This window comes from Amblyomma mixtum, chromosome 2 (genome assembly GCF_055824585.1).
Source record: "Amblyomma mixtum isolate Tamu chromosome 2, ASM5582458v1, whole genome shotgun sequence".
Lineage (NCBI taxonomy): Eukaryota > Metazoa > Arthropoda > Arachnida > Ixodida > Ixodidae > Amblyomma > Amblyomma mixtum.
Genome location: NC_143013.1, coordinates 280,716,910 through 280,788,059, shown reverse-complemented (window position 1 = coordinate 280,788,059; position 71,150 = coordinate 280,716,910). Strand labels below are relative to the sequence as shown.

Here is a 71,150-nt window from a genome sequence, read left to right as displayed (position 1 = left end):
TTGATTGCTTTGTTTTGTAATGTAATGTGAAAGCTTTTCTTGCATGTCGATCTCAGTTCATTTCTGTCAATAACCATCTTTCGTCCTCCTCACCCGTTTCGTCCGGTGTTCCCCAGGGAAGCGTTTTGGGACCTTTACTTTTTCTAATCTTCATAAATGACTTACCCGCCTGCGTATCATCCAAAATCAGATTATTCGCTGATGACTGTGTTATATACCGTAGCATTTTTAACGACTCTGACCGCCAATCTTTGCAAACTGATTTAGATTCCATTAGTAACTGGTGTTCTTCTTGGTTAATGACCCTTAATTCCTCTAAAACTAAACTTGTCTCTTTCACTCGCAAGTCTTGCCGCATCCCGACATCTTACACTCTCCTTAATAACCCGGTTGAACTTTCTACTTCCTACAAGTATTTGGGACTACACCTTCAGTCCAATTTAACATGGAATTACCATATTAGCCATATTCTTGCAGCTGCTAACCGCTCTCTGGGTCTTCTAAAACGTAACCTTAAACAAGCGCCTTTTCACCTAAAAAAACTAGCATACGTTATACGGCCTAAAATCGAATATGCGTCGGCCATCTGGGACCCAGATCAAGCATACCTTATAGATGACTTGGAATCTTTGCAAAACCGTGCCGTTAGATTCATCTTTTCTGATTATTCTCGTCATACTAGCGTCACCGCACTAAAGGCTCGCGCCGAACTTGATACGTTATCACATCGCCGCAAACTATCACGCTTGACCCTTTTCCATAAACTTTACCATCATGTTCTGCTCCATAACGATTTTTTTCAATCACCTGAATCTTTTTTTCCACGTCGCGACCACCCGCTGAAAGTTAAACGCATATCATGCCACACTTCTTCTTTTGCTAACTCTTTCGTACCACGTACTATAGTCGACTGGAATAATCTACCATCACACATCGCTTCTGAAAGGGATCTTAACAAGTTTCACGACCTTCTAACCCAAATGTCTGTTTAGCTTTAATAATTGATTGTACCACTTGCTGCATTGAGCTGTTTTATTATTTTGTTTTGTTCCTGCGATTGTTATTGCCTCTAAAACGCTATCTGTTCTTTTTTCGTGTAAATTACAATGTATACTACAGGTTTTTGTTTGTTTCTTGTTTTGTTTTCTACATGTGCTTTTTGTATTTATGTTTTGCACCTTGGTGCTTGCTCATTCTTATTTTGCGCTGTGTGTCATTGCTCCCCCCTATGTAATACCCTCGATTGAGGGCCTTTAGGGGTTTATTGAATAAATAAATGGTCATAGTAACAGATAAATCATAACTCCATGAGACGCCATTCGCCTCCAATGGACCACCTGGAACTTCAAACTGCTCCACACGGGTCTTAACGATAATATGGACTAGCATAATGAACTTGAAGCTCCTGAGATTGCCTAATTTCTCTTTCCCTGTGAGCCAAAATGCACAGAAGCCGACCTCCTTCATAAATCAGATGTTTATATATAATATATATATTTTGTTTTCTTTTTCTTTGCGATTCATTGTTACTGACGGCTCGCTTCCCGAACAGTTTTTCACTGTAGTATCAGCATTCATATTAAAGAAGTACGACTTTATTTCTTGCTCATAATAATTAAAAAGTCATACCACACAAACTGCTCTTTGAATACAATACTACTGCACACATGTATGAAGAATGCTACATTCCGCAATAACCATAATTTAGCTTGCTCTCAGCGCATTAGTTAACTATAACCTGCTCTAGCGCCGATAGAATCCAGAATTTCTCAGCGTCTGTGGACAGCTACTAGCACCTCTCCATGTCCATCTCTGTTCTTCATTAGTAGCGTCGATATACTTCCGCCTGTTTGTAAACAGTGCAGCATCGATGGTAGCGGCAGCAGGCAAAAGCTCTTATTTCGCTCTGTCCACTTGCCTCTCAGCTCCCCAAGTGCGCCCCCACAGCACAACGTTGTGGGCAGAGAGATGTTTTGGTCCTAAAATCGCCCAGACGTGCGCCTATGGCGTAGGCCGCAAGAGGTCTATTTGAAGCGTCGGCCTAATTATGTCCTCGTGGTATATTCTTGTCGGTTACACACGCGCGCACTTTTCCCAGCAGTAGCCATATTCACAGGTTTGGACGCTGCTGCCCTCTGAAGGGCGTTATTATATTGTCACGTTGTAGTGACGGCAGTCCAGCGGTCAGGAATACAGCAACAAGGCTTGCAAACAAAGGTCTTTATTTGGGCTGACTTGTGCCCGCAAAAGCACCGAATCACTCGGCGGCGGCGTAAGCAACAAACGTGCTCGTCGGTTGTCGAACTACGAATGCCCGCCGCTCGCGGCATCGCTCAACTTAAAGCCGGCAAGGGAACTTCCAGATAACAAGACAAGATCATCTACAGAAATCTGGAAAAACCTAGATGCAGCCTTTCATGGCTGCGATCAATCGAGATTAGTGTGGTCGCTTCTCGCGTCACGAACAAAAGTGATAACAACCCTTTCCTGCAGCCTTGAGCGTGAACGAACAAACACTACAATGATACGTGGCATTACCCCCCTTCCAAAGAAGCATCGTCTCGATGCTTTAAAATGAAAATAAACACTGAGAATGAAACTTCGAGTCCTTTAGCGTTCATAATATGGCTTCAGGCGTACGACATGTACGACTTCCGGGCCTGGGCGGCGTCGCTGAGATGCTGTCGTGCCGTCGGGGATGACTTCATAGTCGAGGTCACCGATGCGACGGAGAACCCTGTACGGGCCAAAGTAGCGTCGAAGCAACTTTTCGCTCAATCCACGGCGGCTAACTGGCGTCCATATCCAAACCCGATCACCTGGCTTGTAATGTGTGTCTCGTCAGCGCAGGTTATAGCGTCGGGCGTCGGTGTGCTGCTGGTCTTGAATGCGAAGCCGTGAAGTCTTCGGGCTTCCTCGGCGCGATGAAGGTAGGCGGCGACGTCGAGGTTGTCTTCGTCGGAAACGTGCGGGAGCATTGCGTCGAGTGTTGTCGTGGGCTTCCTGCCGTATACCAGCTGGAATGGGGTAAACCTGGTTGTCTCCTGGACGGCAGTATTATAAGCGAAGATCACGTAGGGCAGAATGGAGTCCCACGTCTTGTGTTCGGCGTCGATATACATGGAGAGCATGTCTGCGATGGTCTTGTTCAGACGCTCTGTGAGTCCGTTGGTTTGTGGATGATAGGCAGTTGTCCTCCGATGGCTTGTCTGGCTGTACTTTAAAATGGCTTGCGTCAGCTCCGCTGTAAATGCCGTCCCTCTGTCTGTGATGAGCACTTCGGGGGCGCCGTGTCGCAGGAGAATTTGTTCGACAAAAAATTTTCCGACTTCCGTTGCGGTACCATTAGGCAACGCTTTTGCTTCGGCGTATCGGGTCATGTAGTCGGTGGCCACGATGATCCATTTGTTACCTGATGATGAAGTCGGAAAGGGGCCGAGGAGGTCCATTCCTATTTGCTGAAAGGGCTTAGTTGGAGGTGGTATGAGGTTCAGGAGTCCGGCTGGTCTAATCGGAGGCGTTTTGCGTCGCTGACACTGACGACACGTTTTCACATAATGGGAAACGTCGGTAGCTAGCCGCGGCCAATAGTACTTCTCCTGGATGCGGTGCAACGTGCGAGCGATCCCGAGATGCCCCGCAGTCGGCTCATCATGACATGCCTGCATAATTTCTTGCCTAAGATTCTTGGGCACGACAAGAAGATGTACTGTCCTGTTGGACGCGAAGTTCTTCTTCAGGAGGACATTATTGTGAACGACGAATCACGACAGTTGGCGCTTGAACCCTCGGGGAGGCGATGCGGTCTTGCCTTTCAGGTAATCAACTAGGCTTTGCAATTCAGGATCCGAGCGCTGCTGCTCCGCGAAACTGCTGGCGCTTACCGGTCCTAAGAAAGCGTCGTCGTCTTCTTCTTCGCTTGCTGCGTCGACGGGGGCTCGCTACAAGCAGTCTGCGTCGGAATGCTTGCGGCCAGATTTGTAGACTACAGTTATGTCGAATTCTTGAAGACGCAGGCTCCAACGGGCAAGGCGGCCGGAGGGATCTTTCAAATTGGCTAGCCAGCAGAGAGCATGGTGATCGCTCACAACCTTGAATGGTCGTCCGTACAGGTAGGGGCGAAATTTCGACGTGGCCCAAATAATGGCGAGACATTCTTTCTCGGTCGTCGAATAGTTGGCTTCGGCTTTCGACAGTGAACGGCTAGCGTACGCAATAACTTTTCCCTCTCCACCATTTTTCTGAACGAGCACCGCTCCTAAGCCCACACTGCTTGCATCGGTATGGATTTCGGTTTCGGCGTTTTCATCAAAGTGCCCGAGCACAGGAGGGGACTGTAATCGGCGCTTTAGCTCTTTGAAAGCCTCCTCTTGCGGCCTTTCCCATTTAAAAGGCACGTCCGCCTTGGTAAGTTGGGTCAAAGGCTCAGCGATGCGCGAAAAGTTCTTGACGAATCGCCGGTAATAAGCGCACAATCCAAGAAATCTGCGTATAGCTTTCTTGTCATTAGGCTGAGGAAACTGTGCGATCGCAGCCGTCTTCTGGGGGTCTGGGCGAACTCCATCCTTGCTTACGACGTGACCAAGGAACAGCAGCTCCTCGTAGGCGAAGTGGCACTTCTCTGGTTTCAGTGTCAGGCCTGAAGACTTGATCGTTTCCAGCACTATCCGAAGCCTTCTGATGTGGTCTTCAAAGCTTGAGGAGGAGACAACAACGTCATCTAAGTAGACTAGGCAAATCTGCCACTTCAAGCCTGCGAGCACCGTATCCATTACTCGCTGGAACGTCGCTGGGGCAGAGCAGAGGCCGAATGGCATCACCTTGAACTCGAAGAGTCCGTCTGGCGTGATGAACGCAGTCTTCTCGCGATCTCTTTCGTCGACTTCAATTTGCCAGTAGCCGCTCTTCAGGTCCATCGATGAGAAGTACTTAGCGTTGCACAGCCGGTCCAGTGTATCGTCGATTCGGGGGAGGGGGTAGACATCCTTCTTCGTAATGTTGTTCAGGCGGCGGTAATCGACGCAAAAGCGAAGGGTGCCGTCTTTCTTTTTCACTAGGATGACCGGTGCTGCCCAGGGGCTCCTCGATGGCTGGATGACGTCGTCACGAAGCATTTCCTCAACTTGCTTGCGGATAGCTTGGCGTTCTAGCGGCGATACGCGGTAGGGGCTCTGTCGCAGTGGTCGTGCCTGTTCGTCTGTGACAATGCGGTGCTTGGCAAGCCGAGTTCGTCTCACATTCGATGCTGATGAGAAGCAATAGGTGTACCTTTGAAGAAGAGTGCGTATTTGGTCTTGTCTGCTCCGGGGTAATGCCGGGTTGATGTCGAACGTGAGTTGATGGCCTTGTTCAGATAGTTCTGCGGGTTGGTCGGGTAGGGCAAATACGTCTCTGATGTCTTCCAGCTCGTCGAGGAAAGCGATCATCGTACCTTTGTTCAGATGCTGGTATTCTTCGGTGAAGTTGGTTAGCAACACCTGGCCTTGGCCATTTCGGATTTCGGCGACTCCCCTCGCGACTCCCAATCCTCGATCCAGGAGTAATTGGGTGTTCCCCTCGATAACGCCTTCGGCATTTTCGATGTCTCCAGTACCTATGCCGACGAGAACACTTGATCGGGGCGGCACGCTCAATGCTTCTTCGAGGACGTTTAAGGCAACGTGATGAGTCGCGCTCGTCGCAACAGGTATGGCTTTTTCCGTGGAAAGCTTGATCGACTTAGATCGAAGGTCGATGATGGCCCGATGTTCGTTCAGGAAGTCCATTCCCAAAATCACGTCTCTCGAGCATTGTTGTAGGATCAGGAAGGTTGTCGCATAGGTTCTCCCATTTACAGTAACTCTCGCGGTGCAGCGTCCTGCCGGCGTAATCAGGTTGCCACCTGCGGTGCGGATCAGCGGGCCATCCCAGGTTGTTCTTACCTTCCTGAGTCGGACAGCGAGTGGGCCACTCATGACAGAGTAGTCAGCTCCCGTGTCCACCAAGGCAGTAACCGCGTGACCGTCGACCGTAGCTTCAAGGTCACTTGTTCGCGTTCTCGTATTGTACGTTGTCTTCGGTGTCCGATCTCGGCTTCGTCGAGTAGTGAGGCTGCGGTGGGCGTACTGCGACGTTACTTCACTGGGCAGCGGTAAAACCTTCAAGTCTGGCCGCGTCGTCGTCGTCGTCGGTGTCGTCGTCGTCGTCGGTGTCGTCGTCGTCGTCGTCGTCGGTGTTGTCGTCGTAGTTGAGCCATGGTCTTGAGTACTCGTCGATGGAGGATCTTTGTCATTGCGCTTAGAAGCAACCTCACCTCCAGAGGCTGCTTTATTTAGTTTAACCTTCGGGGGCTGGGGGAGCGTCCACGCATGGCGTAACCTCGGCTAGGAGAAACAAAGCGCGGGGACGATGGCGACGGGGAACGTGATAGGCGGCTCGGCGATGAGTGTTCTTCCCGACGCAAAAACTCCTCGATTTCGGCTGGTCGCTGGCCGGGTCGGGGTCGTGGAGCGTCGTAAGAGAACCCTCGGATGCCCAGTCTTCTGTATGGGCAGTGCCGGAGGGCGTGACCGGCTTCGCCACAGTGGAAGCATAGTGGGCGGCGCTGGTCGGGAGTTCTCCACTCGTCGCATTTCCTCGGCTGCGCGCGTCGCTCGTAGGACGGGCGGGTTGGGGGGAGTGGGCGGCGGTCCAACGCAGCTGGCTGAGGGCGATAGCGGCTTGGGTCCCGTCGTCGAGGTGCAGGACGGCGCACAGCTGCGGCGTAACTCATGGCTGGGGACTGCAGAGGCTGCGTGGGTGTCGGCGTCACACCCAAGGCCTGTTGAACCTCGTCCCGGATGACGTCAGTGAGCGATGAAAGTTGCGGCTGCGTTCCCGTAGGCAGCAATCGTCGGAGCTCCTCTCGCACAACTTCACGTATAACCTCCCGCAGGTTATCGTTGTTAGCGGTGTCCATGCAGCTTGCTGACAAAAAGCGCTGCTGGTGGTCATACTGGCGGGCTCGGGCGTCAAGAGTTTTCTCCATTGTGGATGCCTCTTCTACGAATTCCGCGCCGGTTTTCGGTGGGTTGCGAACGAGGCCGGCAAATAGTTGCTCTTTAACTCCTCGCATAAGCAACTTCACCTTCTCTTCTTCCTTCATGCTCGCGTCGGCACGCCGGAAAAGACGCTTCATTTCCTCAGTGTACACAGCAACGGTCTCGTTTGGGTGTTGTATGCGAGACTGTAGCAGCTGCTGGGCTCTCTCCTTTCGCACGACGTTCGTGAAGGTCTTTAGAAGCTGTTCCTTGAAGGTTTCCCAGTTGGCAAGGCTGGCTTCCTCATTCTCGAACCAGACTTTTGCTGGTCCCTCCAAGGCGAAGAAGACGTACCTAAGTTTCGTGGCATCGTCCCAGTTGTTGAAGATAGCCACACGGTCGAACTGGTCCAGCCATTCTTCGGGGTCGGCGCCAGGCGAAGCGTCGAAGGTTGGTGGCACCCGGGGCTGCTGAAAAATGATTGGAGTCATTGTCTGGGGCAAGCTCATGGTAGACGTCGCTGCTGGCTTCCGCTTCCGGGTAGGGTCCGGCAGAATCCCGAACTCTGGTTCGTCCCCTTGCAGGCGTCGGCTTGCGCGGTGGACTGGACTCAGGTCCTGCGGTAGATGACTGAGAGGGCTGGCGTCACGACTTGTAGGGGGTGTCCGGTACATGGAAGGCTACCCCGCACCTCCACCAGATGTCACGTTGTAGTGAAGGCAGTCCAGCGGTCAGGAATACAGCAACAAGGCTTGCAAACAAAGCTCTTTATTTGGGTTGACTTGCGCCCGCAAAAGCACCGAATCACTCGGCGGCGGCGTAAGCAACAAACGTGCTCGTCGGTTGTCGAACTACGAATGCCCGCCGCTCGCGGCATCGCTCAACTTAAAGCCGGCAAGGAAACTTCCAGATAACAAGACAAGATCATCTACAGAAATCTGGAAAAACCTAGATGCAGCCTTTCATGGCTGCGATCAATCGAGATTAGTGTGGTCGCTTCTCGCGTCACGAACAAAAGTGATAACAACCCTTTCCTGCAGCCTTGAGCGTGAACGAACAAACACTACAATGATACGTGGCAATATCAAGCTTCTAGGGAACTAACTGAGGGGGTTGGTGCGTTGACATCTCCAGCTTCAGCGCGACACACAAATAGTGCACGAAACAAAAATGCACCGTAGTTTGGATGTCAGACCGGTTGTCCTCGCCCTGTGTGTCGCGCCCTTGAATTTGTAGGTGCTCATGTATATTTTTCCGTGCTGAAATGGAACATGCATTGTGTTGTCACGTTTATCTTTCCCCTGTTTTGAAAACATGGTTGCTCAGTGTTTATTTTTTGTCCGTCGCTGGTGCACGCGAACCTCAGAGACAGCGTCAAGTTCTTGAGCGTCAATTTTCTTGACAGAGAGACAGAAGAGAGTTAATAAAAATGGTTAGTTAAGGGCCTAGCGGCAGTAAGGAAAGTAGGGGAGGTCTAGGTGTGAACCACTATGGAATCCTCGCAGGCGACACGTGTGCTTCCGTGAAAGCTTCGCTGCGTGTCTGTGGTGTCACCCTACTCAATGTGACATCTCTATACCAGCATGGCTGTATGCATGTTGTTTTTGATAGTTACTGAATGGATAAACGTTCGTACATCATTTCAGAGTCTGACCTGGAACCTTAGACTAATCTAAGCCTGGAACACTTCTTTTCTTTGTCCAACTGTAGAGCTGTGTCATTATCAAGTAAAAAGCCATTAAATTAGATTTAATCACCCACCTTCCTACTACAGAATCACATATGAGTAGCCTAATAGACTCACACACCTGTGCTTGCGTCACAAAAGTGCGCTTTTTTTTTGTTCTCAGCACTTATCCCTAGCTGGCGCCATTTTTCGTTTTTCTTCTATCGATGACGCCTGTCTTCTAAATCGCATGAAGAACCTTATCGCGGCTTCCGCGTAGCACGTCTGCTTTTCGACTTCGGCAGACGTCCACGACGATAGTGTCTTGTCGTATTACACCCTACGCCTTGTGACGTAATTATCCTCCTATTCAGCCACCAGCCTGACTTCCCCGCGAGCATTTAGTTGGTGAAAAAGGTGTAACTCACGCCATGTAATCCGCGCAGCACAATGCTTAGGGAATTTTAAAGATCATGAGCGTTTGAATCATCTTTCAGATAAATTGCTGCGGTGCGAGCGAATTCCAGGGGAAGTACTCAGTCTCACTCGAGCTCAGGCTTTAGTCGCCTTTTAGTAACATTTTTAGTCACATAAAATCATTCTGGCTGTAGTTTACACTCACTCATACACTTATATTGTAGGGATGTCCACTGGTCTATTTGAAGCGGGATGTTGGACACCTACATATTGACCCAATCCTTTTCGTCCAAGGAAACGCAGAACTGCACCGGCAAACAGCCCGGCAATGTTGTTATATGAAATCAGTTCCAAGCAGTAGGCTCACCATCCTTCCGTCACATTTTTTTTTTTTTCAACATGTCTTCATGATGATCCAGAGTAGTTCTATCTTGCAATGTTACCTCCTGGGGTGTGCGCCGTTTTTTATTGGATCTTGCGCCCAACAATAAAGAGTCAATTCCTGAGATGAATTCATTTCTTCGTACGCATACATACATTTTATTCCAAACACTGCTACCCTGTGGCGTCGTTGTAGCCGGAGTTTTCTTTTTTTTTAATCTTTGACAGGAAGCCTAGGAAGCATTCCTTTATTAACTTTTGTGCTGCTCTTAAGGGCGAACATTTTAGTTCCTCCAAACCTCTATCCGAGCTTACTGGGGCAAAAGACGTGCAGCACAGCTACCCAATATGAAAAACAAACGCCCTTTGTCATCCGGCGCAGCAACAAACTGCTATAAAGCAGGCAAATATGGCCGGGCATAAAAAGCAGGTTTCCTTGTAGTTACGCGGAGATATTCCCTAACATGCCCCAAATGACGGTACAGGCAGATATTCAGAGCAGCTAGGCGCATGCATATGTGTATATATTATAGGGTTAAGCATATATAAGAGCAGGGAAGAATGGTGGGCCTGTTGGTAAGGCATGTCAAGGGAGAAAACCAGCCAAAAAAGACGGAAACACAAGAAGAGAACGACACAGGACAACGGCTGGACTAACAACTGAATTTTTCATTGAGTACAGACCGCCAAGTAATCACCACGCATGCGCCAAGGCAACACTCAAACATGATCACTCAAATAATCAAATTCTTTTGCCGTTAATGCTATCGATGGTGAGCTGACGCAAGCATCACCATGTTTGGCAATCTGGAAGGCCTCAAAGATTTCACGAGCCTTCCGTGTTTTTCCGCAGCCCAGGATGGTGACATCTGCGAAACGTGGGGAACATTTTCCGGGACATCTACTGCAATGCAGAGCAAGATTACCATCTTCACCAGCGCCGACTTTTGTTCTGTGCTTGCGCAACCTCTCGTTCACACAGTCCCCTGTCTGAGATGAATGGCATGGCCAAGAAGGGAAACAATGATGCACCTGACAAAAGGAAAAAAGTGCAAGTCATGCCTTATTTGCACAAAGTGGCGCACAATGTTAAGAAAGTCGCCGAGCGCCAGGGGGTCAATTTGGTGTTTTCTGCACCAGTTAAGCTTTCAGGTCTTTGCGCACGAATTATGCCTGGCGGAAATAAGAAGCGTTGCACGACCAAACATAGAACTATGTACACTAAGTGCCGGACCGAAGTGATCTACAAGATTCCGCTGACCTGTGGAAAATTTTATATAGGTCAGACAGGGGACTGTGTGAACGAGAGGTTGCGCAAGCACAGAACAAAAGTCGGCGCTGGTGAAGATGGTAATCTTGCTCTGCATTGCAGTAGATGTCCCGGAAAATGTTCCCCACGTTTCGCAGATGTCACCATCCTGGGCTGCGGAAAAACACGGAAGGCTCGTGAAATCTTTGAGGCCTTCCAGATTGCCAAACATGGTGATGCTTGCGTCAGCTCACCATCGATAGCATTAACGGCAAAAGAATTTGATTATTTGAGTGATCATGTTTGAGTGTTGCCTTGGCGCATGCGTGGTGATTACTTGGCGGTCTGTACTCAATGAAAAATTCAGTTGTTAGTCCAGCCGTTGTCCTGTGTCGTTCTCTTCTTGTGTTTCCGTCTTTTTTGGCTGGTTTTCTCCCTTGACAAGAATATATAAGCACATCTAGATGATTATTACCTCAAGTAGGAATGCATAATTAAGACATAAATGTCCAAGTGCCGGCCAGCAGCGATGGGATGTTTCTTTCAGGTCAGGCGTTGTCGGCCACACAGAGGGAGGTGTTTTCTTTCCACTCCACGTGTACCGTAGCCTTCGTGCAGATCCGGAACATCAGCTGGCTGAAGCGCCGCGAGCAATGGGTTTGAGAATCACTGGGCTGTCAGTTACAGGAAGAAGCTGGCGTGGCTTGTACTTCAGAGGTACCTACATGAAAAGAGCAAAGAGAGATCGGAGTGTGAAATTAATTTTGAGGCTTCCTTCCAATTACGATGCCGACAAAAGCGATGTTCAAACCGGTCTACAGATATTGGTGCTGCAGGTATGTAGTGTCGTTCAAGCATGCAACGTGATGGAACCATGCGGGTTCCGTTGAAGGAGAGACTAGTTATTATTATTTTCTATGTATACACACAAAGAAACTCCGTAACCAGGATATATCGACATGTGTTTACAGTTCGAACGTCAACATTAAGAGAACGTTTTAAGCTACCGCTGTGGCTGCAGTGAAGTGCTGGAGCATTTTTTCTCTGTCTTGAGGACCACTTGCAATGCAAAGAACATATTTCACAAGGTATTAGGAGTACTTCGCACTCATTAGCCGCTGAGCGCATAAAACCAGCCAGCGAAATGAAAAAACCCGGACAGCCTTCCATACGTGTATAGGTTGTCCTGTCAGTGTGTGAGAAGAATCTCCGCAGTTTTTTAAAACCGCCTGCAGTGTACCATCTTGTTCGCAGGTGTGGCAGTCCGCATGGATTTTAAGCTGTCTTGAGATAACCAGCTGCATTTTTTCCCTCATCCACTTCTTCATTATTATGCCGTCACTTTTATGCTACTTCTTGCACGTGATCCATCTGATGAAAATTTGTCGCAACTACAAAGAATGTTCTGAATGAAGTGTAAGACATGTTATCATCCGTCAAGAGTAAGAAAAAGTTATTTTCGCTGTACTCTGACAAAAATAAAGCAGCATTGTTTACTCATTGTAAAATAGCGCGAACAGGACACGGACAAAGAAAGAAACGTCTCTAATCCGTTGCAATACGGCCGTCTCGTCCAGATATTCAACCAGTGACACGGAACTCGTGATCTCATTCTACAGCGGAACGCCATAGCCAATCGTGAGTGCAAAGAGCACATTGACAAATGACAAGAAAGACACAATTAAGCCGTAATATACCACAATGTTTCTTAATTTTACGATTCCATTGGCACAACTGCATATCTGTTGGAATAACTTTTCCGTTAGCAAAGCCAGTGATTTGCCTTTAGTGGACAAAGTTACGTTAGGTTTCATCCTGTATAATTAGATAACATCGTAATGCTCCAGGCACAGAGTGTTAAACCGGATCCGAGGCAGAGTTCAGAATGAAAAGAAGAGGTTGTTTATTCTTACCAGAGCTTCCACAACGAAGAACAGCACCAGTGAAAATGAGTGAGCGCTATGTGCAATGAGTGGGCGCTATGTGCAATGCCCACTTTACTGTCACCTCTCACTCCCTCTGAATGCGAAAAGTCTGGGTTTCTCAAATCATTTCATCAGCTACAAAAGAAAGCAATGTTTTTTGTTTTGTTATCATTGTCACCTATTGTTACCGGTGAGCATTACAAACACTTTGCTACAAGAAAGCTCGACAACTGCGCGTAGTGATGCCAGCTGCAGTACCGTAGCAGCTGACGCCAATATCTGACCCACATTCTGTACATTCAAAGTAAACGGGTCCCTATTCAGTATCTAGTTATATTCTCTACTGTGTTGAAGTCGGGATGAAAATCCTTTATTTTCGTACACTGACGTTTTCAACGTTGTTGTCGAGCCAGTAGTGATGGCGTAAGAACGTGATTTCAATACTTCATCAAGACACAAAAAGGAACCATGTAATCGAGTGCCGCTTGAGCAAATAGGCGCCAAATGCACAATCACCCACAAAACTTATTTTCAGCAATCTTCATTAATAGCTAGGCACCACGAATATAAATAAGCGCGTTCACCTCAGGGCGAAAGACAGAGTAAAAGGGGTTCACGTACCACAACAGAAGCGATGCTAGGAATACAAGCAACGTGACGAATGCGGTCAGCATGGCACCACTGCCTGCTTGTCAAAGCCGAACCTGCTGCGAGAAAACCACGGCCGAGTACCGCCTCCTCTAACGTCAACACAAGGGGTGCGTTACTAGGTGGAGAAGCTCAGTTCGTCGTTATCAGCGGTAGCGATCCACTCACTCCAAATCATGCTCGAAATTCACCTCCGGCCACAGAAATATGCGTCGTCCAAACTAGTTCACTGCACGCTAGCTTGCGTCGGAGCACAAGATCAAAACTGCGCGGCCTGTAGCACCTGGGCAAGCCATCCGTCGCAAGCGCCTCCAAACTCCTCTGCGAGCGGAAGCCGTACGAGCGACGGTGAAATGCGTCCTTGGGGAAGAAGGGATTCACTCGCCTCAACGCCACCAGCTGGCGCCAGTTTTAAGCCTGCAGCCTAGGGTGCCTTCTCGCCAGGTCCGTCGTTTAAGGCGCTGACAGCCGTAGGGAGACGCCCTTTTGACTCATTAGGATTTTATAGACTACTGGTGCGAACATAATTGCTGCCTGAAACGCAACACATAATGCCAGCCAGCTGCGTTGGATGAACTTGTGGTCCAGACAACCGAAAACGGAGCTTTTCGAAATACAGTGGCAGCACATCAAAATAGAGACTGTTTCTGCTTTTCAAAATACAGTGGCCGCACATCAAAATAGAGACTGTTTCTCAAAGCAGCGTAGTTCTCATCGCCCTAAGCGGTGAAGTTGAACGTGGAGCACCCTAGCCTGTTCTGAGTGATAACTGAGAGCAAGCTAGAAGACAAAGGTCTTAATGGGGGAGAATATCTATCTCAGTGGCGTTGGCTGTACGAGACTGGCGCAGCAGGGATATAGAAGACAGGGGAAGCTACATGGCACCCAGCCACCCTAAGACAGCCCTCCAGATAACATCGTAGTTTCCCATCAGTTAAACGCCGAAACCTTCGAAGAACACAAACGAAAATGCTGACGTCACTAAAGTAAGAAAAAAACGCTTTGCAGCTAGAGCTGTGAAATTATGTGTAAATTCATGCAGAGACAGAGTCGGATTTGCGGGTAGCTCAAAATGGTATGAATGCTTGAAAATGGTATTAAAATGGTATGAATGAACCAACTCACTCAGTTTTACTATTTTTTACTTTTTATGGCTAGGGTTCAAGGCTGTCGCCGTACGCTCCCTCCGCAGTTTTTTTTTTTTGTTGTTGTTGTTGTTGTTGTTCCTTCATGCGGGTTTGTAGGCATGTGCAAAACAGAAGGCGCTGTTGTGACCGTACTTCGGACCACGTGGGCCCGATCAAGCAGCTACCGTGAACATTCATCGAGGCCGACAACCCCGCGACGGCGGTGGGAAGTGGGATGCTTGGAATGCCCCTCCGAGCCTCAGCGGATTAGTGTAGCAAGAATGTCAAGGGCCATTGTCGGCAGTAACCCCAGCGAAATTCCTTGAGCGGAGGTGACCACTATAGCGGCGAAGGCCGGGGACGCGCCGGAGGTATTGTCCGAGCGACCACAGCGGAGGCGACGTGCCGGCGCCGGTCACGCTGGCGGATAATTGAAGAATTCTGTGTCCCCGACTCGCGTTCTGGGCAATCGGCGGGGAAGCAAGTTCATTCACCTGCTGGAAGACTTCGGGAGATTCCTTTGCCGCAGGGCTGGATGAGTCAGCATCTCCCCCTCTCATCGACCCAGCTGCGAGAGAGTGGAAAAACCCGCACCTGCCCAGCCGTGGGTGGTAACAAGAACGTCCCCTTCGGTCCATCCGATTGGACAGTGCTCGTCGACCATTATTCCCCAGCCAGGGATCTGGGGAAACCGAACGATATTTAACTCGGCCGTGAGTGTGGCCGAAAGAAGCCTGCTAGCTCCAGTCGACTACGGTTGACGAAGACGTTCCCCTTCCAATGAGAGCCATTCTCAGTCCCGCTCTATGTAAATAATGTAATTAATCATGTAACCATGTAAATACAGTTTTTTCCTTCACTTCCCCTACTCCCCGTCCCCGGCCCACGTTTCCTTCCTCCTTCGGCAATGCGGCGGCGCTCCTGGGCCCGATGCCTGGTGGGACACGCTACGAGCACGGCAAAACATAACAGCGCTGAGGAAAGCGATGTGCAGACGACGCGACGCCAAGGCTACGCCCAACCTCCTCCTGTCAATCAGAACGATGCACCAATGGAGTGCCTTTAGCGAAAGTAACCCCCATGACGTCAACAGGGTTCAGAGTAGTGGGGCGGGGACGTTTTTGTTGAAGGAAAGAACGAACGGGCTTTGATTTGAATTTTTGCAGCTTCTCGGGGCGCGCATGGCTCTAGTATTTTGCAGTGGTTATCTTCGATACCTCATCTATGCAGTGGGCTTTTTTTTCAAATATGTCCGGACCCTGGTCAGTGGACCTTTAAGATTTCTCTGCCTCTTGTTTGTGTTTTGGGGCTTTTTCGCAATATTCCACGCTCAAATGGGCTTCAGCGAAAGCTTAATTTGGCCTAGAACCAAACACACATCGCGCAAGCAACTTTTCCGCGGAAATTTATCTTATTTTGTTGCGTCTTTATTTCTTCGTCGAACAGGTTTAAACCTTGCAGCAGAAATGAGGGGAACTACAGAGGTTGTGGAAGTCGATGTGTGCCCTATTTATCCTCGTGGTTCGGTGTGCCCGACTACGCATGATTTTCTGTAGTTCAGACAGTTACAGCACCAGAAATCTATTTTTCAATAATTTTTTCCTTCCTTTGTTCCTTAGATGGCGTTTAAGAGAAAGCCAAGGCTAAAGCTGAGTGCCTGACGAGGCCTTGGCCCCTTGTATAAGTTCTTGCATCAATGAACAGAACTCAGAGATAATACTTCGGTCACCAGTAGAGATACATTGTAAACAACTCTTTAAAAGGCAAAACTATACCGTCCTGTGCATCAGTCTCAAATGGTCGAAAGTTTAATCGCTCGAAAGAAAACTCGGCTTCTGATAACACGTCCCAGGTTTCCATACAAAGGACACAGGCAACAGGCAACGTCAAGTGCAAAACCGACACTACAAACATCAAAACCAATACATGAAAATACATGAAGCAAAACTAGGACACCAGAACAATTTTGTATCAATGGCAAACATTACGTACAATTCCCATGTCTAAATAACAGAACTCGGATTGGCGATTCAACCGATTTGGTAACAGTATGGTTATAACACACACCGCTGAGTCGCGTATGAAATCGCCGAATTAACCAAGAAGTGTCTGCATTCACATTTAGAAACAGTAAAGGCTTTGTTGTAATCGATACGCATTTCAGAGCTCTTCGACAGTTTAGTAGACTGGAAAGTTAGCGTTTAGCGACCATAATTAGTTCGTAACATAGGCGGTCTGCGTTTAGGATGTACTGCTATGTTCTCTTGGAGGAAAAAGTGTATATTTCGGTAAACTGCAGCAGTGTAAAGTAATAGGCCTGGTTTTCTTTTAGCACGTTGTATTTAATGAAAAGTGGCCCGGTCCGTAAGTTGCGTCTATCGCCTCTGTAGTTCTCACGCAAGCGTAGTACCTTTTTTTTTTTTGTGCGACAATTAATATATTATAGTTATAGGCTGTCGTCGTTGCCCAAACTAATATTCCATAACTTAAACTAGAGTAAAAAAGAAAATATTACCTGTTTCAATGAGGTCGGTATAAGATTCCTGAATTTGTAGATGTTCCCAGTTAATAGCGCCAAATCACCTTTTAATTTATTACGAACCCAATGAAGAACTGCGGTGTGAACACCATGGTGTCGCTATGAAAAGTACTGTCATAGCTCGGCAAAGTGGTGTCATCGTGCTGAAAAGTGGTGTCTTCGAGAAATAACACTCAACACAATGCTAGTGAAATATTACTTTAATGAGTACTCCACCCATAAAACGCAGCTAAGAGATCGCAATATGGCTGGTTTGTCGTCTTGCGTTGTCGCGGCGTCATAAGCAGCAACATTACACTCGGTAGCATAAAGCAGCTACACGAAACTCAGCAACATTTCACCGTAACAATAAACTCAGCGACATGACTCATCAACTACAAATGATAAGAATTGCTCAGGTGCCCCCATAATTTATTTTTTTACTGGCTGCTTATTTGTCTAAGGTACAATGACCAGCAATTGGTAATCTTGTGCCAAACGGAGCATTGTAATGGCCACAGGTGCCACTCCGGCAGTTGCAATCCAGTCCACAAAATCCGTAAGCAAAGTACATGGTACCGAAATCGGGAGGCACAATGGAACCATTTGCTCGAGTTGGTGCTACGTTGTCTAAGCCAAGTATCCTTCTGTGTTCGCCAGAGAAAGAGGATGATTGCAAATTCTGTGTTGCCAGGACAGTTGAGCTCCCTCCGTTAGAGACGTTCCGAGCTGAGTTTCGAGGAAGAGGCGTTTCTCAACGAGGGAAGTGTTACTGGTTTGGTTTGGTTTATGGGGTTTAACGTCCCAAGGCGACTCGGGCTATGAGAGACGCCGTAGTGAAGGGCTCCGGAAATTTCGACCACCTGGGGTTCTTTAACGTGCACTGACATCACACAGTACACGGGCCTCTAGAATTTCTCCTCCAAAGAAATTCCAGCCACCGCGGCCGGGATCGAACCCGCGTCTTTTGGGTCAGCAGCCGAGCACCATAACCACTGAGCCACCGCGGCGGCAAATGTTACTGATGTAGCGGAGCTACAAGCAGGCTCATCCGCTGAGTTACTCGAGACCTCCGAAAAAGTATGTTTCTCTAGCCGAGAACTTTTTTTTTACATTTGAACGTGACGATAAGCGTAATGAACAACGGCAGAGGGCCGCGTGCGTTCAGATGGGCTTATCGCTGCGGTATGATAGAGATAACTACTATCTTAGCATTGAGCAACGAAATAAAGTGATCCCGACAAATGCCCTCTGGTATATGCTGGCTCCTTACCCAGCCATGCCTGTCCAGGATCATGTACCACAGGCGAGCCATTTTCTTGAGCACAAATCTTTCGACCTAGGAGGTCATGGTGACGCAAGTCCACCTGGATAAAATTTTCTTCAGCAGACAGCTGAACGTTCGAGTTAGTTGGAAAATTTCTAGCGCACACAGGACAGGGACAAAGAAGAGAACACCACAAGCGCTGACTCGCAACTAAGCGTTTATTCGCAAACGCAGAAAATATATTCTCAAAGAAAAAAACACAAAAACATCAAAACTTATGCAATCACGCAGGCTCATCCAGATATCACAATTCCCGTTCATGCAGGACAACAGATGGGTCACTAACACATGTTGGCTGGTTTTTGTAGATATGATAGGCTTCTGATGCATCTCTTGTCAATTGATTAGGATGCCTAAACAGAACAGTTGTATCGAGTAAAGGCTTACAGCCCTTGCATTCCATACAGTGCTTCATTGTCCCTGTCCTGTTTGCGCTGGAAATTTTCCAACATGCTGTACCAACTCGCTCGAATGTCAGTTTTACTATGGTTCAAGTTAGTGTATGACACTTTATGCAGCTTTTACATATAACAGCTATACTGACACCATGTTTAGCTCGGAGGAAGCTCCCAAGACTTTTCGCCACTGCGGCATTGGCTAAGAACTGGTACTGGCAGCAACAACCCGCCAGTTCTAGCGCCAAAATCAGCCACATTGCCAGAGAAGGCACATAGTCGGAAGCGTCCAATTCTTACGGCCTCAGATTTTAATACTATCTCAGTAATCACTTCGCAAGAAGAAAGAGCTTGTTTACTGCCGATATTCTAAATTGGGGGGTTTAATTACCCAAAGCGACACATTGGCTATTAGGGGTAGTAAAATTCTCGGAAATATTCCGTCCACTCGGCATTTTTTAACACGCGCTCACATCGCACAGCACAGATGAGTTTTTGCATTTCGCCTCCATCGAAACGCGGCAGCAAGCGGTAGAGAAGAAACTGATGCATGAAACACTGAGAAATAACGCAGCGATGAATAGAAAAAAAAAGCTGATTGATCCGATTGTAGCTGAAATTAGTAGATGGAAATTGACATCGACAGTGTATCTAATTCACCGTTGTAAAAACGACCGATCTTTCAAAGTGTAAGAGTGGACACTAATGGAGCAAGAAAGTTGATATGTAACGAACGATGAGAGGAATTTCGTGGAAAATAGGACGGTCGCTGTTGATGCAGGACATCCATGGTTGGACATCATAGGCAAAGACCTTTGTCATGGAGCAGTCATAGTTCGGCTGGTGGCTATGACGTCCATGAAATCATGGTGTTTTGCGCATGCTTGGTTCTGACACAACCGCTGCCAAGATATTCGCGCTCTGCTCTTGGCATACGTTTTCGAAACGTAGACACCATATCCGCTTGTATTCTTCTCCTGTGGAGTTCAAGGCGCTGCTGCAACTCAATTTGCGTGATGGTGACGTGGAACAGCACGAAGAATGACTGGACCATCGGTGAAAGGAAAAAGCCGGGAAGGCTTGTACTTCAGTGGGACCTGCACGTACCAAAAGAATTAAAACTGTTAGACCATAGAAACGCGCAAAGGCGAGAAAAAAAAAAGGCGTATTTCCGGCTTCAAGTTTGTGAAATAAAACTTTCATATGATGACTGCCTTCAACTGGAAAGCACTTTAAGACTTTTCGTTTAATGTAGCTTGCGCGTGAAGGCCCCTGAGAGCGTTTTTTGACGTTATGAGCATCGAATATTATGCGCATTGTCTTTCTCCCTCTCCGTCAACGGACGTGAAAAAACTGTCTCATTTAGGATTTTGTTGGTTATCCTGAGTTCTTGCACTTGATTTCAAACTTCGTTGTGAAAAACTTCGGCCGGATCACATACTAGGGTTTGTATTGATACCCCCATTATCGCAGCCTATTTTTTTTTTCTAATCTGAACATTTCAGTTCTAATCTCCTTAAAATTACTAGTAGTTTGGAAGAAGCGGCTTCCAAAGGAAAGGGCAAATCTGTGAACAAAAAAGAGACAACCAACAAGGAAACTAGCATGTATTACGCACGGCAACTTTTTTCTAGAAATGAACCGACAACTACAGGGACAGAGCGTCGGTAACTGTCTCACTCCAGCAATAGTTCAGCTGCCGTTAAATTAAACTGGGGCTATATTCTCTGCTTGGAAAGAGCAGGCGTGTTCCAGCTCTGTAGCTTTGGCGGGATTATCAAGAAAAAGCTGATGCGGAGTACATGTAAAGCAATCCTATTTTAACAAGACTGAAAGAACTAGCGCAGTTACGCTGAACTACATGTACGTCATTTCCTTACGTCCCGCAGTAAAACAACGCAAACAATGGGCGGAAACGTTTGAAATTTTTTTGGAGCGATGAATACTTGCGTTCCCTGTCAATAAAGCTTGACAGCGCAAGTTGCGCCGTCACGCTTGCAGACTGGCTCGCGCGGGCATCGCAACCACCGTCGACATATTGGCCTACCGGAGCAGTGGGGTCGCCGCTCCATACCAGCAGATGATTTCGCTCACTCAAGCCAGGATAGAGAGCAGCACAATCGCGGGGCGCGAATACGCTAGTCACGTGATTTTTTTTTTGTGTATTTCGTCGACTTCCTCCGGAGCTCGAAAAACGATACACGTGAGGCTTTCTTTATCGCAAATAAATGGAAGGGGGTTTCTGCAGGTGCTCTCCAACTTTGCTATTAAGGCGGAAGCCTTTAATGTCCCATTGTTGTAAGCAGCAGTTGTCGACAGAAAATTTCACGCTTTTCAATTGGTGGAAACGGTCGTGACGTCACAGTGCGCGAATTTCAAACGGGGCCAATTGCACTTTGGCTAGTAACCATACAACCAATTGAAGGGATCGTATAGTGATGCTCCAAGTAAGTGGGACTGAGCTTAGTTAATTGCTTAATTACCCAATTAGCCTAATTAGCTTTACTAGTGAGGCCATATAAATAAATAAAAGCGATTAAGAAATTGGTCGAGCTCAGGAATCGAACCCCGGTCTTCGGCGTGAGATGTGGTGGTGGAAAACATTTATGTACAGGTATAATACAGGAGGTTATGCATGAGCTGACCCAGAGGGGGCCAGCCCTTACAAATACTAGGTGGAGGTCCCTAGTTCGGGACCCCAGTGGCATCGGCCGCCGCCCAGGCTCGCGCGACCAAGGCCCGTTGGGCCTGCAGGTCAGAGCAGCCGAGCAGGGTCGCCTCCCAGTCCTCCCGGGTTGGGTTGGGAGACGAGCACGCTATCCACTCCGCCATGCCAGCTCGATGGTTTGGAATGAACAAAGGCGCGTCTAGTGAATACGGTGTCTTCACTCACTCTCATCCTCCTCCATTCCCTTCCGGCGAGGTTTAGGTGTCCACCGACAGATGAGAGACAGATACATTTCCTTTCCTCAAAAACCAATTTACCGACGAGCGAGGCGCAGAACCAAATGGGCGATAGCGTTCTATGGACTCCTTGGTAGCGTTGCAAGACGCTGTCGCGTTCCACTCTTAGGGGTGAAGCTTAACATCTCAACCACACATCAGTGACCGCACTTTAGGTCAAAAAAGTGCACCCCCCCCACCCCCTGAATTTTGCCGCGTGTCCACCGAGATATGTGAGACAGTTACTGCGTAATTTCCTTTCCTCAAATACAATTATCATTTTCTTCATTACGGGCCATCTTTGTCTTTCTTCTTTCACTCCCACTTCCTCCCTTTCTCTACGGTGCGGTTCAGGTGTCCACCGAGATGACAGAGAATTACTGCGCCATTTCCTGTCCTCAAAAAGCGTTGCGTTCAAAGGGCAAGGCATCGCGCCGAACGGGTGGTGGCGTTCCGTGGACTCCCTGGCAGCGCTACAACGCGCTGTCGCGTTCCACTCCTAAAGGCGAAGCGCAAGCGTCATTAATTAGCAGTTAATTAGTATTCAGGCATTAATCAGCAATTAACAATTAATTAGTGATTTGTCATCACTTAGTAATTAGTACTCAAATATATGTGACGCCACCATTGCCACAGAAATAGCGAAGGTGGTGCGGAAAACGCTTCCGCCTCTACCCACTTTAGACAGTCAAAGTGCCCCCTGAATTTTTCACATTTGCTGTTTAAAGTCAATATTTACGCGTTTGTAAAAGTTATCTTCACTGCTAATTAATTAATTGCAAAACAAAAAATTGCTTATGATGCGCAAGCCGGTTGATAGGGGCATGTAAGTGGTTTCCCTGGCCTACCTCAAATATCATATTTTTTAACCCTTGGCTAAAGTTAGCCTGGAAACCCTGTATACTACATCGACATAACTTAGTTTTGAGCTGCGGTGCTCGGGCATCATGCTGCCGCCTGTTATTTTATTCCATTATGTAACCACCTCGGTTACCATGGCAACCACCAGGATACAATGTCGTTGCTATGGAGGCCGCCATCTTGAACTATAACTGTGGAATCGGCATAACTCAGAGGCTCGAAACGCGGCCAGTAGTGCTAACGCTCTGAAAGTAAAAAACAGAACCGACGCGAGCGATCGCCCGTTCGGCAGGTACTTCCTGAGGGCTCGCCGATTTTAACTGAAGCACTAAACCGGCTACCGCGCTGGGATTCACGCACCTAACCTTACGTAGGTCATAAAAGCTAGCTATGATATTTCGTGCAGTAATCATGTATGATCAATTTTCTGCGCGATGAATAAAACTTGCGAGGATTCCTTTCAGGTAATGCTGACACACCTAAATTTATAGCAGCAAGGACGACCCTCACATCTTATTTAAAGCCTTTTCTGAATCATTTAGAAGGCTTACCATAGTCTCTGAGCAAACCTCCAGCTTCACACAACGCAGCAGGCATGCAAGGTAGGCTTTGGCCTGCAGCAGGGCCAAGCGCACGCCGACGCAGTTTCGCGGTCCCGCACCGAATGGCATGTACGTGAACGGCCGCACGCTGTCTTTGTTTTCCGGAAGAAACCTAGACAAAAGCGTCAATAGAGTCATCAGGAAACACTATCAGTCCCACAGAGATGATCAAATGAAAATGGAAAGTCATGACTCGGAGATTGTCTCAACCATAAATAACAAATATTTTTGTAAGGCACCGAACACTAGCCTAGAAGGCGGCTATTTTCCAATTTTCCTCTCATCTTTCACTTGAATCACGTCCGTTTTCTTACATAATTTTGCACATCAACAGTGGCACAGTGACAGGTGACTCCAGCGCTTATAAGGTCAAAGTAACAAGAGAGGTCAAGCTGAGTACAGCCGTGGTAGTACTTAATTTTGAGAGACACATGTCGGCCATTTACTGCCTTAAATCTATTTGGAGGAGGCACTTCTCGTACGGAACTCGAGATCACGGAAGTACTTTTGAAAAACGGCACTCAAGAGATGCGTGACAGCAAGTCTTAGCAGCAATATGAGGGTCCGCCTTTTCACCAAACGCCTGAAATGGTTCTTATAAATGTTAGCACAGGTAGTTTTGCGAATTTAATTTAGTTACCGAAAGTTCCGAGCAGATACTATTCTGTGCATAGTTTATAAATACGTGTGCATCAATGCTGCTAGAGCGAAGGCTTACCTTTCAGGATTAAACTTGTCCGGATCAGGAAAGTACTCCGGATCGAGATGAATTCCCGCCAGAGGAATGTCCACGTTCATGCCCGGTGTGAAGTGGATTCCGGTCACTGTTGTCTCCTCTGTGCAGAGACGCATGATTCTGCGATAAATAACTGCGCATGACTGTCTCGTTCAAGCAGAGATGCTGTATTGAAGTTCTTTTAACACATTACAAGAATATAAGCCGTGTAATACAGCACAAATATATAGCACGCTATTTCGCAAGGTCGACTCACAGGAAAATGGGAACGAGAAAACGCTTGTTCCGTCTGTTTCCTCTAGTTGCGCCTGTCTTCCGACATTCTTATGCTTCCTGAAGGTGAGGTCAGAGCATGCCTTCCCAGCAGTACTGTAATAAAGCGATTAGGCGGGGTACTATTCCTTCCCATTAAAGCTTGGGCTGGGGCAGCAATCCCAGTCGTCAAAGAAACATAGCGCCGAGTCTCGGTGATGATGGGCTGGCCGTATGTCTAGCGAATATGTTTGAAGTCAAGAGTTTGAGTCTCCCCAGAGTCTTCCGGTCTTGCCTTCAGTATGTACAGAAAACCGACTCATACCAGCCACTACCTTCATTTCACTTACGTCCACCCTGCTTTCCAAAAGCGTTCCGTGGTTTCCTCGCTCCTTCGCAGAGAAGAAAGAATATGCTCGAAAAGTGAGGACAAGGCGACTGACTCGTTGCACACGCGTGAAGATTTGTCTGCGTGCGGCTACCCAGGGCATTTATTAACTCCGTGGAGCGCCACCTCACCCGACCTGAGGCACCAAAAATGGTCTTCAATTCCGTATATCCTAGGCGTCAGTGAGATGCTGGCGCGCTTACTGCGTCACTCCGAGGTACAGATTGCACATGCGCCAGCTCGCAAACTTAGGAATGAATCGGTGCCAGTGAGGGATACACTCAAGAAAGAAAAGTTTCCGGGAGTGGTATACGCAATTCCATGTGCAGACTGCGCAGCCGTGTACGTGTCGGTGGGTCGGGGGATTTCACACGAAGATTTCGAGACTGCCAGAATGACGTGAACAGTCGACGAGTGGCTTCGAACGAACTTTCTGAACACTCAGCATCTACCGGCCACAGCATTGAGTGGGAACAGGCACGTGTCCTTACAAAAGAAAAGAATCGAACATCGCGGCTCTATCTCGAGTAGCTGATTATCCAAACGACAAAAGATAGGCTGAGCCGTTGTGATGGCAATCTACCCCAAGTATACGCCAGATGTCTGGGAGCTGTCCTGGGCTCCTGAGTGGGAGCCGAAATGTCATTTCTTCTTTCTGTTGGTCGGTGCCTTTTATTTTTTTTTGTTCATGTTCCATCCCAATCAGACGGGCTTCCATCAAACTCTTGACTTCAAACCAAGCTCGTTTAGCCCTCTTGGGAAAGTGGGAGGTCAATGCGCACCGGTACGGTTCTCCGAATGACCTCTGCTCCCGATAAGGGGATGAGAAAACACGGACGATCTATCTTTCTTTCCAAAGATTGGTCTGCAAAGTTTTCCTGCGGTAAACGATGTCCACGCCGCCGCCTTTTGTTTTAAACAAAAACCCGTACTGGGTGATGAGAATGCTATTTGATATGAAACGGATGTGGGCGCTCCTGAAAATTAATTATAATTGCTCATGACGGAAGAGTAGTTGCAATAACTGTCTCACCAAAGGTGAACACTCGTATTATGGCGTGAGCGAAGGGATGAAGAAAGGAGAGAAAAAAAGAACGAGAGGAAGAGTGGCTGCAGTGAAGCGAATAATTTCGATCTCCTCACGTGCAGATTAGTACCATTAACATCGCCCACAGGAGAAGCAATCAGCTTCGTAAAAAACAAGAATTCGCTAAACGTGAAGAAAAATCATCCGGGTTTGTTTGTTTGTTTTTTTAAGCGCACCGTGGCCAGTGAGTCCGGTTTTCTAAGTTGTAGTTCTCATGCTCTTCTCCCTGTTTATCCAGCACAGTAGACAGCGTTTAAGCGGTGTCGAAACGCTTTTTAGGATTTGCAGCAAGTTTGAACTTGCAGTTGTATACGGAATGGAACTTCATGCGAAGGAATACAACATCTGGTGTGCTCACACTGGATCCGGTGAGGTGAGGCGCATCGCCTCTTTGATTGAAGCCTCCAGGTAATGCATCTCCTGCAGAGCATCGTATGTGAATCCCTTCTGAAATAAGAAACGCGTTAAAGTGGCGTGATTGAAAATTCATTTCTTTGTTACACTGGCGATCACTTGAAACTGATAGCCGAAAAACTATAAACGCGCAACATCATAATATCATACATCGGATTTATTATCGGCTGCTTTTAAAGCTTTCTGTCAGGCTTCATACAGTCTGCTCAAAATGAAAACAGTCCGTACCTCTCGCAGTCTGACCAAGATATATAGTTATGCATCAACGCAGTCAACTGTGCCTAGTGCCAAGAAGCAGTCTAAATGAAAGGACAGGGAGCGTTGCTTAGGCAATAAGTTGTTCAGGGGGGGGTATTTCATAGAAGAAATAAGCAGAGTTAAAACCCTATTATAATAAGAGACAGCACACTGTTCTCGGCAAATGTATGTCACCCTACCATCTGACTTTCTTGCATCGGGAAAATAACGCGAGTGTGTATATTAGCTCCTGACGCAAAACTGAAAGTGCACTATTCTACAGACGTTGGCGCCCTGCCTCCGTGGCGCAATCGGCTAGCGCGTTCGGCTGTTAACCGAAAGGTTGGAGGTTCGAGCCCTCCCGGGGGCGAGCAGTTTTTTTATATAGCCATTTTGTCTTTCTAAAATTCAATTGCACGAGTTATATCACAACAAATTGTAAAGCACAAAAGTGCAAGCGCTACTGTCCGCATAACAGTGACTAGCCGCCGTACCTACTCACCTAGTCGTACTGTTATTGCGGTCGCATTTATTTTACCATCATGCACTTTTTGCGGTAATGCTTTTTTACACTCGTTCTTCTCTCTTTGTTAATACTAAAAGTGACTTAGGTATCTTTTAAACACAAAAAAATATACAAAATGAGAGATAAAATGACGATTCATCAAAGACATCATCAAAGATGAAAGTAACTCTGCACTAGAGGAGCCTGGATGTGTTCGTATCGATGCACCGCGCGCAAAACTTGTCCTTTCTCTGCTCCATCTGTGCCAGTGCGCAAGAGCCACAGAGTTAAGACCATCGACCCGACTGAGCGGACCATTTTAGCACAATTTTTACGGTCGCGTAATCATAAAAAGACTGAAAGCTATGAGCACAAACTATCAAAATTAAGCGTTTCGCTATAGCACGTGGCAGTTGTAAGAATGTACGAAAGAACTTGTGATAAGTAAAGGGACAGCAAAACAATAGACTACAAAGCGTCCAGGGTTATCTTCCTCCACGGCAAGTTAGCGGGAGCAATAGCTGTCCTGTACCTCCGCCCCTCCATTTTTATCCTCACTCTGTCTATTTAGTCGCCAGATTTCCGCCGATGTTAGACCTATATCGATCGCATATCAAAAGCTTCCACGCCGCTGCCCATTGTGCCTTATAGTTCATGGCCACATTGATAGTATTCTTTTTCTTTTTTTTTTCGAGCAGTGGGCGCAGCAGAAAGCAAAGGGAGACGTCCGGTTTAATACGTTCAACGCCGACGGCGTTCATGGACGAAGTTTTTCAACCAGCTGTCGCCGTAAACGCTATCACAAAAGTGACTGACCCTGTGAAGATGCTGCGACTAGATTCTTGAAGGGGCAGTCAGAACAACTCGCCAAATTTTGTTAGGAATTATCGACTATTTAGCCAAACAATTGATGAAACTTTGGTACACCCCTTTCTGGCTATTGTAAAAGACCCATTTATTGCTGAGAAAGCAGGATTTTAAAAACAAGCATTTTTCCTGCCGTCGACTCTAACCCGCGACGTCAAGACCGAAGAAAAAAAAAACACTCCGTGATCAGAGTTTGCAAATCAAGGGTGACGTAGCCTAGCCTCAGGGGCCTGTGCAAAAGAAAAAACAAAACTTGACTTCACCGCAGCTTGCAGTTTGTCTTCAGCGTACGTTCAATATGCCGCGAGAAATTTTAACTCGCACAAATTTTAAAGAAGATCAAGGCGTGCTTATCCATAAGCCCGCCTCGCTTTTTGTGCCATGGAAATCTAAACCGCTGGTCTGGCTCCATAGCCGCCGAGATTTTCTTCGATTTGCTCCATAAGCTTGACACAAAGCATTGCAAGAAAACAAACGCATTGTAGGCCACGAACGTATTGTCAATACTCTGCCCAACATTCGCCTTCTGAAACATTGGGCCGCATTGCCACGGTCCGACCACTAGAGGCCAGCAGGTCTGCATAAGCTGTGCAACGCGATCGAGTCTATCGGCATTGCTAAAACTTCTTCCTCTATATGCATTGCACAGCCTCATTTATGTTGATGCTTCCGGATGCTGCGATATACATTTCGCGCAGCATAGGCGTTCGGTTCGTTTCAGCATACCTCGGAAACCACTTTGTCTATTTCGGAGATTGTCTTCTCTTGGCATTCCGGATGAAGAGCCAGGAAGTAGGCAGCGAAGGTCGTCGTCATCGAGACGCTTTCGACGCCGGCAATGAAGAACACAATTCCTTGGGCTGTTATTTCGTCCAGTGACATCCCTGCACATGAATTTGAGGGAAGCCTTATTCAGTTTTGGCTCTACTGCCCTCCCACCCCCCCTGGTCCCCGGTTTCAAGCCATGCGATTAAATATAGGAGGACGGTGCCTGAAACATAGCCTGACGAATACAGATATAATAATACTGTACAAGCTATTAAGTGAAGTTTCGCGTTCTATGTTCGACATCCAATTCTGAGGATACAAATTTTCGAAAAAGAACTTAGCTATAGTTCTTGCGTAATTTCTAATTCGCGCGACGCTCGTATCGAGATGCGTGATGTTAAACGTTATAAGAGTTTGTGTTCTCCCGAGGACCTTATAACACAGCTCGGCCTGATCGATAATTCGTTGCCTCAAGTCAGATCATTACCCACATTACAGAGAAAATCTTTTTAAGTGCGCACTGTTTGTTCTTTTCTTGTGTGGCTGTAACCGACGAAGACTGGGAGCTCTTACTTTTCTTCTCAGCGTCGCTTGTTTTGTTGTCGGTAGAAATATCCCAGTCGTAGTCCGCATCCATGAACACCTGCAGGAAGTCGTCTTCTTTCTGAAATTCGACGAGTATGAAGTGCCGTCCAATTATGTGAAATGTTGAAAGGCATGTTAAATAATGCTCAGGCTAAGGTCAATTCTGCTCGCACAATTTTTAAAGCGTCGCGTTTCGGAATAACTCGAAACGCAAACACACTAGTTAAATTTTCCATAATGTCCGTCGCGCTGCTACAGTATGCAAAATTCAAACCAACACGGCCAGCATTTCGTCCTCCACAATCGTCACAGTAAATACTTCAGCTGCTTTACGACATATTAGCTTTAGAGCGTCCACCTCCTGGAAGATTTTTTTTTTTTTTGGAAAGGGGGGGGGGGGGGGGGGGGGGGGTTGTTACAAAATTCGCCCCTGTATAGTTCCCTTCACAGGGAAGAATGTAAAAGTTTCAGTGAGCCATATGTAAAGCCGGTTTTCTGTAATGCTGGAGATTTCTCTTTTCTGTGCGTGTGTAATGGCTGTCTTAAGAAAAACTGTGTACTTTCACCTAGTATTTCAATCAATATTAAGGTGCGCTACAAAAGGCTCCACCAAAGTAAACTTTTCATAAAACAGCTGTGAAACGGAACAAATGTCTTAATATACAAGAAAGGTATTCGTTCCTGCCTCTTGTCATCGTCCTTTTCATACAGTCTTTACTTTCTTTGAGTGAACCAACTAGCCTTCTCGAACGTTTTGCTAATGGGCTGGTAGGTCAGGTCAGGTTAGGTTAGGTCAGGTCAGGTCAGGTCAGGTCAGGTCAGGTCAGGTCAGGTCAGGTCAGGTCAGGTCAGGTTAGGTTAGGTTAGGTTAGGTTAGGTTAGGTTAGGTTAGGTTAGGTTAGGTTAGGTTAGGGCTCTTTCATACCTGCCTGTGCGCGAAGGCCATGCTATGAAGGTCATTGCTCCGGCATTCCACTCGTTCACACGACGGCAGCGCGGGTCCAAGATTTCTTCACCTCAGAAGTTTTAAAAGCACGTAAGCGCTGATAAAATAACGAACAAGTTTTAAAAAAAAAAGTAAAGCTACGGAATTTAACAGCCGCCAGGTTGTATACATCGAAGTGTGAAACGAAAGGGATACACCAACAGTGGCAAAGCTTCACCCCAAAGAGTCGCCAGAGTTAAGAAGTCACAATTCCTCCTTGTATTGGAAATCATACCCCATCCAATCAACATAACGCAAGATATTGACTCGATAGCATTAAGGGTCCTGTTAACAAAGAAAATCTGCGTCGGTGTTGTCGTGTCGAGGAAAGCAGGAGCCTCACCTGCCATCTAAGCCACGTGACCTTGTGACGTCATCACAACCGTCCCATTGCAGCAGGCGGCAATCTCTCCATCAGATTGTTATCTAATTGTTCACCGTGGCTAGTGGCAGTTAATTTAATGAAGATCGTGAGAGGTTTCTCGGGGATAGCAACCTATTTCTCACGAACCCTGGCGGCTGTGTTTAAAGCAGCCACCTTCCGGGGCAGTGGCACATCGCTTAAACGCTGCACCACTGCGCAGGAGCGGTTATGAAAAATCCCAGGTATCTCTTAATGTTACGTAGAGAATTACAATTTCCACATATACGGGAAGGTAGGCAGAACCTAGGCGACTGAAACACTGCTTGCGGGAAGGAACTTCTATTGCTATCGCAGTGTGCTCTCAAGGGTACGTTAAGCGTCGTGTGGGGATGAAAGAAAAGACACTATTCGCGTCTGCGAACTGACACCCCAAGAGGACCCCAGAGCACTGAAGGCATCCATAACCACTACAACCCTTAAGGCGGAGCTTAAATGTCCCCTTAAGTTTGGTCTCATAAGTTTCGATCGGTGGTGTCCCCCTTGAGGAAGATTGTAATCACCTTATTATCTTGAAATGCTACAGTATTTGAATAAAAGAGCGAAATACCAACACGCTTTCTTCGTTAAGAAACATTTGGGGATAGGAAAATTTCGAGCACCGCAAAAGTCGGCCAGAAAAGGAGCACGGCGAAAATTATATGGGGTGACTGCGCCTGCCTTACCTTGTTCTTTGATTTCCTTTCTTCGATCAGGTGGGAAACGAATGCCTTAAATATATCGGTGCTCGATTTTGGAGGGTAGTCGGGCTGCAGAACCTTGTAGACGCTCGGCATGAGAACTGCGGAAGCAAGTCTACACTTAGTTATCCAAAAAAAAAACTATTGACTTGCAGTACTCCCATAAAACACAAACACAAAGCACAAATTCTTTCAGCTTTTTAATGCACTGGATTCAATAGAAAATCGACTATAAAGCGAGCCTAGTAAAAAGTGAAAGCAACCACGTCCTGCACCACCATCGCACAACAGGATAGAAGCAATTGTGGATGCTTTGGAGTTGCGCGTGTACTGTTCTTTTTTTTTCCTCCGTTTTTCATGCCCTGGCGTTAGCAAGCTGCACACAGAAATAAAGGCGTTGTGGACAAAAGAAAAGGCAGGTGGGTCTCTTTATTCCGTCGTGTAAGTGCAAATTGCATTTTTTAAACGCCTCCGTAATCGAGGACTCTACTTTTTTGTGCGTCTGTGTGGACCACAATATGAAGCACTTTAGTTCTTTATTTTTTGTAATCAGCAGTGGGCCAGCGGTAGCTAGCAAGGTTTCACAAGAACGACTATTTATAGGAGTAAGCACTGAAGCAATTTTAATGATCAGCTATCAGAATGTGGTCCTTGAGTGTGGCTGTGTTTAAAAGCACCGGTAAAATCGGCCGTCCTATAGCAGTATACTGCTTTGGAATCTAAATGAATCTAAAAAAGTGACTGCGCATCATCAAATTCTTCTAGATAGCACTTTTCAGTAACAGAGCTTCGCCAACCAGACAAAAAAAAATTATGGCTGAGGCTTAGCTAAGGTAAGCCTAGTCAGATGCGAAGCATATTGGTGGCTAGGCTTGGTAATACATGGCTTTCCTTGGTTGCATACTTGGTCATTTTAATACAACCACTAGAAGCCTTCGTCGTGGGGGAAGACAACGGCATGGCTACAGCGGAACGCCGACTAACCCCGAGACGCGCGTTGGGTGAGCGCCTGGATTGCCACGGAAGCCGCGTCTGCCTGCCCGGTGGAGCGAGCGTTTCACCTACACCGAGTGTGAACGCGCGTTCGAAATGCGCGGGAATGCCGCTCGAGGACATTCCGGCGTCTGTGCGATGGCATCGTCACGACGCCGTCACGGTGTCACGTGGCGTGACGGCTAGGGGTCCCACGGCGACGGCGCGAGGTGGAGGCCGGCTCTCTCATCCGATGTCACGTGGTGTGACGTCACGGCGACACGTAGTGTGACGTCACGGTGTCACGTGGTGTGACGTCTAGGGGTCCCACGCCGACGGCGTGAGTGGTAGCTCTAGCAATATGCTTCGCATAAAACAATGCGAAATGTGTGGGAAGCCAGTGACAAACACTGCAGACACTACAAACCCAGCAGTAGCACAAATAGCGCGCTTACTGCATTTCTTGTGTAGGTTGGTGGTCCGATGTACCGTGTATTTCACCTAAGATGTTCTGCTATTTTTAAAAATAGACTTTTTGAGCTAGAAAGCGCCTGATACGTTTAGTTGGAACACACGGTTTAGTCGCTGGTGAAAAGAACAGCCTAGCTGCCACTCTCATTTTCCTCATTTTCTCAGGCCGAAAGAGAGCACCAAAATGTCTGCGTTTCTTTATAAGCCACTGATGCGGTTACTTACATAACATAAGCAGCTTCCACCCAGCCATGTTGCCAAAAATCGCTTCCAGACATTTCATCAGCGGGTGGTCTTTGTCGTTCTTGCTATCCAAGTCGACGCTATAGTTCAAAGCCGCTGTAGAATCCAGAGACGTGTGATCGAACAGCCTGCACGATTACCACCATGTTAAGTGCAATTCTGAACTTAGTAACCATTGATGGTAACGTATCAGGGGCACATAAGAGAAACACGCCTACTACTACGGCGGAAAATAACTTCGCGACAATTATTCGGTACTACTATACCCAACAATTCTGGACAAAAGCATTTTTGAGCAGGAAACGGTTGATGAACGGAATTTTTTTAATACAAAGTAAGATTTCACTATAACAATCAATATATCCGCAGATCACCCGACGGCAGTCTTGTATATTTTTTTTTTTTCGTTAACGTTTTCGGTGTCATCAAAAGCCTTCTCCATTGGTTTTCTATGGCAGTCTTAACTATACGATGCGATCGATGGAAACATTTTTAAGAAAGATTTTGCTACATATCAGAAGAATCGACCATTACCTTCAATATTTCCATAACAGTGTCTTAGAGTTTTCCAATGTTCGAAATTTCTGACTAAGAATATTGGACATGACAAGCTCAAGTGAAAGCAGCATACGTAAATAAATATTCCTCTTGGCCCCATCCTAATTGCGATATGTCACGTTGCTTCTAAACAGCACCCCAGAAGGAGATTACATGATCAGTGGCAAAACGCTTCAAGCGCGAATTTGTCGATTTTGACATAATTATTTTGTTAGTACTGTTACTTTAAACGATGATGTGTGAAATTACTGTGAAAAATTGCATCTACCTAGCCATAGCATGGAAATATTACAGAAAAAAATGAGAGAGAGAGAGAGAGATTGCCTAAAGAAATACCTTCGGCGAGTTTACATACATTCAAAGAATAAATTATAGCATCAGCTTTAAAAATGCCCTTTGTCTCAAATGAAAAAGACAAAGCAAGAGCTCATCTATAATTTGTACAAGAAAGTACAGAACAAGGACAAATCTGTCAGAACATGTAATGACCAAATTTTTCAGGAAGCAATTCTTGAAATGTCGCAGATTTTTGGCCGCGTAAAAGAGCATTGCGGTAGAAGACACGCACTCGCTTACGTTCACCGGCTCATTTTTGGACGCTGCCTTTTCCACTCGGGAAGTCATCTTTTCGGCGATAGTTATAATTTTTTGAGCGATCTGAAAAACAAGAACAAATAAATAGGTCGCAACGGAAGCCAAAAAACATTGATACAGAAATTGACGCAGTCCTTCGTTTTTTATGTATATCACGCCAAGTACATCAAAATGATTACATTTTAAATTTCTTGCATGAATCTGACAGGTCACCCGAGAGCTTAAACCCGCTGCTAGTATTCCCTCTCTGTTATGACTTTGAGGAGGGTGCAAAATTAGCAGTAGCGCCTTCTAATTTCCCGGCGAGAGACCACACATTACGAATGACAGCTAAGCCAGTCATTACCGTCATCGAAGCATTCTCTTCCTAAGCTACTTTTGTGAAATATGATGTCACTCAGTACCCAAATGCTTATACAAAATGTCTCTCAGAGCAGAATGAAAACAAAAAGCAGGGGCAACGCGACAGTATCCTTCAGTTTTCCTTCCGATCGAAAATAATGATCGGCTATGATGCCATCCGCCACTCTATCCAATTATCACTCACAAATACGCAGTTTCGTTTGGTTTGGTTTATAAGGGTTAACGTCCCAAAGCGATTCAGGTTATGAGGGACGCCGTAGTGAAGGTCTCCGGAAATTTCGAATCACCTGTGTTTCTTTAACGTGCACTGACATCGCCCAGTACACGGGCCTCTAAAATTTCGTCTCCATCAAAATTAAACCGCCACGGCCGGGATCGAACCTGCGTATTTCGGGCCAGCAGCCGAGTTCCATAGCCCCTCAGCCACCGCAGCCGCATATATAGGCAGTAGTTTTCGCTACAAACTGCATGGTGCTAAAATGTCAGCTTCAAGTAAAATGACACCCAGCGCGAACAAATTTAACAGAAGGTACACTGAAGACGAAAAATATGACATATTCTATTTCGCTCTCCATTTCTACGCAAGGATGAAGTAATATGATGACAGACCGGGCCCCCAGTGAATCGCAAACGCCGCTACTTAACCCTGTCCGCTTTGACTTTCTTAATGGCAATGCCGCCTTGTGTCTACAGACGCCGATGAAGACGTACTGCTCTTAAGCTAACCCTGCTCCAAGTGATGATAAGGCGACGAGGTGCAAAGGACGCCCACCGTCTTCAGCTGAGTAGCGGTAAGAGTGGGCGTGAAGATGCCTCGAGCCTTCTTCCATTCGTCGCCCGAAAGGTTGAGGATGGACTTGCGCCACACATCGCTCCCAAAGCGCTGAGAGGCCTAGAGTGGACGCGACAACAAAGAGAACAGATAATGATTTGTTTACTTATTTTTCTAGTTATTTACGATTCGTCTATTTGGTAAGCGTTTGCAGGCTAGAGCAGGAGCAGGTAACAAAAAGCATATGAGGCAAGGGTTAAAGGGAAGAAAGAAGTATAATAAAACTCGTTATTGCAAAGCAAACTAAGCCGAAGGTAAGCCGAACAGATAACGCAAAGAAATATGCACTACAAAGGTAATTGTGCAAGGTGAATGATGCAAAGGAAAAACAAGCAGACAAAAAATGCAACGTTGGTTACTTGAAACGCGAACAATGCCAAACAAGTGATGGCGTTAAAATTGTAAAGGTATGCATTGTTAGTTACGCAAGAGCTTAAGTACATCGTTTGCATAGCACTCAGTTTCTACGCGTACCATTCAGCAAGTAGATGCCGTGAACTAGTAGTCCAAGCAATGGATGCGTTTTGTGGTGCGCTCATTGCAACCTGCGCTGGATGAATAGTCTTAAGTTTCCGTGGCGAGTCCCTAATCATTACTCTTTCTGATAATCACCGAAAGCTTCGGAAGGACTTACCGTCCTGTCGGAGAAGTACTTGAACTTCGACACAAGAACCTCACGTAGAATGTTAGTATCTCCGACCACCAGTGTTGGCACTATCCCTTGGTAGGACCTGCGAGTCGACAGTCATATGTTCATTAATGTGACAGCATTATAAGCAGCATCACAGAAAAAAATCAGCGCTGTGGTTTGTCATAAAATTCCTAAAAAATCCGGCGTTGCTGTCTGTCATGAAATTCGCTGATTGGTCGAGACAGTTATGACATCCTCAGGTCAAGTTACATGCCTCCTGCCATACCTGCATGCCAGTTCCCCGGCCGCCTCTTCCCACCTGCATCGCCGTAAACATAAACCTCAGCACGGAAAATCCCGACATTGTGGTTCGTCATTAAATTCGCTGATTGGTCGAGACAGTTATGACGTCATCAGGTCACGTGTATTAAAATGTCAGAATTCAAATTTGGTTCGAAGTTGTATTCACTACGTCATCTATCCTACACCACAACCTCCTTGCTATTCGACTAAACTGATAACTCCTAATCAGCTTAGTTTGACTACTCACCAAATTCTATTTCGCTGTATTTCCTGAGAAAGCCCTATTGTGCAAACGCATTCATCTGATGCGAAGAGGCATGAGTTATAAACTGTATGAATAAAAAAGCAGCTTCAGGTTGTAGCTCTTTCTGCGACTAGCTAATTTGTGTTCTAAAATATGTAGTGTCGTTTGCCCTTAGGAACTGTGTCGTTTAAGCAGCCGGCTAAAAGAAGTGTGGGGTACAATGTCGTTTGTAGACACGTAGCTTTCTTGTAAGATGCGACGGTTCACTGAGTCTAAAGTTATACCAATGAGGGTGCTTGCTACACGTGGAATAGTTTCTTGTAAGGCTTCGCTGGCACTCACACTAATGATAAGTGCTTTCAACACACCCTTTTATATCCATTGTTCTGTCACTCTTCTTTACTTCTCTCCACCACAAAGCGCGTTAAGTGTCAGTCTCATCCCATCTCCCTTCAACTAGCACAGCTCTTAGATAACCAGAGATGAACGATGGCTGTGCTTTTGAAGAATACCAACTTCCTATCAGAAACAGTTGCCAAAAAAAATGAAGGCACCGCTACTCCTCGTCAACTGTAAATAAAAAAAAATAAGCCAGAAAAAAACTCGTGCTCTGGAGTGAAAGAGAAAATTAATTAGTAAGCTACCATTTTCAGATTCAGCCGCGAGTCTTCGCTAGTTTTGCTTAACCTGGAACGCAAAATGCAAGACTCACTGTTAAAAAGAAGAAGAAACACAATGAAAGCATGCTTCTTTAATTAGAGGCTACACCTATACAAAATTTCTTAGTGCTCTAGCAATGCGCATTATTACTGATTAGAAATAAATTCGATGTTTCAAATAAGCATGTGGACTAGGAAACTTCCCATAGTGGAGCGCTTCGGATTGGCTTTTGCCTCGCGATGTTTTCTAAAGTGGATTAAAATTTAAGCGTATGGCCGTTCCAGCATTTAATGCATTCGAATTGTAGCCCTGACACCGTAGCCAGCACAGTCATTCTTTACTCACCCATAAACACGGCCGTAGCGTTTGTAGTTACGATCCACGACTTCACCGAGGGGCTGCAAACAGCAAAAATTGAAATGACAGCAAAATGAGTTTGAATTGGTTTTGTGTTTGTGCGTGTGGAGCTTAGTTGAAAAGGATAATGCTTTTTTCTTACTGGTGAAAAGGCTAATCGCTTTACGGTGATGCACGTGGTCTCTCTCACCGAACTACGCAAAGTTTCATAATCAGCGGAGGCGTCAGCTACACTCGCGAGGAAATCACAAACCTCTTCAGCAGTCTGACATGTTTATTGTTTGATATTACGCCATGGCAGCACACGTTAAGGTATTGCTTTTGCATGCAAACACTCTTGTGAAGTCATACCCTTGTGAAGTCATACCCTCAAGGGCATCTTTTAAATCAGACATTTCGTTCCATAGAATAAATTCTTAAGCTTCAAACAATACCTAGAGAGTTTACCCAGACGGAAAAGTTAATCTGTAAGCTTGTATCGGTTCTGCAATAAAGTCATAGAATATAGTATAGACGACAGATTAAAACATTTTACGATATGCGGCAAGCTTCGCTTCCTGGCAAAGTAAATTTGCAGGTTAAAGCATGAATGTATTTTTGCATACAGGTATCCATGTACTTGAGGGCAGGAATCTGCCGCTTAAAATATAGAGGCGTTTTTGTCAGATAATTCCAAGCAAATACCTTCAATATTTACAACGCCCAGAATGAATGTGAGAATTGTTCTGTTGTTCGTACCAAGGTTTTCAAAAGGAAGGCCTGCTTTTCCTTGGGACGCTGTGTTTAAATCTCTCTGAAGCAGGAGTACGGTCGGCGATTAACAATGACGAGTGAGTGTGTGTCGCTTCGACGTGAAACACGTACCTTGGTATAGATGTCGAAGGCAAAGCGCAGATACTGCCAGAAAGTGTGATGCACGATGCCCTTGTCATTCCAGAAGGTGAAGGTCTTTCGCACCCACCTAAGCAAAAAAATAAACAACGAAGTGCAATCACATCAACTGAAAAGTATTCTGCAAACATAAACACACAAAACTTTCAGTTAGGCACATGAGAACCTTAGCCACTTATGTGCCATAAAACACCACATACAACATCCTATGTTGTAACCCTTCAAAGCAAGACGAAGACCAAGGTACCCACCGGCAATTCCTTTTGATACAGCGTTCATAAAAATCGCCACCACTCGGACCGTTACGAGACTCTAGATTGTACTTTGCGAATCCATAAGCGCGAAGATCTGATGTTCAGCGCCTTCTGGAGATTAAACGAGCACCTTCTTTGTCTTCTTCACCTACTTGCATTCCCTTTCTTCAGCGGTCTGCGCATGCCAATGCCTTCGTGTTTCAGGATACAGTATGCACTACTTCATGCCACGATTTAGTTGCAATTCATACAACGATGGACGGTCTGGCACTCACAAAGAACACATTGGAGACGAGAACATCTGTCTTGTCGAAAACTTCCACAAATTCAGGACACAGATACTGTTCTCCTTCTGCCATCTGTCTGTGGAACTCGGCAAAAATGCTATGGCCTCTGTGCCTTCTAACGTGTGTGCCATACACCCTCTTCAAGATGGCGCTTCTAGTGTGCAAAACCAAGAGCGCATTGTAAATTCGAAACATGACAAGTCCCCCTTCAGACTGAAACATGTTCGTACTCTTAAAACCGCCAGTCTCTTTGAGGAACACTGTTGCTTGGTTTTCTTTAAAAAATGACAAAGCTCCGAAAATCGTGTGCGAAAGTTTAAGCGCCACAGCATTGCTTTCAGCATCTGCGGAAGACGACGTAAGCACAGCACACGCCATAAAGCATCGAAACGTATCAGAGCACATTATACAGCATTGACAATGAATAAAAAATAGCGGTTTTATGCTGTGATTTAGGACTGATGCGAAAGAACTGCCGACGCCCGCGAGACGTATATCACAGGTGCGAAGGCTTGCATTTACTTAAAGCCCCAGTCACATCACAATGCAGCGTATACGCTCCTCTGCAGTCCAACCTCCATCTGTGCTTTTTCATCCACGACCGCAGAACGTTCTAAACACCACGACACGCTCCTGACGCGCCACTCAGTCCGTAGCCCTTTGTGCACACCGTTAATCTTAAAGGCACTCGAGGGGAAGATCCAGTTTGCGTCTATGATAGACTGCCCTACTCTAATCTCAAAAAAGCTACCTTCCCTGAAACGTTGCTTTTAAAAACTATAAAATGCTAAAACAAATTCGCTGACGATACGTGCGTACGCACTAAGAGCACAGCTCTTTGGATATTTGCTTATTTACGTTTTTTTTGTTACATAATTCTTCTACCTTCGCTACGCAGGCGCTGCGCCTCTGCCTGGGTGGTTTTCCCGGAGTGATTTTGGCGACGCAGACACCTTATTTTATTTACAGCTGCATTCTAAGTACGCATTACGGACAATAACAGTCGACCCATGAGCTTCTTTGTACTTTCCAAAGAGAACCGAACATATACATTCGATTCGATCGTCAAGCGGTTGTGAGGGATTCACAGCGATTCCAGTGTCCATTCCTTGCAGTGTCTGACACACGCTCGCAAACGACCCGTTTTCTATTTACATAACCTAACCGGTCTCATGAGGTGTCACTACCCTAATCTTCTGTCCCAAAGCTGTCCCTGCCGCGCTAAGTTACCGTCCTCTTCTGTCGCTGATGCACGAACAAGCGAGTGAGGAATTATCCACAGTCTGCTCACAAAGGCTATTGCCTTTCGAAATCTTTCAAAACTGTTCCATGCTACGACATAATTATGTCATGTTTACGATGCGACGCGTAAATCGCGAAATTTGGCGGGTTTTCGGGGAACGGCACGAGCACATCATCAGTTTGTCCAATGGAACGAGAGGTGCATTGAATCTCCGGTACGTACTCGAGTTCTTGAAGCACGGGTGCCTATCCGCTACACTCCATCGTGGTCACGTAGAGCGAAGTGTCTGGGCATTGCGAAGCGCCCGTCGCTAAGCTCTCTTTTTTCCTCCCCAGGATTCTCCTCTACCCCCCACTGCGCGCTATCGCGGCGGCCCGTCAAGAGAAATGAGCTAGGGCGCGAAGCAGCAGGCTTTACGCAACAGCGACAATTACCTTTGCGCCGCTACACATGTTGAGCACAGCGCCCCTACCGCTCAGGCGCGGTAAGACAGTGTTATGGAGACACGCGAGTGTTCACGGCGAAAGGCGAGCAAAACTGCTCTCACTGGAAACACCAGTAACCGCTGCACTCATTCCCGACAAACCCCTGCACGCGCACACATCTTGCAATCTCTTGCTCATGATCAACACGGGCAGTGGTGCTCAATTCCGGGATTTCCGCCTTTTCCGAGGAGTTTTCGGAGCAATATTTGGCGAAAAGGAAATCTTGATGACATTTCAGGGAATTTTCAAAATCAAAACTTCCTTTTTTTCAAATTCTTCTAATTTCTGCTACAGAGAAATATGCAAGGAATACAGATTTTTGGGGAGTCATTAAGGGAAATTTAGGTGGCTGCAAGGGATAGTGCTCGTACATGCGCCAAGTCTGCATACAATGAACGTACCCTAGATAGCACGCGAGGCTCGCAACAACCTTGACAAAACTCTGTGACTACTATGTAGACATGGAAGTTTTCAGCTTATACGTAAAATGCCTAAGAAAGGCCGGGCTGACGAGGTAACTATGGCGGTAAGTTAACCATCTCCAGGTCGCGGGATCAGCAGCAGCCGCATTTCCGCGTAGGCGAAATACAGAACCCCCGTGTGGTGTACGATCTCAGCGCCCGTTAAAGAACCCCATATAGACGAAATTATTCCGGAGCCCTCCACTACACCCTTTCTTATGACCCATGTGGAAAGCTCTCGATGGTACACTTACCATCGCAATGCAACCACTACTAATGAAAATATGAAGTAAACTTATTTATCCTCTATATGCGCGTTTATAGGGGTCCGAAAACTGAAAAATGTCGACCAGTAATTTATAACGATGACGTTAAGGCTCCTTAGATGATCAACAAAGTGCGCTTCTGAGGCTCCAGCTTCACGGACAATCATGAATTTGATATATTTGAAAGATGCTCGCGACCAGCTCCAAAAAGTTGCGGATAAGAGAACACCCAAGACAGGACGGAACATAACAGCACCCCCCCTGCCCTGAGTGCTCCCATGTCCTCGTCATTTTTGCGCTGGCCACTTATGTTTCAAGTATGAACCAAAGTGCAAATTATCAAATTGAAATTTCGATATATTCGCTACCCTTGGTGAAAGACGGCCAGCTTCATGCAAAGTGCACTCGGTGCGAAGAATTCCCGCCGTGGCTTTACGTGGCGCGACGATGTCACAAGAGATATCACTGGTTTCCTTCTGCAGCACCGGCTTTCATTTTTTCCTTTACCATCTTCTTCAGTCGCTTCAGTCTTCTCAGTAGCGGTTCAAAGCGATACACGCGTCCTTCCCAGCCGAAAGTGCACTCTGCTCTGCCAGTTAGGTGCAAGTTGTTACTCACGATGCGCATGTAGTTACTGTACGACCCGAAGAACGACTTCAGAATGTGCTTCCTGAGAGCTGGAGGGTACTCGGAACTGTCCTGGAGAGCGGCTTCCACCACACTGCACACGGCCACCCTGATCGTCTCCTGCTGGATGTAGTAGCTGCTGTCGTCCTTAACATAGGGTCTCTCGCAAAAAAACGACTGTAACCAGATCAGGACGTCCTCTAGTGCGAGAGTCGGGCGCCATTCTGGCCCCGAAAATTTTCCGAGCAAACTCAGGGAGACCCGACCCGAAGGGAAGAGGTTCGAGTGGAAGTTCACCCGTCCTCCGTCCGTGGTCATGAAGCGAACACGGGGCGGTGTAATTGGGTAGTCCTGGGGGAACTTTACCAGGAAGTGGAAGAGGCCGCCGTCGTACGCAGTGCCTGCGGGGCCCTCGACGAGGACGTGGACTTTGGTGACGTTGACCTCCTCGGGAAAGATGGAAATACCCACGAGAGGCTTGGCGAAGAAGTCCGCGATGTCTTTCTTGACTCGGAGCAGACATTGGGGCGAGGGCTCTTCATGCTCGTACGCGAGCGGGTCCCAAGCGTTTCCTACTGGGTAGTAGTAGTCCATACTGCCGACTCGGAAGGGTATTGATTTTAAACTCGCAACGCTCTACAGAAAGCTAACATTGCGTTCTATCCCCCTGCCTTCGTCCTTCAGCCCCACCTGCCCTCACTTCTCTCCTCTCGCGCTAACAAAAAGAAATTCATTTACCTTGGCACTGAGCATAATTTTGCGTAAAACAAGACGTACTATCAAGCGGGTATTTTTCTTCACGTCATATCTTCATAAAACTTAACAAGATATAAAAAACAAACTCAATAAAATTATGAGAATCAAGTGCAGGTCTCTATAGAAGAAGAGAAAGAAAAAATAAAACTGGAAAATTGGAGGGGCCTGTATCCACTGCGGTTGTTCTTTCCTTTGGCGCTTCTTCGCTTGGACGAAGCAACCGGAGTGCGCGCTGTGCTGTTCAAAATTTTCTTCTAGAAACACAGCGACTTCCATGATAATTTTAATTTTATTTTTCTATTTATTTTCACTTTTATGATTTTCAAAAAAATTAATTTATTATTTTATTTTTCTCTCTTCCAGCCAGTGCAAAACTGAACCATTACATGCTTTTCATTCGGATTTGCACATAAAGCCATCGTCCCGTCCTCGATCTCCCAGCTAACAGGTCCCCTGCCATTGCGTCGTCCAATCTGTCAGCTCCTCCTTGAAGGTATGACACAATATCGTTACTAACCCACATATACGGAAGTGGTCTTTCTCGACTCTACATTCATGGATCCCTGGAAGTCCTCATACCCTTCCTGGAGCAGTGGTGCAGTGGTTAAGCGATGCGCCACTGCCCTACGATGGCAGGTGCTGCCACCTGTAGGGCTTCAGCGACCAAGGTTGCTCCTCCCGAGCAACCTTTCGCGACCAATCATTCTTTCAAGCGTCCCCTGCTACCATGGTGAGTTTGCATACAATCCGATTGGCAGGTTTTGATGAAGTCAGAAGGCTAAGTGACCTAGGTGGGCCACCTAGGTCACTTCTCTGGGGATTTTTCTCTCAAGACGCCGACGCCGGATTTTCTGAATAAAGACAGCCTTAACGCTCTTGCGCTAAAATTTATAGCGAGGCCCTGAAAATACCGAAATGGGCTACGGACAGGTCTGGATACATGGGTTACTCTTGCAGGGAGCAATAAGGCGAGGGAGTCAGGGGTATAATTCGAAAGATTTATACCGAAGAATTTTATAGTTGTCAAATGGGGTTCAGAGTGGTTTTCCCGTGCAAGATGTCTTGCTTGGAGGGTGTAGAGGCGGGACGGCTGTCTTCCTCGGTGACCCTAAATCCACCCCTGGAAAATGAGATCGGTGGTTTTGATGCACTGACGACAGGACGGTGAGGCGTATGCTCAGCTTAAATTCGAAATAAAACGGCGAAAGCTCCTTATGAAGAAGCACATAAAGGATTGAGCTGTAAGGTGGAAATATAAAAGTTCTGAATCTCACTTAAGTGGCAGTTTGGGCTGGTTGGTGTGGTCTAGCAATGAACAAAAAAAAAGGGAAGAAACAGAGCAGAAGAGAAAACCGTAGACGAGCAATGACTCTAAATAGGTTTATTTCCAAGAGCGAAGCCCTGAAGGAACAGAGCAGGTGGCAGAGATGGCGGATTGAGTTAAATGGTATGACATAGCATCCTGTTTCTCCCGCCCTGTGTCTAATGGCTACAGAGACGAAAGGAAATGAGTGCAAGGGGCAAAAGAAATAACCAGAAAAAAGAACCAAGTATAAGAGCGGGTAAACAAAAATACGAGGGGAACACTATGAGAGAAAGCTCTTTCGTTGCGCACTTTCTTCTTAGTAATAAGAGAGAGATTAAGAGAAGAGGAAAGGCAGGGACGTTAACCAAAAGGGTGTTCTGGATGACTACTGTGCACTTTGGATGAGGGACGATGGGATTGAAAATGGACAGTGAGAAGAGGCGACGGGCACAGTCACAGTTGGTCCCTTAAGCAAAACCGCGCCTTGTAGACCATGAAAGCAGTCTAATGTTGTGGCCATGGTCCCAGGATCTTATCCTCGGTTAAAGGGCGAGGATCGAGGCGGTCCAAGGCACTTCGTCTTTCGGTCACCAAAGCAGTGCACTCGCAGAGGGTATGTGCAATTGTCTCATTGCAGCCACGTCTTTCACAAGCAGGGCTGTCATCCATTCCAATCCGGTACGTGTACTGCAAGACGTCTCTCTACTTTTATTACCCCAGGGTATTCGCCTGCAGCCGCTAAGGAGTTTATAATCGAATTTCTTCTCGCGACAGTTTCGGTTTCGGTTTCGACAGTACAGTGATGGCTATTACGTCAAAGTGGCGTTCTGGTCATGTGAAGCACAAGAGAAATTGCGATATAACCACTGGTTGTTCATTCGTTGTGTTGCAGTTATTGAGGCAGCCTGGATTTAGCCTCGTAATGAATGAAAACAACGAAGCACCCATTATATCGCAATTTTTCTCATGCTTCACGTGACCTAAACGCAACTTTGACGTCATAGCCATCGCTCGACCTTTGAAACCGAAGCAGGTCAGAAAAGAAATTCAATTTTAAATTATTTCATGGTGGTAGGACAGGTAAAGTTCACCTAAATAGATAGGGTAACGCTTTGTAATCACAAAAAAAAGAGAAAAAGAAAATTAACTGAACACAGGCGGCCCCATTACCAATACGTTGCCAGTCATGCAGGTATTCTGTAACCAGCAGGTGAATAAGTCATATGTAAAAGTGTTAGAAAATGTCTAAATGAACTGCGCAGCGACCGAAATGTGTTAGAATACTAACCAGAAAAGATCGCAAGCATATTCATACTTACACATATTCATGTTTAATACAGTATATCCACGCCATGCGGTTAATAGAAAGTTACGAAGTTTGAATACCGCGTCGCGCTACCATCGGCTCTGACCTGACTTCCTTTCCAAAATTAAAATATAAATTTCTGCCAAAAAAGTGTGTTCCCACCTTGTTATTTTCATCACAGGGAAAGACAAGACAATAACAATGTTTTATACTCATCTCCGACAGCAGATTGCCCTATTAAATTGTTCTCAGTCATTACTGAGGCTAAACGGTTCATTTTGCACATTTTTCTGCCCTACCTGTTTCCGGGGTAAAGTACCGCAAGTCTCCGATGTCTCAGACAGGTCCATTTTCTACTGCTGTTCAAAGTTGAGTGCCAAATTAATTATTCACCTGGTAAATAAGCGCGCAAAAATGGAGGTGGTTAAAACTTAAAGGAACGACCGCCTCAAACAATTCTAATACCCCTCTTAGCCGGCTGTGGCATCAGTTAAGACGCTCGGAAAAAAAAAGTACACAACGTTTCAGCTCCCACCAAAGAAACTTAAACTGGTAAGAAATGACAGACCAACTCAGTTTCAGGGGCTGAATCATCGCAACCTTAGTATATTTATCGTGTTTCTCGATAAACGCGACGATCTGTGGCCAGCGATGCAATTTTGGATAATTTCGAAACAGCCTGAGGTAACACGGCGAGTTTCACATTGGTCTTCCTAGCTCCCTTGACCAGCAGCAGGAGCAGCAATACCGGCGGCAGCAGCTTCGATTTTATCTTTAACCGCCTCCTTCAGTTCACTTAGCCTCGTCAGCAGAGCTTCGTACTGGAACACTCCCGCTGGAGCCGAGAAACTGTACATCGGTGTGTTAGTCTTGTGGAGGTTCTCTTTTGCGATGCCTTCAAACTTGCCACACGACTCAGAGAACGTCTTAAGGATCTTCTCCCTGAAGGCTTGAGGGCACTCAGGGCTGTCCTGGAGAGCGGCTTCCACCATACCGCACACAGCCACCCTGATCGTCTCATGCTGGATGAAGTCGTTGTAACGCAGGGCGTCCCCTGGATTCGTTTCCGACCAAGCAAAAGCAGGCTCGTTGTGATACGGTTTCTCGTTCATTAATGACTGAACCGAGATTAGGACGCTCTCTAAACCCTGAACTGGACTCCATTCTGGTCCGAACCACGTGCCAAGTATGCTGAGGCAGACTTTACCGGAAGCGTAGAGGTTGGGGTTGAAGGCCACCCGGCCCGCGTCCGTGGTCACGATGCGGACGCGCGGTGGGCTGATGGGGTAGTCCGCAGGGAACTTCATGAGGAACTGGAAGAAGCCCCCTTCGTACGGAGTGCCAGCGGGGCCGACGACGAGGGCGTGGACTTTGGTGACGTTGTTCTCTTCGGGCGAGATGAAGAGACCCGGAGGAGGGTTGGCGTTGAAGTCCGCGATGTCCCTCTGCACGCGTTGCAGACACTGGAAAGTGGGCTCTTCGTTCAGGTACTCAAGCGGGTCCCAACTTTGCATCCGTGGCGTAGACATTTTGCCGAATTTTACTCGAATGGCGAACTCTTAGGGCACTAGAGCATCAAGCCGAGATATGCACTTCGTTCTCCTGCTGCTGTCTTCCTTCTCCAGCACAACCTGCTTTTGTTTCTATGGCTTCGGGTTTATTTGACAAATTGGCATTTATGCTGCCCCTTGGACACAAGCATCCGTAAAAGCAGGCGAAATAAGAAACAAACATTTTCGCTTATAATATAATATCTGTAGTGAAAACTATTCAATGGAATAATGGGCCGCATACTACGAACATTTCGAAGAGAAAGAAGACAAGGACGCCGGAGACAAGAACTCTTCCTAGTGTGTAAAACAGAACTAGTTAGTTTCTGTATACCTATATTTATTTCAATATTATCAACGCTAGTAACCATTACTGTCATTTGAGAGAAATATTGGAATACATGGTGCCACTCATAAACCGAGCAAGAATGCCTCAAGAAGAATATCGATCTTAAAAGCCGCAGAGGGCCCAGACGTAAAGTTTCTGCAAAAGTCATTACGAACCAGTCAAGGCAGTTGCAGGACTACTAGGCTGGCGACTCAACAGCAAAATATATGTATATATTCGCGTGAGACAGGGGTCAAACTCGATACCCAAAAGTGGCGAGTCAGATTCGGTACCCCCAGGCCATTTCTCTTATCGCTATATTTCGCCCTGCCGCGGTGGCTCAGTGGTTACGGTGCTCGGCTGCTGACCCGAAAGACGCGGGTTCGATCCCGGCCGCAGCGGCCGAATTTCGATGGAAGCGAAATTCTAGATGCCCGTGTGCTGTGCGATGTCAGTGCACGTTAAAGAACCCCAGGTGCTCGAAATTTACGGAGTCCTTCGCTACGGTGTCTCTCATAGCCTGAGTCGCTTTGGGACGTTAAACCCCAATAAAGCAAACCGAGCTATATTTCGACAAAACACTACAAAAACTGCAGGGACATTCAGCAAGTCTTGACATTCACCACTAGGCCATCAAGGCACTTTTCTTAAAGGCGAAAGCTTTGCTAGCCTCATTAGATGCAATTCGGTCACCGACCGTCGTTGAGGCCAAGAGATCGTCCAAAAAGATGGCGTCGCAACAGCCTTGACGCAGCCGAAAACATGTTTTCGACTGGACTGCGCAGCGTGCGTTCCAAGGCTTTTTTTTCCCCAGAGTCGCACCCTAAAGAAAAACCGGGTAAGAGGATCGCTTGTAGTACCTGTTGAAAATCCACGGAGCGGAGCAACAAGGCGGCGATCGTGATCCAACCTCACAGCTCTCCCATACGAAGCAGATGAGGAAGGGAAAGGAAACTTTATTTTCACTAATGATTTTTCCTGCGGTTTGGGGGCATCTTCAGAGACGTCTTGGTTCTACCCCCAGGAGCCTTCTCTGTCGGAGTCGTCCGCCTCTAATCAGTGGTCGGTTGCCCTCAGTCCAGGGCTCTGCTGGCCACTGCCGCCCGTTGAGCTCGCTGTACCAGACCTTGTTGATCTTCACAGCGGTCGGTGTACTGCAGAGTCTCTTTCCCAAACCTACATATACTAAACAAAATGCACCCTACGGTATACGCGGACAAATGTCCCTGGTGCGACGAAAAACCTACTCTATACCACATCACATGGGCCTGCCAAAACATAGACGTGGTCCCCAAAATACAAAACCCGAATGCGGAGCAGTGGGAGACTCTGCTGTCCAACGAAGCCGATGAGAAAAAATTGGCTGTGGCTTAGCTAAGGTTAAGCCTGGATATCTCGAAGCGAAAAGCTGCAGCAAGGCGGAGGAGGAGCCGCACGTGTAGTGAATACGGTGCTGTCTTATAAGGTTGCTTTAGAGACATGTACTGTGGCGTGCATTCCTCTCTGGTGTACACCAAGATATGAGAGACAGGCATTTGCTTTCCTTAAAAGCAATTTTCATTTCATTTTCCTTGAGGCCCTTACGGCCGTGGTTCGGGTATCCACCGAGATATGAGGGGTTCCTCACGCACTGCTTGTCTTTTCTTTATTTTTTTATTTGTGCAGCGTGTGACCTCACTCCTTTCGGGCGTACACCAATATATGAGAGACAGGCATTTCCTTTCCCTAAAACCAATTTTCGTTTCATTTCATTTTCTTTAAGGCCCTTGCGGCGCGGTTCAAGGTATCCACCGAGATATGAGAGAGACAGGCGTCGTTTCCTTTCCTTAAAGCCAATTTTCTTTTCATTTTCCTTCCCTTACGGCGTGGTTCGGGTGTTCACCGTGACGTCACGCAGTTCGCGCATGCGCACCTGTGGCTTTTTCTGACGACGGGGCCCACGCTAGCCTCGGTGTTGACTAGCCTAGTGAAGCTTTTCGCTTCAAAACGCTGCGCCACTGATGTGGCCCCCTGCAGTCTATATCTAAGACTCTTGGCTACCGCTTCAAGAGAAATAGTAGCAATAGTATAGTCTTCCCACCTACCCTTGCAGCACTTATAGACTACAGGAGCACTCATTCGAAGGCCTACAAGAAGCAGGTCCATCTTGTAGTGCACCCCGACACAAGGTATGTGTTATCATTAGCGCTTACTCTCCTACACAAGTGTATTAACACTGAACAACATGTGGACGAGGGGACTCTCAATCGCGGCTTGGCTTAGATACCGATGCCCTTTTTCTCCGGAGAAGCCAGTGGCTTTCCTTGCATCGCATTGAAGGGAACTAGCATTGCTTAGAAAAGCGTTCAGGCCATGCTATGCCTCTATTACCCTGTATTTCCTTATGCACTAGGATGCCTTCACATTACTGTACTCTTCGAGGCTGTCATCCACGTTTGTAAATGAATGAGTTTTACTTACTCTCTTACTCAGGTGAGCTTGCGACTCTATTGGTAAAGCGGACTTGCACTGAAGTCACACCGTTATTTGTAAAAGGGGCGTTGGCCTGTTTCACGACGCTCGGCCTCCGCACAAATGCATCTGCCTGCAGGATAAGCACAGCTGCAGAGCAGGTGTAGATAGCCCTCATGCAGGTGCAACTGTGCGAACGGACGAACGCGCAAAAGGCAAACACCAGAGAAATAAAGCGGGAACGCAAAAACCTAGCTGATATCATATTTAATGCATGAAAATTTGGTTGTTAAGGTATTCACGTGGCCAAAAGAATAAAAATGTTTTCTTCCTATTTCCTTACAGTTCCGAGACGGGTTATCCGAAGAATCGCAAGCCTGGTATATTTACTTTAATTATTAAGAAACGCGCAGCTGCATGGCAATCGCATTCAGTTTAAAGAATATCTGAGACGATACGATACGGCGAGATTCCGATGGCTTTAAATCATTTCCGTCGCGGAACATTAGCTTCGGCTTTATCGTTCACCTCCTTCTTCAGCCCCTTTAGTGTCGTCAGCAATGTTCCGTACAGGAACACGCCGGTGGGCGTCAAGAAATCGTACATGTCTGTGCCAGTCATGTGGAGCTTCTTATTGGCAATATATCCATACTTGTTGCATGATTCCTGGAAAGACTTTATGATCTGCTCTCTGAGCTGCTGAGGGCACTCGCGAGTGTCTTGGAGAGCAGCTTCAACCATTCCACAGACAGCCACCCTGACCGTCTAGTGCTGAATGAAATTGTTGCAAGGGGTCACCGCGTCGACGTTAACAAACTCGGAAGCTAGTAGAGGCTCGCCGCGATAAGGGTTTTCGTTTAACATCGATTGGATGGAGACTAGGATGCTTTCTATGCCCTGCGCGAGGCTCAAGGTTGGTTCCTCCCACGTCCCTAGTATGCTGAGGCAGATCTTACCGCTAGTGTAAACATGAGGTCGAAGCGCACCCGGCCTACGATGAGGCGGACTCGCGGTGGAGTCGTTGGGTATTTCTTCTTGTGGAAACTTGGAAGGAACTAAGAGAAGCCGCTTCGTACGGTGTTCCAGAAGGACCCAAGACAAGGACGAGGATTGTGGTGACGTCGTTCTCCCCGGGTGAGATGAACAGACCGTGAGGAGGCTTGGTGTAGAAGTCTGCAATGTCCTTCATCACCAGGAGCAGGCACTGGATAGACGGCTCTTCTTTCTGGTGTGCAAGCGGATCCCAGTAGGCAGTTACCCTGGTTTGTAATTATTGCTGAGTCATCTTGTCGATTTCCACGTAGTAGGGATGGTCAGTGTTTAGAACACCAATTCATCAACCTGGAGTAGACGCGCCGATCTGTTCCTTCACCCCCCGTCATGCAGCAGCACCCGTGCACACTTCTCTCATTTCGTGCTAATCTTACAAAATTCGGTTTGCTCTGGATGTGATTGGAAGCATGCCTAAAACAAGCCGTAAGACCAAGCAGCAGTTTAAGCTAACAATTCCGTTGCATGCAAGATTCTTCAATACGAATATTAAAATATAGGAATTAAAATTCTAAGCAATGCTCTTACAGCAAGAATCCTTATGAACGAAGAAAAGGAAAATCGGCCTACGAATATTAATCAACTCTTGTTGAGAATACGAAAATTAAGACTGTTCGCGCCAATGGCGCCTTTATTTTTAGCATGCAAACAGCCTGTTATTGCCTAAATAGCCTGTAAAGAGCCTTTAAATAATAAATAGCGAAAGAATGCGAATCGATTTCAAAGTTATTAACGCTTGCCGGGTGTTTCACCTAAGATGTTCTGCAATTTTTAAAAATGGACTTTTTGAGCTAAAAGGGCGTTTTGTTTTTCGGCATAGTATTGTCAGTTGTGTAGTCATCAGAATACAGCTAAGACGAGCTAACTAGTCTGATTAAATAATAATTTACTCTATAACTGTTATGGTTAGCCTCCTTATCTACTAAGCATATTTCCCACCGTAAGCAGTATACGCATCAGTTTCTAGAATTTCTAAAACGCATTTACCTTCGGCACTGAGGTCCAACAAACTTCGCTGACATCGCACCAAAATTCCTGGGCTTTCGAAAGGCATGCAAGCAAAGCAACCCCTGCAGATCGCGTAACTCGTCGAAACAGTCCACTTATGTTGGGCCACATCGCTGACGTAAACTGCGTTTACGAAATTCTAGGAACTGATATAGATATTATGCACACCTGGGTACAAGCCTTTCAGTAAATAAGGAGACTAACGGTAATAGTTAGAAGTTAACTATTCAGTATTAGTTAACCAGCCTACTAGTTAGCATGTCTAAGCTGTATTTTGACGCTTTACACCGTTGACAATGCCATGCCAAAAACACAAAAAGTCTGCAGATCATCTGCAGAACAAAAAATCTCTGCCTCTCCCGTAACCGAGTGTAGAGTAAGCATGAAATGTTTACGGGCCTAATGTCATCTCGGTGGACACCCGAACCGCACTGTACAGGAAGGGAGGAACGCCACCACCCGTTCAGCGCGATGCCTTGTCATTTGAACGCAAGGTTTTTTGAGGAAAGGAAATGGCGCAGTAATTCTCTGCCATCTCGGTGGACACCCGAACCACACCGTAATGGAAGGGAGGAACGCCACCACCCGTTCGGCGCGATGTCTTGCCCTTTGAACGCAACGCTTCTCCCCCGGGCCCCTGTGCGCCTGCGCGGCTTTGCTTCGATGCGCGAAGCCCCTAAGAGATCACGTTTGACAACGAAGTGTATCATGGCATTTGTGTGCTTTTTGCACGCGTTATTAGAAATCGGAAATTATAATTCCGTGCATTATCAAACGCACAGCGACTGATATCTTGATAAACATTGAGAAGGCACTGGCAGCAGTTATTTTTTGTGACTCCTTTGGAGACCAACCAACGCTTGCATGCCGGTCGCGTAGGAGGGCTTACAGAGTCTCGTTAAATCTCGCTAAGTCTCGTACGGTGCCCGGATGTTCTCGTTTCAGAGCCCGGATGACTGGAATTCAGTGCCCGGATGACTATTTCACTGCCCGGATGTCTGGATTTCAGTGCCCGGATGACTGGATTTCAGTGCCCGGATGATGGCTCTCGGTCTCGGCGTGACGTCACCACACTGCCGACAACGGGGGCTAAAAGCATTTCATGCTTAAAAACAGAACAAGTCTGTTCTGCAGAACAAGTCTGCAGAACAAAAAAACTGCAGATCATCTTAGGAGAAGCACCCGGTGCTAATGCACAGCGAATCGAAAGAAGCACACGAAAGATACTTGAGGTACTAAGGGCATTAATAGTACTGCAAGGCAGGCCTTGATTTGCAGAGCCATAAAACATCAAGGCTGCCAATTCATTTTAAAAAAGGTTTACGAAGCGGACGTGGCAGCTATAGTAGGATACAACTTAATAAAACAGCAGTTGCTAACACTGGGCCGCGGTCCGCGGCGTCCTGTATTACTCCGCTAGCCAATTGCAACTGTAAATGAAATCAGCTTTTTAATGTTTGACTATGTCAAACAATCCACGTATCAAAATAATAGAGCTCATAATTCTTTTTCTTGTGATAAGCTTCTTTCTTGTTTAGGTAATAAGAAACGTTTAAGGAGTGGACTACTTTTTTGTCGTGGAGGAATTCTGTGCACAGAGGCTGAATGTGGGCGGAGCTTCACTGCAGACTTAAGTTGTATCCGACTATAGTATACGTGTTTGAAAATTCCTCATACGGACACTGACCTTGAGAAGACCTCTTTCTATATTCATTGCGCTATAATCTAAATTATATAAAATTTTCGAGCCCAACCCTTACAAAAATTTCTTTAGACAGTATATAGACTCTCCATAGACTTATGTCTATAAAGTCTATAGACTGTCTATAGATATATCTTAGAAAATGTCAACAGGCAAAACAAATCCTTGAGACAGCCTATACCCAATCTATAGATTTATAATCATACACTTTTAGTACCCTTTTGTCTATAGGATGTGTAAAAATTATGGATAGACAAAAATAAATATCTCACCTCAATTCAACTCTATAAGAAGTCTAGAGACTGTCTATAGACCATTTTTATAAGGGAAGAACGATGCCTACAACGGAACTCACTGCGTCGCCCGTTGTTATAACCTAAGATCGTGGTCACACTCCGAAACACTTTGATTACCTACACACAGCCGAATCTCAGCTCGCTGCAAACACCGAACAAACTAATCACTGTCTTCCTGAACTAATCAAACAAACGCTCTGAGCTGGCGCCATAAACACAACACACTCCTAGATAAAGCCTGGCGCTCCTCTGGTGTTAACGAAACAGGCTGAACCATCCCCTCCATCCACATCAGTATACCGCACAGCCTGGAATTTATCGGTCCTGTGCTGTCTTCGATTTCAGAGCGCAGCCTGAATGTGGCCCCCATTTTTTCTCGATTCGTTCTTGTCGCCAATCTAGACACTTCTGCGTAGTCGAGTACGTGCTCAGTTTCTTTCTTTACTGCTTTTCTTTTTCTACAAAACACCAAAGAGTGCTGTTTCGACGTTCTCCGCTTGCTGTGCTTGTCACTCGCGTTTCTGAACTGCAGCTTCATTTCAACAAGCAACTGTAAAGACTGGGGGTAAAAAAGTAAACATATACAGGACAGGGTGCTGTCTCGTTCTGTCTTTCGCTCTGGACCGTTATATACAGTGGCACGTGCGTGCACTTTTTTTATTCCTTTTTTTGCACCCCAGCCGTAGCATTTCTCTTTTGCGTTGTACGTTAGAATCAAGGCCAAACTACTAGACCGACCTCAGACGTTGCTGAAGTATACGACGCAGCCGCGTCTTCCCCTCAGCTGACACCTTGTCGGCTGCTGTCGGGGCGCGAGCTGTATAGGTGTCTCTCTTCCACTGTGCAGCTGAGCGGCAGTTCTTGTTTACGAGCGCATTTCCCGCGTATGAATTCATCGCGACAGAAGTCACGGCGGGCGCGTCGCTTTACGCAGAGAGATTTTGTCAGGGTTTCTTCGCTTGGAAACGCCACAAGAAAATGCTTTAGACTGCTACCTTACGCCTTCTACTGTAATCAAGTTTGTCTGGTCAAGCGAAATTCAAGGACAGCGAATATGAACTCCCAGTTTTGTGGGAGTTCACGGGGAAGCTGCGAAGCTCGGGGGCATAGCGAGCTATTAAACTGCTGTGTCATTATAGTGCTGACTGGGTGGGGGACGCCAATATCCCAATGTCTGCAGGCTGGATTGGCACAGTAGCGAGAGCCCTTGCAACCCGGCCAAGATGTCGTTCACGTCCTGAGGCCATTTGGCAAATCATATTGATGCCCAGCAGATGAACTATGGAGTTCCCAGCCAGGTTGGCGCTGTTTATCCCTAAGCAAGCTTTCATTACTGGTCACAGTCATCAGTCTATACGTCCACTGCAAGCCATGGACAATGTCCATGGCACAGCGATGCCATATTGCGAAATACACTCACCAGAAGATGAATGACAGCAGTAGCACCAGCAGTGCCGAGAAGGCGTACAACATGGCCGAAGTCGGTGATGAACACAGCGCACGCTATCAATCGAAAAGCAACTGGGAAAGCCAATTGTTAATTCCGTCAAGCTGAACAACTCCTCCTTTTTTCGGTATCGGTCGTTGTTTTCATCACACAGTGCATTATTTACGCCCACACACACGCAGAACGGCGCTTGGTCTAAAAATGGCAGCCCCCTTCTGCTTAATTACTCGCGCTCGAGAGTTGTACACATCCGCACGCACTAGGTGCAAGTGGAGTATTCGGTGTTGCCAGACGACGAAAGCAGGGAGTTGCCCACTCGACCTTACTATCAGAGGCGGCGGCGTGGTTATCGCGTGAGATCTGTTGGGTTCAAGGCTTGAGACCGTAGCCACTCAAGAACGGAGACAACTGGTGGGATCGCGATTGATGGCAGAGAAAAGATAAACCCATTGAAAATAAAGGGGACGTCAACATACCGCGACCGCCAAGTGTCGACACGTGTGACATTGTTTTTTCCAAACTGCGACGCTGGAGAGGTGTCGAAGTCAGCTGGGCCTGGTGTGTCCCAATGCTTTGGTCATTTTTTTTGTTACAATTTAGGCGTCTGCGTTGCTAAAGCTCGACGTGCTGTGTGCACCGAAATACCAGACCATTAGAGAAGCCCGATCTGTGAAGCCACAGCATGCCGGCGGCATGACAAGAAACACGTGACAGCAGAAATTCATTATAGTAATCAAATTTTTCGCGGCAGATTCCATAGGCACTCACTTGAGTGGAAGTCGACCCGAATAAAAACCGCAGCTACTGTACACACGCGCTAGTAAACACTGTGTCGAGTCGCAATATAGTATCAGTGCTCCAAGCAGCAGAATACGGACGTATGCAGGCGAGGCACTGGGTAAGTGGTGAAATGAATTGCGGGCAAAATCAAACGGTGAGATCACTGAATTGATAACAAGGAAGTGGTCGATACACTGCCGCAAAAAGAAGTTATATTAGAAACACTGAAGTGTCGACATGCCTTCTTGACAGTTAAACAAAAGTACTATTTTTAAGCATAAATTAAAAAGTGTGTTTAAAGTCTGGGTGCTATCCCGTAGGCAGGCAAGAGCTTTTTGCAGCCGCTGGTTTAAAAGCTTTTCGCGTGGATTTTACTCGAACTTCAGCAGCGCTTGTCTTGTCTCTCTAACGCCTTTGTTGCGCAGTTCACCCACCACTGAAGTTTGCCTTAAGTTTGCAGCGTATTTAAGTTGCCTCTCGATAAGTTTGTCACAACGGGAACGAAAACTTAGCTGAAGTTATGCGGAGTTTAAGGTAGGCTTTCGTCTTCTGTTTGCTGTCAACGAAAGCGACGAATCAGTTATAGTCGTACAATAGTTCGAATTTAGCGAGTTCAAATTAACGACATTTCACGTACATGAACATTCATGCGTCGTAAAATGAACCTAAATCAGAACTGAAAATAATCTAGTAGTAAAGCGTTGGTAACTTGTCACTTACCAGCGCGCCTTGAGCATAAAGTTGATTTAGACAAGGTTAACGTATTCGCAAAAAGCTCAGAGTTCTTCTTTGCCGCGCAGCTCTTGATAGGATAACCAGATGGGAGCGCAGTGAATACGCGGTACATTTTCAGCCCCATTCGGGCTAAAGTACTCGCCTTTTTTTCCCCAGAAATGATGGAAAAAACAGGAGTGCATTTTAATGCAAACGCAGTTTGACGAGGACATCCGAGCTACATCGACGGCTATAGTGCGCTTGCGAGCCATTGTAACAGCAAGCAGCATCCCACTAACTTATCCCTGCTAAACCTGGCGTATGGGTACATAATAGGCACCTGTGCGCCCCTCGACTTTTACCTTTCTTACTCGGTGGCACGTTAACACTGGTAATTTGTGGGATTTAGGGAAGCATTTGAAACGTTTCTGGAGGACGCCTCATGAATAGTGAGAGTTTAATGGATATAATGGGTGTAATGGGTAGATAATAGGTGGGAAGCCTCACGCCTGTCTCTCATACAAACACCTAATTTACAACGCCGTTAGCAGTTTTACTGCTCGTGGAAACCTCCATTCTATGCTCGCGAGGTATAAAAGTAGGACGCAGGGGCGCGATTACGAGAAATCGTCTCAATTTTGGGACTCTGACGTCAAAATGACGACACCGCGAGTTGTTGACCGCGGAATCAACCAATTAGCAGCGAGGTTGTGGTGTCTAATAGTAGGGTTCCACCCAGGAAGCATTTAGTTGCGCAATAAGGGACCGTATACTAAAGTTTTGCACTAAACACGCCGTTAATAATTTGAAGAATGTTTTATTTCGCTAACAAACTATGTTTCAAACTCAACGACATGAAGCAAAAGAAGAAGCGTCCTCAATTTTGCAATTAAGTTTGCTCTTCAGTCACTTTTGCTGCCGCGAGGGTGCGCTGACGCTGGAAAAGCGTCGGTAGCGGCGGCTAGGCGGCGGGAGCTGCCGCCTGATTCAACCGATTCAGCCTTATGCCTCCACGCACATATTCAGCCACCGTAAACATGGCAGCCAGAAAAAAAAATCAGCTGATTCGACGGCTGTCCTCTTTTTTTACACATTACGCAGAATCAAAGTACTGCGCAGACGTCTTAAGTGCGCGGAAAAATCTGTTTAAAGGCAGTGATTGCTACGAGTCTGCCGAGAACAATTTGGAAGGAGCGCTTGGCTCGAAAACCGGCGAAGGCAGCTTCAAGGCAAGTTCACACTGGCGAGTTGCAATCGTCGCGCTAGTATTCTAGGCGACCGATTTCGGTCAATTAGTTACGGTTTGCGAAGCACATGTAAAGCGGGGAGGGAGCGTTATAAATCGATTTAAGCCTGTCGCGCGACCTCCGCGACTCGCCAGTGTGAACTCACCTTGCTGCTATCGATGGCAAATGTGCTCCAAGGGCGATGCGTGATTATATTTATTTTTGTTCAGAAAATACCCGGCGACCATGAATAATCACACTGCAGCAACTGCCGACATACGGAAGCAGACCGGTGCAGCTGATGGGAGCTTGCAATCTCACTGCGGGAATTAAGAGCCGGCACGCCCGGTCACTGCGGCAACAATCACTCTTCCGCCTCGTAACCAACTCATGCCGCCCGCTTCGGGTTAAGCACTTGATATTCGTGTTGGTGGTGCCGTTCCGTTCGGATGATGCTCGGATGATGCCGCCGGGGATACTGCGGTGGCGAAAGTTTATGCGAAGGAAGACCACCTTCGCCGCCGCCTTGTCTTGAGGGGTCTCGCCGGAAAGCGCGCACCTTCTGCGTCTTAACTTTGACAGTGGTCTCCGCAACTCACCGCAAACACTTGCACAGTCGGTTGGGCTACGCCGACGTTTACTTCATTTCCTACGGTGTCTTGAAACCCACCGGCGGCGAAGGCGCGCACAGGCACTTGCCGCTCCACTGACCGCGCACTCACCCGCACACCTCCAAGTTCAGCGGCGAGTTCGTCGCACAGCCATTATGCTCCTTCCTATGTCAAAACGTCGAAACAACTCGTCCGGCACGTCAAAACCGTCTTCATGCACCCTCTTACACCGCTGCTCGCGCGGCCACCGGCCATGTAAACAACCGCCATTTTCTGTCTCGAGCGGTTTGAGACCACTCGTTCTAGTCTCAAAAAATCGTCTCAATCGGCTCGCATAATTAGGTGAGCAACGTCAACACTTTTGGCGCACTTCTGACGTCGGCCGGTGACGCAAAAAACCAATATGGCCGCTGGTCACGACCGACCAATAGGAACGGGGCAAATGAGACACTTTTTGAGACACTTTCCGATTGAGACGATTTTGAGCAACTCGTAATCGCGCCCCTGTAATGTACACAGGAACATGCAAGGACATCCATCTAGCCCAAACAGAAGTTTTGTTGAAAAAATGCAAGGACAAGAAAGAACAGCAAGAAGCGAGAGTACCCGTTATGAAGTTTATTTTCTTCTGAATATTTTTTTCGTCGCTTTACTTAATTTCAGCGATGCATTTCTGAAAAAAAACGAAAAAAGGAAGTTATTTCAAAGCTGTTAATAGATTGTAACCAAAAAGTAGCAATTAAATACCGCCACTGTTGAGCAAAATCAATTACTCACAGCCTGCCTATTTGGCGCTCATGTACGCCCACATAATCTTTCTGTACATACACGCATTTGTATAGTATGTACAGGTGCGGCCAGAATAATACGGAGCACGCGAAAGGCGGCCAAGCTAGCAGATACTGCATCTAAGCGCCACCTATCAGCACAACAAAGACAGCCCTGGCTATCCGCGCGCAGCGAGAGTGCCTGCCGCCGAGCCCCGCTCTTAGAAGGGCCGACACTGAAGGGCCGACATAACACGTAATGCCAAAGCGGCCGTCTTGCGCCCGTTTACAGCGCGCGCCGCTCCTCGATGCGAGAAACGGGGCAACGAAGCGCATGGCGCTGTCAGCAGAGTATCAGTCGATCGTAGAGCAAGGGATTGCATGCTATATGCTTTGATGTTGATAGGCCTGCGGAAAAAGTGGGTCCGTGCTACCGGCGCCATCTCGCCGCGTCCAAATTAAGATAGTTCCTGTCGCCACTGCTAGGCAGCGCGCATAAGCACGTTCCCGCTGCTCCGCGACCCTTCCTGTGCTCCGTATTATTCTGGCCGCACCTGTACAGCACCAGATTTTCACGCATGCGCTTCTTATTTATTTCACGTATGCGTATCACTGCGTGAAGCATATAAACGGTGTCTGTGGCCAGAAAATGTACATAAATTCAGGTACGCCAAGCTAACCCCGTTTAACTTCATGCACCAGCAAAATAAAAACTAGCATCAGGCCAAATGCGAAAAAGATTAAGGTTTCACTTTCATTTCGGCCAAAAAAAAAATAGGGTAGATTTTTTAAACGGCCAGTTGGCATTATGAATCGGGTTTCGAAGCATCAGTTGTGTTTTTCGCTTTTCAGTTGCTGCCCTTCGCACCCAACGTTCCCGCCGACATGTTGATTTAGAGTGGCCAGAAAATAATAAGACATCAGCCATTAGAAAAGTGGGCGCTCAAATGCAGGCTCCTAATTTACACACTTCTTTAGCGGACGGATTACGATTTGGTGTTGTCAGTATTTTTCTGACATGGCTACCGAGAGTGAGAAAAATACTGTGGCTTTTCTTTCCTCTTAAGCCGCTATTAATATTATTATTTGCATTGAAGAGAAGTTTATTGGACTGATTATTCATACAAAGGGACCATAGTCCCTCACAAAGACAAAAACAACAAGGCAGCGACTAGTGTCGCTCGGTACAAACAAGCTATGAAACAAGAACACGACGGCGACTGCTGTCGCCGTTCACACAAAATCATTCACAGCACAGAATGTTCAAAGGGTCCATAATGTCCAGGCATCGCAATATTTTTCCATCACTAAATGTTCCTATCGGCGGAGAATGCTTCAAAAACTGAAGAAGCTGCTATTCCACCGTGTGCATTTCTTTTTAACGCCCTGTTTTTCTGACATAATCTTTCATAGCCATTTGCAATGCATACTTACTGCGAGTGTCCGGGCCCTCTTGGTAAGGTCTCTCACCGATGTACTGGCGTCCTGTTTAAAAGGATTCGTCATGCGGTTTATCCAATTACTGCAATCTCAGGCAAACATGCGCAAATCGGTGATTCTGCAAAATTAGGAGTCGCGTGCGCAATGCCTGCCCCCCCCCCCCCCCCCTCCCCTCGAACGCTGTTAACTTCATTCACCTTCATGCAATATATGTTACTGAGGTCAGGTTTTTAAAAAACCGCTCGAAGAGCTCATGTCACAGTTATTATTATTATAAGTTATTAGTCATTGCAAGGAGTTATTCATTTCTTTACAGCACACTATTTTAACTTTGATTTTGGCGTCAATCTAATAGCTTTAAATTTAAGTAGATTTCCATGATTAATTCTACTACTTATACTGTTCCTATTTTCAATATTAATTATCTTTGTTTTAAAATATTTTAAATAAAGGTAGTAACTAAAATGTGATTGCTATCGAAAATGAACAAAATATTGAACTTATAGCAATAGCAAAATTTTCTGCAAAATTAAAGAATAAATAATTAAATAAATGATGGAAACAAAAATGTTAGAAATTGAAAACCAGGAAATTTAAATTAACTGTTCTAGTTATATCTTTTAGTAATACTTTTATTATTTTACAAAGTACTAAACCTTTAACTATTTTATTACCTTGAAATACTTCACCTACCTCAAATTATTGAAAATAACTTTTTAAAATAAAATATGAACCGCCTCGAAATGAGAACACTGCGTTCCCGAGCGCCCAATGCGTGGCTCTTGACTGCTCTTACCGTAGCTGCTGAAAGCTCCTTTTTCTCCTCTTCCGGACTCGATCTACCGTTTTTCTCCTGCAACAAGCAGCGTCAAAAACACGGGCGTACGACACTTCTACGGTAATCCACGTAATCCGCTTTGCGCCGTATATATATATACCTTTATTGCACCGTCCCCTAACTTGTATATGCTGCATGCATTTACTTTCATTCAATATTTTGAAGAAGGTAGTTATGACCTCTTCTATGTCGAGGAAGATTTCTTGCGCAGGAAAGCATTTTTTTTTGTACACACAGAAAGGAGAACGCTAATTAGCGAGCTAAAATAAATAAATTTACCTCCTTGTTAACAGTTTTTTTTTTTCATGAAGTGAAGAAAATGACAGAAGTTACTTTTAAATGAGAGTTTTAAATGCCCTTATTCACAGGAGAGCATCGCTTTTTGCTGCAGTCCCCAGTTGCAGCGACGCATTCCAGCCACCTGCGCAAGCTAGTCTCCGCATACCGCCGTCACAGAATGAATATGGAGTGCTGTTGGCGACACCAACAGCAGAAGGCATTCGTCGGGAGCGAAGTTCGCTCCTATTAGATTTCTTTCATCTTGAGAGGCAGTCAAAAGTAATTTCGCACGGTCTTCCTATTTGAAACGGGCATGAACTTCCAAACTTTGTTAGCATTTTTGCTTGTCGGATGCTCCGTATGGAGTCGTCACTTAAGAGGAAGCACAGTCCTTCAACATTTTTGGTTAGTTTCATCACGAAGTGTTTCCGATTAGTAATACTTCCGGACCCTACAGCATAGGTCACAGTAGTGGAGGGTCACAAGAAAATTTTCTAGGGGGAGAAAGGAGGGGGGGGGGGGGGGGGGGGCACTTTCTTTTTACTAAAATGCGATGAGACGAAAGCCACGTCAGCCTATGTTGCTGCACCTGTTACTGTGGTTGTGACGTCATAGGTGACGTCACGCGCATGCGCAGTACATTTCCGGCTACAACGTACTACGCCATTTCATGACGTCAATAGTTTTTGTTCATTTTTATGAATTTTTCATCGCATTTTTGTACTTTTAATTTTTTATACTTACTTTTGTCAATTGTTAGTTTCTATTTTAATTTTTGTTTATTAATTTTATGTTATTCTTATGTTCATTTTTATTTCGCTATTGTTTTTATTTTACGAGGATTTCAATGATTTTTGGTTACGGCGGATTACACCACTGGTGACGTCATGAGGATGATTAACAGCTATAGCATGACAGTTTTTGCGGGCGGACCGACGGACAACGAAGAGCCATTAAAGGCTTTTGCCTTAAAATGTCACAACAGATGATCAAGAGACCTTACCACTACGGGCGATGTAAAAACGCGCTGTTCACGAGTCAGACATCAGCCAAAACGCGCAGTAAGATCTGGTCTTTTTTTTTTTTTTTAGTGCATGCCCGGCTTTAGACGCAGCACCACAGGGTTGCATCGTTACATGTAGCTTCTAGCGTTCGGCGACCCGGACTGAACCACTTCGCAGAAAATAGAAGAGACGAAAACAATAGTAGGTGTTCCAGGGAAGCCGACCACTAATTTTTAAAAATAGGGTTTTTGAGCTAAACAGAAACTTTTTGCGGCATAGTAATACAAGTTTTGGCAGACGTCAAAAAACAGGCGAGTCTTGTGAACTAATAAAGTGATTAACTGGATTCTAATAACTAATTTTTAAGCTATTGCCGATAAGCACCTGGTTGCAATTAGAGATTTGTAGCCGGCCGTTAGTAATAACCATATTAGTTTTTAATGTCTAAAGTGCGATTGCCCTCGGCACTGTTGGTGGACAAAATTTTGCTTTTTTGATTAGTTACGTACACCGGAAGGGTTGCTTTTTCTGCACGCTTCTAGAAAGCGCATGTATTTTGAAACGACACATGTCAAAGCTGCGCCAAAGTCCTGGCTTACCGATGATAACGGAGTGTACACTGGCATTCACCGTATGGGAAGAAGCGGGGCAGGTCATATTGTCCAAGTCTGCGCTCAACGAAAAACAGCGAAAGGAGACGAGGGAAATTTATGACAAAAACGATGCTCGTTGGAGCTACTACTCTCCGTCGGCTCCGTATCGAACATAGTACAGAAACAAGAATTAGGTCCTCCCTGCCTTTGTCACGTGCCCATATCACACGTCCCTTTCGTTGCAGATTCCAAAATACACACTCACTGGACCACCAGATCTCCACCTTTTGACGGCACTCTTCAGCTGAAAACGAACGTATATAGTGTTACTACCTTGTGTGCAAGTAACGTAAAAACACTAAGTTAAGAAAAATGGCGCCCAATTCTGACACTTAGCAATAAACTAATGTAGAAGGCATCCTTTACAGCTCCTCCATTTATGTCGAGTGATCACGCACCAAAGCGACATCTATAGGGTTAGTTAATTACGCTCATTCGTCTTTATTTAAAAGTATCGCGTTCGCGAATCTTCAGTGTACATCACGGGTATCCATGCTCCGAGCCCACATAAAATTGTACTTAGGATGGTGAGTCTTCCGCAATGCTTTTCTAAGCACTGGCATACATGAAACAAACACTACAGCATACTCAGATTTGTACTTTTTAGGGGGCTTCAAAATAAAAGATGCGGCAACTTGCTTATTTCGTTGTTCTTTAGACAGTTGAGCGTACCTCACTTTTGACGATAAAAACAGAGCGTCAGCTGCCCGCAGATAGGCCAAGAAAGACTGCGCTAAACTTACAGCTAATGCTTTACAGGTCGTTTTCCAACACTTAGGCTAGAATAACATCACTTCTGTGGACTTGAGAGGTTCGAAGTGTCGACAGTTCGCTATAGGCTGTAAATAAGCAACGCAAGTCGGGAGGCTGGCTTGCCGACGTGAAAGACGCTGCGCTTTAGACGGCTGTCCCTCGGTACCGAGAAAATTTTCAATTACAACCATGACATGAGCGTGCGGGTGCCTTCTTGCTTCGTCGGTTCGAAAGATATATGGTCTCTACGTCCATGTAGGTACAAAGCCAACCCGTGCTATTTTGCCTATCAAAAACCACTCGAGATTGCTCAAGGGCTTTTACAAATTGCTCCTTTGCCTGATCTGGCAATAGCCGCATACCTAAAAATCGCTTGTGCAGAGATGGTGTCAAAAGGCTCACTTTGATAAGAGTATCGCGGCCGCATCCGTCAGCCTTTTTTCCGAGTCTCTTTCCTTTCTACATTTTAAACGGGTTACCTCTGGTGAGCCCGAACGAATACTCATTACCGTTCCATTTCTTCTGCGTCGAACACGCAGCTCATAAGCAAGCGAAAGAGGCAAGGAGTGGTCAAGCTTACCTCTTTGTATTGCTTGAAGGTCAACCCAGCTTTGTCAACACAGGCATTCAGAGCCTTAGACTGACCTGAAAGAAAAACCAAATAAGTTACCTGAGGGCACTTTACACGAAAGTCGAAGGAAGACTGCCAGAAATATATGGTTGGTCAAAGACGAAAGAATTATTCGGAAGCTGTCTCACTAGGCGCGCAACATCTGAGCAGGATCTCCTCTTCTTGTGGGGTGAAAATGTGCTTCATCAAAATGTTCCAGTCCCGCAGGAAATTCTCTGAAATGATGAATCATGAACAAGAAACAAAGTCAGGTGGGCCACCGCGGTGGCTCAGTGGCTATGGTGCTCGGCTACTGACCCGAAAGACGTGGGTTCGATCCCGGCCGCGGCGGCTGGAATTTCTTTGGAGGAGAAATTCTAGAGGCCCGTGTACTGTGCGATGTCAGTGCACGTTAAAGAACCCCAGGTGGTCGAAATTTCCGGAGCCCTTCACTACGGCGTCTCTCATAGCCTTAGTCGCTTTGGGACGTTAAACCCCATAAACCAAACCAAACCAAAGTCAGGTGGTTCAAAAGTAGGCTTAAGCTGCTGTCAGTAGGAAAAGTTTCGCATTCATTTTCGCTTCAGAGAACTTCAAAAGTAATTTAATCAACAGTCTTTCAGTAAAGGGATAGTCCAAAACGAGCTAGCTGCGCAGTTTTCAGTCTGATTGCTCACTATACGACCTGTTAGGTTCACTGTCAACATCAGAAGGTCTACCTCCGGCATATCTTTTCTGAGCAGGTTAATTTTTGGTTAAAAACCACATTTAGTGAACACGATTCAATTAAATTTTGTCCCAAGTACTGCTCAAGTCCCAAAAATGGAAGTGGTGACCGAGAACAACGTGGCACACGCGAGTTCTATAGCCACGCATAAGTCGAGTTTCGGTAGTTTTAGTACGAAAGCACTATTCCGATGGGTAAACCCCGAGTAACATCTTGCGATGTATGTGTCTTTGTGCAGAGTGAAATAAATAAAAATACATGTAATAAATACCCGCGACTGGGATTCAAACCCTCAGCGGCGCGAACAGATCAGCTCTGCTGGCCACTGCGCGAGAGCGGTCGGCTATCACCGCAGCCGAACATGCCTCGTGTTAAACTGCAACACACTCGCGCGCTGTACGTAGCACATATTCTTTGTCAATTAGTAATGCTATCTATCAAACTAATATTTGCGATTTCAACTCTGGCGGTAGTGCATGCTTGGCGTGGACAACGTTCCAGCAGAAACACGGCACTAGAACAATAAGCGTTGGCGTTAAAAACATTGCTGCAGAAACGGGGCACTGCAGCTTAGGCCGCCGGCCGACATAGGGTAAATTGGCAATGACGGTGAAAAAGTTCAAGACGCGCATAACTGGAAGTCAGCGCTTCACCATTCGTCCCTTTCGTCGTCCAGTCTTCGCTTGTGCTGTGCTACAGTGAAGGGACTTAGAATGTTCATGCGAAAAGGGCGCGGCGGACATTCCCCTTCCAACGGCCACAAGCGTGAACAGTGTTGATATCTGACAGCTGCATCGTTGGCCGATTGCCCAAGCACACGCACGTCTCGACATTTTCGCGACGCAAGCACTCAGTCGGTCGGGGCTTCAAGTGCCGATATGTCGGCTCCTGGCAGTAAAGCAAAGTTTCCGGCAAACATCATGAAACGCGCCGTTGATGTACGTGCGTCGCACAGGTCCTGCACTATCGCCAATACGTGCCGCGCCCAGCAACAGCTTGCTTTTCTTGCTTTGCCAGTGACCTGTAATCGGTCGCCTGAGCGGTTATTGAACTTTCCGTTTTCCGCATAAAACACATACGGCGCCCATTCAATGACCGATTGAGCCTGCGCTTCTCGCATAGCGTGTTTGCTCTGTAGTACGTTTACCGACTCCGTGAAGTAAAGAAAATGTAAGCACGCAGAATTCTCCACCAAAATTTCGATTGCATATCAACTGAGAGCTTTGTGATATGCTCTACGAGCCCATCGCACAATGAGACCTCGTTTCAAATAAAATTCTTGAATAGAAAAAAAAAAACAGAGAAGCAACTGAATTAACGCTTTCCAGCGCCCTCAAATGGCAAAAGTCGCAGGCGTGACGCGCATCAGGTACGCAGTACAAGTAGGTGACAAACGTTGTGCGCATATGCTTGACGTTATGCCGGGTGTGTGCCTCACACGTGAAGATACTGAACACATGAAGATGCATTTTGATGCGCGATATTGCCTTATGAAGATGCATTAATAGAGATGCTCGAACCGTTTCCGCCGATGCGTTCGCACTTCTGTTTGTAACTCAGATCAGAGGCTTTAGTCTCTGCACAGATTCCAACACTCCACTCCACAACATAAACATACAGACGGCAGCAATACGAGATGATGATGATGAATCCTTATGGCTCAGGGGCATCTGTGGCCAAATAGTGCCATGGCACAACGTATTTTCTTCTACTCAAGGTGGGGTCAAAGACCCATTTGCCAAGCATTTCACCCTGCATAAGCCGAGCACCAGACCAGGGGAAGCTTCTACCCACTGTATCACCGGTGGGTACCCGGCGGCACTGGGGATCGAACCCCGCACCTCCCTCATGCGAGGCGGATGCTCAGATCACTAGGCCACGGCTGCGATTACGCCAGCAATTTCTAAACGAACACTTCAGAGGGATTTACTCAACGGCTCGAGTGGGACGCGTACATGTCTGTCTTACCACCTGGGAGGGACTATTTCTTTATTGCTTTTACAATTTAAATGCATAAGTATGTATATTTGCCTCACGCCTGTGACTTGATTCGTTCAGTTGCGCTTATATGTAGGTATTTATAACAAACTTCAGTGTAGGGATATCCTCTTTGTCTGTTTAAGCTATTGTAAAAGAATGCGCCTAGTAAAAAGCTACCTTATGAAGGCAGATGTCGAATACAGCATTGTGTGTGACCTGCGGATGAGATACAATGTGGAATACCGCCACAGGAAATTGGAATGTCGCATGCTCGTGCTACGCCGTAAACATTGCATATGTTTAAATGTCACTGACCAAAAGAAGAAAGCGTGCAATTTCACACAACTAGTAGATATTATCTGTGGTTTCACCTTTGCTGTTTTCAGTTTTCTGCAGTGTTCTGTCTCTGCCTTTATTGGGACAACTGCGACACCCAAAGCACGACTGGGGTGTCATTTTTTATAACTTTTGCATACATGAGATTAAGACGTTACAAAAGTGTTTAGAGCCAAGTAACTGCCAAAATAATCGTCAACTGAGTTCGCTGTCACTTCGCCTAATATTTAGCTAGAATAGCAGTCAGTAGACCTGCGAATACTTCTGTATTTTTCTTAACGGGACACTGAGGAGAAATTGAAGTTGGCTTGTATCGACAGAATACCAGCTCCTGATTACAAAAACGCCACTCACACTGACAACAAAGCTCTTGTAACGTAGAAAAGAGCAAGAACCAAAATACAGGTATCGCCGCCACAGGCCAAAATCGCAAGTACAAGCATGATGACGTCATATTACAAAACAGTGTTGCTAGAACCAATGGTCCTAGCAACGCTGGGACACGAGAAAGCACGAATCACTGAGGCGCAGCCAATGCATGAGCAAATCTCCTTGACGTCGCCAGATGGCGCCACATACCCGCCAGCTACGCGCGCGCCTGCAGCATCGGGACCAATCAGCGCCTGCTCACCGGCGGTAGACGGGCTCCCTGTATTCCGCTAACGGTAGCAAGGTACACGGTATGCTAAAGGTGTCTATTTGCGAGAACTTCGTTGACGACTTCGAGAACGGGATCCATCGTAACGCTGGCAAAACGCCGGTGCAAACGTAAACGAAGCGACGGTAGCGACGGCCGCAATAGCCGATAGATGCCTTCAACGTGCGGCCGGCGGTAGCCTTATTTTCGGCTGCTGCTAGGCCGCTCTGCTGGCCACCAGAAATCACGGAGTCTGCGTTACGTCTTGTGCACGTCATGTGTCACGTCACTTAGTCCTGTGTCGTCATAAGAGAATCCCAACTTTGAATCAAAGCAGCGAGAAAAACTTTTTCAACTTCGAATCCAAATTTCTTCGAAATAAATGCATCTTTCGCTGCCGGCCGAGTGACAATAAAGCCATGAAATGCCGAACTATCGGATTTTGCTATAAAAATTATTAATAGAGCTCTCCTCAATGTCCCTTTAACAGCCCCTTTGTAGCCAAATACGTTTGCGACCACTCACACGCACACACACAAAAAAGCAAAAAATCGTCATACACCAAAGTACTCACTCCATTGTTTCGACTTTGGTTTCTTTTCTTCAGGCTCCTGACAAAATACGGCTGAAAGGCATAGATATCAGACTTTAAATGCGGGGACTACACCCGCGACATTTTGTGGTCCTCAAAGAAACGCTTCAGCGTCCTTTCTCCCCTCAGTGGCCTTAAAATGATGCTAAATGACAAGTTTCACACGCGTTACTGCGTACTACTTGCCTAAGACTAATGCCACCGCGAATTCATTCTTAAGACTACCAGCGCTCTCAGTCCTCTACGGTTATTTGCAGATGTTCACGGGCATCGTCTTTCTTTGCAAGCTATTGCAGAAGTGCTTTGAGAAGTGCTACTAGACCCCCGCTTCACGACACAGCAACAGCCCCAATGGCCTGGGTTCCGTCTGTTCATTTTTCTTTTTGTCATCAACACTGCAACTTTCAGCTGGACACATAATTCGATTCGACAGAGTGAGCGTGGCATAAAATTTGCACCTGGATCAATTTTTTTTCGGTGATTCTAGTTACTGTTATTATATGCATGCAGACCATGAAACTTTTAGCCAAAGCACTTTTCCAATAAAATGTCTAGTAATAGTGCTGGCTCTTTCATAACGCAAAGCGTGCTTCAGTTCAATATGATAACGCATATCTAAGGTAAGATAGTTACTACCTGGGCACTAAGGAATTGGATGTGGGTAAAATGTGAAGTAGGCCATCCCTAATAGCTCTCAGAATCCATATATGCGATTTCCGCTACCTTCTGCAAATACAATCGATTGGAATCATATACAGTGCCTAGTTATCCCTGGTCACAACTCCATCGTTTCTCCATCTGAAACATAAAAAGAAACTCTGCGCTGACCTTAGTGCATCGAACCTATAGGGGCACCGCCCGAAACTCACTCTGAAAGAGGACCAACACGAGGACAGCCTTCGCGAGCATTTCACACGTAGCGAATCTCACCTGCAGGGAGCGCCCAGTAGAGTGCGTGACTGCAATTTGCCTCCACTTTCCCACTAACCCCCCCCCCCCCCCCTCCAAACAAAAAATTAGCACGCCGCCGGCATATTTACGACGAAGGCAAATTCTAGCACGTCTGGGGCCAGCTCGCTCCTGCTGACTTCATTTCTCCTTTTTATGCGCTAAGAAGGAGTCTCATTACATCTGGACGGCTACAAACAAAGTTACGGGTGCACGAAAACTCTTCTCCTGAATATGAAAAAAAAAGAAAAACATGTCCTTCGAGATGTCAAGAGCCTGTTTTAGTTTTGTACTGACAGCTTCCTTGTGTGCCTCCATTGTGCCGCAGCATCCGGGATCCATACACAACCCGAATAGGCCCGCACGTTCCTGACTAGCTTTCCTTTCCTTGCCCGTTTATACGCCAGTACTCAAAACTACTCACACAATTAGGCACACTATTGATCCCCATCTTTTCTAAGTGCATGTTCAAAGGCAGTTAATTTATGCTCAACTGCGTTTCTACAAAGTCAGCCTAAAAAAGTCGAGTTGTTTCACAGTATTCTCAACTTGTAAAGCAACAGAATATACGGCAGCACAAAGGGGATATGTACTGCCTTATTTGTTATAGACTCAGTAAACCTTATATAGCGGCAGCGCCCCGAGCTTGCTTTCGTCGCCAGTTTGTAAGCGTTCTGTGCAAGTAGCGACTCCTGAGGGATAACAAGAAAAACAACCCAACGAATATTTGAGAAAATACCTTACCGAAGAACACTATTTCAGTTCACTGTGGTGATAGTACAGGCTGGTCGGTGAAACACAGTAAAGAGTAGACCGCGTGCGAGAAACAAGAGGCAAGACTTATAGGTCGCCAGTCAGTGCTCGTCCTGCGTCCTTGCTCTTGTGCCTTGTTACTCCCATATAAGCACCGTTATAGTTTCAATACCGAAACAAACCTCCAAGTCCCTACAACAGCGCTGGGTGGCACTGAAATGATTATGACGTTCATTCACAGTGTTTTGACGCGCAATAACCAAGTTTGGCCGAAGGAGGCGAGTCGTATCTATTTCAAGACTACAATTACATAATAAAACTAAGAAAGCTCAATTTTGAATTCATGTGAGCGCACAGCTAATGAAAGATAAAAAGGTGTGACATGGAATGTCACTACAATTGATTGATTGATTGATTGATTGATTGATTGATTGATTGATTGATTGATTGATTGATTGATTGATTGATTGATTGATTGATTGATTGATTGATTGATTGATTGATTGAAATACGCCCTCTACTAATATATCTTGAAGTGTACTTTGCTCGAAGCCCCGGTGCGGGCGTGCCGAGCCCCC

General features: G+C 46.4%; 2 protein-coding genes, 1 non-coding gene and 1 pseudogene across 4 annotated transcripts; 1 reads left to right on the top strand and 3 right to left on the bottom strand.

Annotated features, from left to right (window-relative positions):
- Positions 1 to 11,149: 11,149 nt before the first annotated feature.
- Positions 11,150 to 55,193, bottom strand: LOC149364158 (cytochrome P450 3A41-like). Of its 2 annotated transcripts, none has more exons than XM_089570042.1 (14): positions 54,898 to 55,193; positions 38,075 to 38,171; positions 37,199 to 37,251; positions 35,650 to 35,746; positions 34,956 to 35,075; positions 33,795 to 33,883; positions 32,651 to 32,796; positions 30,968 to 31,083; positions 28,885 to 28,975; positions 28,270 to 28,427; positions 25,879 to 25,967; positions 23,776 to 23,913; positions 23,007 to 23,169; positions 11,150 to 11,432 (listed from the first exon to the last, which is right to left on the bottom strand). In XM_089570042.1, the coding sequence occupies exons 1-14, from the start codon at positions 54,948 to 54,950 to the stop codon at positions 11,340 to 11,342; spliced, it is 1,503 nt and encodes a 500-aa protein (XP_089426168.1). In that variant the 5' UTR covers positions 54,951 to 55,193; the 3' UTR covers positions 11,150 to 11,339. The 2 variants fall into 2 exon arrangements, with proteins under 2 accessions (XP_089426168.1, XP_089426167.1); XM_089570041.1 differs by lacking the exon at positions 11,150 to 11,432 and adding an exon at positions 17,190 to 19,748.
- TRNAN-GUU (transfer RNA asparagine (anticodon GUU)) lies at positions 26,468 to 26,541 on the top strand. The gene has a single exon. It is a non-coding gene; the product is annotated as a tRNA-Asn (tRNA).
- LOC149364159 (ubiquitin-conjugating enzyme E2 Z pseudogene) lies at positions 45,806 to 46,621 on the bottom strand (annotated as a pseudogene).
- Positions 55,194 to 58,904: 3,711 nt separating the features above from the next.
- LOC149364157 (uncharacterized) lies at positions 58,905 to 69,795 on the bottom strand. Its single transcript, XM_089570040.1, has 8 exons — positions 69,741 to 69,795; positions 68,854 to 68,904; positions 64,749 to 64,835; positions 64,570 to 64,634; positions 63,442 to 63,480; positions 61,259 to 61,312; positions 60,457 to 60,507; positions 58,905 to 58,928 (listed from the first exon to the last, which is right to left on the bottom strand). The coding sequence occupies exons 1-8, from the start codon at positions 69,778 to 69,780 to the stop codon at positions 58,905 to 58,907; spliced, it is 411 nt and encodes a 136-aa protein (XP_089426166.1). The 5' UTR covers positions 69,781 to 69,795.
- Between the last annotated feature and the right edge of the window lie 1,355 nt (positions 69,796 to 71,150).

What these genes read in the sequence shown, in the direction of transcription:
- LOC149364157 (XM_089570040.1), bottom strand. Translation starts at nt 69,780, where the DNA reads ATGCTCGCGAAGGCTGTCCTCGTGTTGGTCCTCTTTCAGA. An exon ending in ACCAAAGTCGAAACAATGGA is followed by an intron (nt 64,836 to 68,853) that starts GTGAGTACTTTG and finishes TCATCATTTCAG; the next exon opens with AGAATTTCCTGCGGGACTGG. An exon ending in GGTGGAGATCTGGTGGTCCA is followed by an intron (nt 61,313 to 63,441) that starts GTGAGTGTGTAT and finishes TTGTTGCAGGAG; the next exon opens with AAAAACGGTAGATCGAGTCC.
- LOC149364158 (XM_089570042.1), bottom strand. Translation starts at nt 54,950, where the DNA reads ATGTTGTACGCCTTCTCGGCACTGCTGGTGCTACTGCTGTCATTCATC. An exon ending in AGTACTTCTCCGACAGGACG is followed by an intron (nt 35,076 to 35,649) that starts GTAAGTCCTTCC and finishes CGTCCACTCTAG; the next exon opens with GCCTCTCAGCGCTTTGGGAG. An exon ending in AAGCGACGCTGAGAAGAAAA is followed by an intron (nt 28,428 to 28,884) that starts GTAAGAGCTCCC and finishes ATTCATGTGCAG; the next exon opens with GGATGTCACTGGACGAAATA.